General features: G+C 40.7%; 2 protein-coding genes across 4 annotated transcripts; one reads left to right on the top strand and one right to left on the bottom strand.

Moving 5' to 3' along the window:
* The first annotated feature begins 4,225 nt into the window (after positions 1 to 4,225).
* On the top strand, positions 4,226 to 13,631 carry LOC106584663 (G/T mismatch-specific thymine DNA glycosylase). 3 transcript variants are annotated; one of them, XM_014170164.3, is made up of 11 exons: positions 4,226 to 4,354; positions 4,847 to 4,912; positions 6,084 to 6,256; positions 6,586 to 6,854; positions 7,227 to 7,296; positions 7,543 to 7,678; positions 7,845 to 7,927; positions 8,027 to 8,121; positions 9,667 to 9,838; positions 10,082 to 10,234; positions 13,194 to 13,631. In XM_014170164.3, the coding sequence occupies exons 2-11, from the start codon at positions 4,857 to 4,859 to the stop codon at positions 13,358 to 13,360; spliced, it is 1,374 nt and encodes a 457-aa protein (XP_014025639.2). In that variant the 5' UTR covers positions 4,226 to 4,354; positions 4,847 to 4,856; the 3' UTR covers positions 13,361 to 13,631. The 3 variants fall into 3 exon arrangements, with proteins under 3 accessions (XP_014025639.2, XP_082824273.1, XP_014025640.2); XM_082968147.1 differs by lacking the exon at positions 13,194 to 13,631 and adding an exon at positions 9,074 to 9,242; XM_014170165.3 differs by lacking the exon at positions 4,847 to 4,912 and having other exon boundaries at positions 4,234 to 4,354.
* A 15,774-nt stretch (positions 13,632 to 29,405) lies between these two features.
* On the bottom strand, positions 29,406 to 58,755 carry LOC106584665 (tripartite motif-containing protein 16). Its single transcript, XM_014170166.3, has 6 exons — positions 58,108 to 58,755; positions 56,692 to 56,787; positions 49,336 to 49,569; positions 31,059 to 31,218; positions 30,874 to 30,933; positions 29,406 to 30,641 (listed from the first exon to the last, which is right to left on the bottom strand). Exons 1-6 carry the CDS (start codon positions 58,702 to 58,704, stop codon positions 30,121 to 30,123), a joined length of 1,668 nt encoding a protein of 555 aa, XP_014025641.1. The 5' UTR covers positions 58,705 to 58,755; the 3' UTR covers positions 29,406 to 30,120.
* Positions 58,756 to 72,089: the final 13,334 nt, after the last annotated feature.

Here is a 72,089-nt window from a genome sequence, read left to right as displayed (position 1 = left end):
GTCACTCTCAAGTAGCTTTCTGAGCAGAGCGTTCACCTCAGACAGGTTGGGAATGAATTTGACAAGATTGGTGTAGAATGCACATGAATCTCTGCAGTGCTTGTTTGTCTTCGTGTAGAGGAATCTGCAGCATGGCCCTCACCTTCTCATCATCTGGTTTCAGACCACTGGCCATTAGCATGTGCACCACGGCCCTCACCTCCTCATCATCTGGTTTCAGACCACTGGCCATTAGCATGTGCATCACGGCCCTCACCTCCTCATCATCAGGTTTCAGACCACTGGCCATTAGCATGTGCACCACGGCCCTCACCTCATCATCAGGTTTCAGACCACTGGCCATTAGCATGTCCATCACGGCCTTCACCTCCTCATCATCAGGTTTCAGACCACTCGCCATTAGCATGTGACCACGGCCCTCACCTCCTCATCATCTGGTTTCAGACCACTGGCCATTAGCATGTGACCACGGCCCTCACCTCCTCATCATCTGGTTTCAGACCACTGGCCATTAGCATGTGACCACGGCCCTCACCTCCTCATCATCTGGTTTCAGACCACTGGCCATTAGCATGTGACCACGGCCCTCACCTCCTCATCATCTGGTTTCAGACCACTGGCCATTAGCATGTGACCAATGTACTTTATCTCTGTCGTTACCATTTTACATTTCTTCCTGTTTAGTTTTAGATTGTACCTGCTCGCTCTCTGTAGCAGCTTGACCAGTCTGCGGTCATGTTCCTCCTTAGTTTCACCCCAGACCAACAAATCATCGATGACGTCGACTACTCCATCCAGGACCTTCAATTATCTGTGCCACGGATCTCTGGAACACCTCAGACGCAGATGAGACACCAAAGGGTAAACGCAAGAATCAGATTCAGATGGTTTAATAGTCACATGTACAGGGTTGCAGGTGTGATTGCAGGGTACAGTGAAAATCTTCAGCTTGGAGCTCCAACATGCAGGACTAACGTGAAGTAAAATAATGACAATGGTCCTAAATAGAATTGAACTAGAACTAATGGGTGTGTTGAAGTTACAGATCTTGGAACTTCTCAAAGTAAAAAGTTTAATCTGTCAGAACTCTTGGTTTGCGACCAATACAGAGAATATCTTGGCGTTTGGCATGTTGGATACAACTTCCTCAACAGTGAGCAGTGGGTAGTGTTCCTGTTTGATCGCTTTGTTTATTTTTTATTTTTTAAATGTATTTAAATTGCAGTCTTCTGTCTAATGTATTTTGCGTTATATGTCGGACCACAGTAAGACTAGCGGTCTCCATTGGCTAATGAGGATCCTAATAAATCACATCAAATCTATACATAGCCGGATCTTGTTAGGTTTGTCCACAGTGACCATACTACTAACCCAGTCTGTCACTTCTGTCTGCTTAGTGATTCACTTCCATGTGTCCGTTCTGTTTAGTTCCTCAACGATCTTGTCTTTGAGAGGCACTGGAACCTTTCTCGGGGTGTGTTCAACTGGTGGGTCTAACTGTATATGATGTGGTCCTGGCATGCACCCTAGACCACAAAACAGATCCGAAAAGTCTTTCACTATGTCAATGTCTTTGACTGTGACATCATGTGTTCTCTTCACCATGCTTAGTTTTTGACATTGCTGGAGCATCTCTTTCAATAATCTGTAACTCAACCTTGTGTCTATGTACTTTGGGTCCCGTGTGGCTCAGTTGGTAGAGCATGCTGTTTGCAACGCCAGGGTTGTGGGTTCGATTCCCACGTGGGACCAGTACAGAGAAGAAATGTATGCATTCACTACTGTAAGTCGCTCTGGATAAGAGCGTCTGCTAAATTACTAAAATGTAAATGTTTGTACACACCAGTTCATGATTCCTGACCCAACGGCGACATCTGCTGGCTAGAATAGGTAAGCAGTTTTCAGTTGGACTGCTTCAACTTTTCTCTGTCCAAGCGAATTTAAGATATTACTTTACACACAGCACCCGTGTCAAGCGTGTATGTTACATCTTAGTTGTTTATTCTCAGTCCATTTCTTTTTGTCACTGTCCATATCTACTGACACCCTGGTTCGAATCTTGGCTGTATCACAACCGGACGTAATTGGGAGTCCCATAGAGTGGCGCACAATTGGCCCAGCGCGGTCCGGGGTTGGCCGGTGTAGGCCATCATTGTAAAAAATAATTTGTTCTTAACTGTCTTGCCTAGTTAAATAAAAGGTTAAATTGAAACAAAACAATTTTTTTTATATATCTGCAGTGACAGCATCAATGTGTTTTAATTTTCTAGTCATCTCAACTGCAACTGTGCCTAGGAACATACTGCCATTCTCCTCATTCTGCTCAACGGTGTGCATTATCCTCATTCTGCTCAACGGTGTGTATTATCCTCATTCTGCTCAACGGTGTGCATTCTCCTCATTCTGCTCAACGGTGTGCATTCTCCTCATTCTGCTCAACGGTGTGTATTATCCTCATTCTGCTCAACGGTGTGCATTCTCCTCATTCTGCTCAACGGTGTGTATTATCCTCATTCTGCTCAACGGTGTGCATTCTCCTCATTCTGCTCAACGGTGTGCATTCTCCTCATTCTGCTCAACGGTGTGCATTCTCCTCATTCTGCTCAACGGTGTGCATTCTCCTCATTCTGCTCAACGGTGTGCATTATCCTCATTCTGCTCAACGGTGTGCATTATCCTCGGTTGGCTCTAAGATTCTTCTTTTGGCAGGATTTACATACTTGACCATAGGCTGGGCATTTTCTGTGCTCATGCTTGCAACCACATCTGTTGCAATTTACACACATGTTTAGTTCATCTTGAGCTACACTTTTTATATTGTGTACTTCAACTTCCTCATTGACCATTTTTACCTGACTGGACGTGATTTCACTAGCACAACACACATGAATAGCTTTAGCCAATGTGAGATCTGCCTCTTTCAACAGCCTGTCTCCTTTTCTGTTTCAGCACGGCAATCTTGTCTTTCTCGCCTTCCGCAAATTCAAACCTGTTGCATACCTTGATTGCCTCCTCTCCCACCTCTCCTTTTCAGCAATGCCACTCGCGGTCAGAAACAATTCAAACTTTTGTATCCAAATCTTCCAGTCTTCAGACAAAAATGTCCTTGTAGACACAAGCTAGATGTTGGTTGTAACAGAGCCATCTTCTACTTTTCGCGGTTTATTCTGACACCATGTTATGTTGTTACAATATTAATGAGCCGGACAACAAAGATCTGTCTAGAAGTCTTCAGTTTACTGAAGTACAGTCTGCATACACATTAGTCATGTCACTCATTTTCAGCTACAGATACCTGTATAGTACATCACAGGCACAACGGTCTCTGACCGTTTGCTGGTGAACAGTAGCTGACAGTGTCGACTAGTTATGTGCAGGAGCTTCCTGGTGGAATTTGTAACGTTAGTCTTCATTTTATTTTAATTTTTTAGAGTAAATTGAGGCGAATATATTGAGAACTCACCTTGTCCGAGAGAGAATTGCATGGCTATCAAAACTATACACCAGGATAAGCCTACACGAAACTCACGACCTTAAATGAAGTCTTTCTAAAATCCCAGACGCAAAAATGAATGTGGAAAAAAAACCTTTGAAACCATTAACGGGTTTCACCGCTAGATTTATGGGTATTATGACGCGTCCACTGTGCCAGACTATATGATTCCCATCTCCTCAAAAGTACTGTATCTCCAAAATTATCACAAATCTTTAGTATCTCTGCCCCTGCCTGCTTGCCACAGGGTCATTGCTATCCGGGATCCTTTGGACGTCCATACCCGGCATTGAATATGAAATGTAAAATGGTTATGGTTACGGTAGGGGTTTTAGAGTAGGGACAAAGATATGTATAGCCCCGTCTGTCTGTCTCTGTCTGTCTGTCTGTCTGTCTGTCTGTCTGTCGTGTGTGTGTGTGTGTGTGTTAGGGACGTCCCAATGGTTCCGGATAGCACTGACACTTGCCACAGAGGCTTGTAGCCAATGAAAACTACCTCGGGAGTTTAAATGTCCGTTGAGCAAACCAACGCTAAAATGGGGGAAAGAGGCTTGGGCTGTATTTGAAAATGTGTAAATTATGCAACAACAAAAAAATATTTGCAGTTTATATGATATTAGCATACATTCCTGATATCAATACAACGTTTGATATATACACTAAACCTGTACTATGGATTTCACGATAAGAACGTTTTACTTAACCCCCCCACCATTATCATGTTGGTATCTTCCCATGTCAAAGTTGACGTGCTTCACTGTCATGTCTTTGTTGCTTCAATGCTAGCAAGTCCAGTGCGAAAGTGATTGAACACAATCGTTTTTAAGAAAGAAAAAACAAATTCAACCATTTCTGTAATAGGTATGTATGCATTTTATGAATTACATATGATTTGTATTCATTTGACAACGAACCAGCTCATTGCTAGCTAGCAAGTCATTCATCCATGCTAATTAGCGAAATAGCTAGCTAGCTTGCTTGCTAACATAGTTAGCTAACGTTAACCAGCAAATAGCTATGCTATCTTGACTATCCATAATGACTTTTAATACGCCAAATCCAGTGGGTTAGCCAACATTGATGTTGATTTAAAGTATACAATAGACGAAGTCGGAGTTAGAATGTGTGTTGGCTGTTTACTTTGTTGACAAAGTAGCGCTGGTTGTCTGCTAACGTAAGCTAGCTAGCTGCCAAAGCGCCTCCACTTGTCTAGGACAAATATCCTTTTTGAGTTCTCTCCCCGATACACTGTTGCTAATTCTACAAAGCCAGGCAGTTTACAAGAATGATGTGCTATATCCAAATCAGAATATTAATGTCTCATCAACATGAATATTGATCTATCTAACAAAGTAAATCCAAGATGGAAGAAAAGCTGTATGGATCAGTGCCTGTCCCTTCGGAATATCTTCAACAGTGGTGAGTTCTTACCCCGTCAAAAAAAGAAGCCCAGGACATTTTGAACGAACTCCCCCCCCCCCCCCTGAATGGCAAAATGTTATGAATCTGAAATAACAGCATGTTTTTGTTTTGTTTGCATCTGATGGATTGTGCTATCTGAATCACCTAAATGCTTTGAATTGAGTTTACCACAGAATGACCTGTCTTTACTTGCAAGCCTAGATAATTGTGAGAATGAATTATGAGAACGAATTATGAGAACGAATTGTGCAATTAATACTATCAAGACAGTTATGATAAAAATGTGTGTGTGTATGTGTACACTGGCCAAACCCGGATGGCGCCGGGCCAATTTTACGCCAACATATATATTTTTTAAATTCTATTTCACCTTTATTTAACCAGGTAGGCAAGTTGAGAACAAGTTCTCATTTACAACTGCGACCTGGCCAAGATAAAGCAAGCAGTTTGACACATACAACAACACAGAGTTACACATGGAGTAAAACAAACATAGTCAATAATATATTAGAAAAATACATCTATATACAATGTGAGCAAATGAGGTGAGATAAGGGAGGTAAAGGCAAAAAAGGCCATGGTGGCAAAGTAAATACAATATAGCAAGTAAAACACTGGAATGGTAGATTTGCAGTGGAAGAAAGTGCAAAGTAGAAATAGAAATAATGGGGTGCAAAGGAGCAAAATAAATAAATACAGTAGGGGAAGTGGTAGATGTTTGGGCTAAATTATAGATGGGCTATGTACAGGTGCAGTGATCTGTGAGCTGCTCTGACAGCTGGTGCTTAAAGCTAGTGAGGGAGATAAGTGTATGTGTATACATACATACATACATACATACCACACACTGGCTTTCCAGTCCAGTTCAGCCTCATCTAGGAAACTTTGAACGTGCAGGTGGTATAGGCAATAACTGGTTGCTTCTATGCTGTAGAAGCTGTGTCTACTGTAAGCTACCTTGTGAATATGGCGGAGGCAGGCCTACCTTTTCTGGACCTTCTGGTACCTTTGAGGAGTCTGGGATTCTGAATGTCCTCGAGGGCATGGTGTATTTCTTTTACAGGACTCACAAATATATTTACAATATTAATACTGGGGCTCTCACTGCAATATATTTTGGCTGTAGAATTAATACTGAGGGTCCTTTTCTTTTGTCTTCCTTGTACAGGATTCAGTCAGCTCAACAGCTTCAGGCTCTGCAGGGCCAGTATCCGGGCATCAACCATCACCACAGTCCTCACTACACAGAGGAACCAAGAGAGGAGAGAGTCATGGCGCATGCACATATGGCTGTCAATGATGAGCTCATGGCTCAGCAAGAACCTGCCAACTTAGTGAAAGGTACCCTGCTTCTTCATTTCCACAGAGCTGTATTTCAATAACAATAAGGACATGATCCTCAATGTATTGCTGGCCCAATGGATTTGAAGTTGATTCATTTGTGGGAGAAGTGTTCTTTTTGATGCATTTCCCCACAGATTAAAAACAAATGTAACTCTGTTGTTTGTGTTGAACTGCTTTGCTTTATCTTGGCCAGGTCGTAGTTGTAAATGAGAACTTGTTCTCAACTGGCCTACCTGGTTAAATAAAGGTGAAAAAAAAAATGCCTCATCAACATTGTTGGGAAGGTTAACACCAAGGTGATTGGGAGTTCTCTCTACCTCTTGCAGCTCCAGCGAAAAAGAGAGGGAGAACGGCACAACCAAAGGAACCCAAGCCACCCAAAATGCCCAAGCCACCCAAGGAGCCCAAGGCCAAACCGGGCCCCAAGCCCAAGAAAGGCAAGGAGGGTCAAGAGGCTGACGGCACGCAGGAGAAGATGGACGAGACCGTCCAGAAGGTCAGGAAGAAACGAGACCGATTCAAGGGCATGACGGAGGATGAGGTCATGAGCAGAACTCTGACTGACATCCTTGACTACAACTTGGACTATGTCATTGTGAGTTCTACCAGTGTCACTTTATGCCAGACATTATTATTAATGATATGAGACTGAAAATCAAGCTACCTTGATTTGTCCAATAAGAAATACTCATTTGTTTTCAGCTGCGTGCCCTAACGCAGTGTTTCCCAACACTGGTCCTTCAGTACCCACAACAATACACATGTTTATTGTAACCCTGGACAAGCACACCTGATTCAACTTGTCAACTAATCATCAAGCCCTCAATGAGTTGAATGAGGTGTGTTTGTCCAGGGCTACAGTTAAACTGTCCACTGTTGGTGGGTACTGTAGAACCAGTGTTGGGAAACACTGCCCTAATGAACACAACCCAGTAGCATGATGTGAATCTCTCTCTCTTTGTTCTAGATTGGAATCAACCCAGGACTGGTGGCAGCCTATGTTGGACGATGGTTCCCTGGCCCTGGAAACCATTTCTGTAAGTTGCTTTAGTAGATATTTAGTCATGATTTGGTGTGTGAACAGCTGTCAGGAACTCTTATTTTGAAAATATCTTTCATTACCTCGACACCGTTTATGAATCAACCGAAATCGCAAAACTTTAAATTCAAGGCATCTTAACTGCACTGTTTTCCTATGCTTAGGGAGCAGAGCATTACAAAGTTGACCTCAATTTCAGAATAATAATGGTATGACAAATTGAATGAAAACTTGTCCTCATCAGGGAAGTGCCTGTTCTTGTCTGGATTCACTGATGAGCAGCTCAACCACATGAGCGACACCAGCCTGCCAGCGAAATATAAGATCGGTTTCACCAACATGGTGGCAAGGACAACGCCTGGAAGCAAAGACCTCTCAACGTGAGCTTAGGAAGAAAATAATCAAATCCTTAAGTCAGTCAGCAATGTGCTGAGAAATGACGAGTGAGACAATACAGAGTAAATGTCAAACAGTGGCCACACAGCAAGCTGTATTCACATATAGATGGAATACAATGTTTGACTCGCATCTTATGTTAATTCACAGCAAAGAGCTACGTGAGGGTGCCTTAATTCTTGTCGAAAAGCTGAAGAAGTACAAGCCTCTAATAGCTGTTTTCAATGGAAAATGTAAGTAGCCACAAAAACCCTGCTAGAGAGGAGAAAATGCCAGTTGCAAGACCTTTCCATTGAAATTCCATATTAAGTGTTGAAATTGTTTATTTTCAGGTATCTATGAAATGTTCTGCAGAGAGATGTTTGGAAAAAAACCCAAGAAACTTGACTTTGGTCTGCAGCCACACAAGATACCTGACTGTGAAGTGGTAAGGGATTCTGCTTCCTGGTTGTCTGATGTGGTAAGGGCTCTGCTACCTGGTAGTCTGATGTGGTAAGGGGTCTGCTACCTGGTAGTCTGATGTGGTAAGGGCTCTGCTTCCTGGTAGTCTGATGTGGTAAGGGCTCTGCTACCTGGTAGTCTGATGTGGTAAGGGCTCTGCTACCTGGTAGTCTGATGTGGTAAGGGCTCTGCTTCCTGGTAGTCAGATGTGGTAAGGGCTCTGCTACCTGGTAGTCTGACGTACAAGACTTCCTGTTCGTGGTTTATTGGGGGTGTGGCTTTCAGTTAGTTATTTTTGGCCACCCATCCCATGAAAGTGAATGTCATTCCAGTGCACTGCTTGCTATGAATTCTATATGATGGTGCATGTTTAGGTAAAAAGACACTGACGAGTAGAGCGTAATATCTTTCTTTTTCTTTGGCTCAATCTGATTGGGTGGGCCTGACTCCCCAGTGGGTTGGCCCAGGCCTGTGCGGGTGATTATTAACCCCCAAGAGTTGATTGATGCACCGGTGCATCATAGTAACATAATAAAACAATGGCCATCTAAATCAGTTAGTTTATGGTAGAGAGATGTTGTTGCATTGTTGTTGCATTGGATCCGTCTCAATCCACCGCCGATGTGGAACTTCTGCATCCGCGGTGAAAGGTGGCGGAGCTAGAGCAGTGTTTGTCAGACCATGAGACATCCCGAAAATCACTTCTCACCAAAACGTATGTAGAATATTATTACCACTAATGTGATCCCACTGTGGAAAGGGGAGATTCTCACGAACAGTATGGTGTTCTCCGTTTTGCTCTAAGACCACCACAAGTGTCACGGGACTCGTCTGAAGGTAACCTGGTACCCGTTTATTTTTTTTTTTTATTTTTTTTAATGAATGGAAGTATCAATCAAATCAATCATTTATTTATAAATCCCTTTTTACACCAGCAGATGTCAGTGCTTATACAGAAACCCAACCTAAAACCCCAAACAGCAAGCAATGCAGATGTGGCTAGGAAAAACTCCCTAGAAAGACAGGAACCTAGGAAGAAACCTAGAGATGAACCAGGCTCTGAGGGGTGGCCAGTCCTCTTCTGGCTGTACCAGGTGGAGATTGAAGGTACCCAAAAAAGGGGTTAAATATGTGGGGTAAAAACTAAAATATTTCCTGAGCTTTTTTATGCCTCTTAGATATAGGACAAACACTTCAAAACCTTATTCCTTATGATACATTTTTTTACTGTCTTTTTTTGCCACTTTATGAATTCAATGCGTTTCTCTGGCGTATAGTAGTTAAAGCCAAAATCTATATTATCTTTTTTTACATTTTTATTAACTAAATGGGTCTTAAAATGTAAAATCGAATTACTCAATGATCCATAGTATGACCATCTTAAAACAATTCCATGTCGGCTTTGAACACCTCACGGCTAAGACTTTTTAAAGAATGAACTATGATCATTGGTCATTGGGCATACAGAGGAAGTACAGTACCCTTCCCCTTGTTGAAATGACACCGTATAACCCTGCCCTCTCCCCTACAGGCGTTGTATCTGATGCCGTCGTCCAGCGCCCGCTGTGCCCAGTTCCCCCGTGCCCAGGACAAAGTACACTTCTACATCAAGCTGAGGGAATTAAGAGACCAGCTCAGGGGCGTGGCCAGAACGGACGACATTCAGGAGTTGGAGTACACCTTTGACCTGGGATTGGCCAAGGGTAAGAGAACATACTGCAGAGTGCTCTGAGTATTCAAATACATTTACATGAAGTACATAGTTAACATTAACATTTAAATTATTATAAAAAGGTACAATGTTGAAATGAAAAGCATCACAGTTCTGCCCAGTCTCATGAGCTGTATGAGAACAGTCTTGTTCACCAGATACATGGTAACAGTTTGTTTGTTCCATAGAAATACCTCAAATTTAATTCTGTGTTGTTTCTCCCCCCCCCCTACAGAGGACGCCAAGAGGATGGCGATTAAAGAGGAGGCATACGACCCGGGCTACGAGGCGGCCTTCGGTGGAGCATATGGCGAGGGTGGGCCTGGGCCTGAGGAGGGCCAGAGCAACGGCAACGGGCACTGTAACTTCTCGTCGGCTGAAAACACAGGTCAGCACAGAGATGCCTGGATGGACCATAGAACTAGGATTAGCAGTAACTAGTTCTATGGTATAGGCTCCCCACAGCAGGGTTCTCCTCCAGGATTCTTGATACACACCTCTGCTGAGTACGGCCGGGTGGAGGACCGGAGCGCCCCTCTTTTAACTCATATCTTTTCATTTTTTAACACCTGTAACTGTCATCATCTGCAATCTAGAGCAACAACAACAAATGTCCTGAGATGATAACATAAAGTAATGATTGTGTTCCATTCTTTGGGGAGAACCCTGCCACAGGACACTCGTCTTTAAAAATGGCACTTAACACAAATTACTAAAATATTGAAACATCCTCACCTTGAAATTAGTGTAGATTCCAGGAGGTATTGTGATCCACACACTGGATGTGTATGTACCCTGAATTCCTCCTCCCTGGACACTGTTACCTGTCTGTGTTGGAGAGCTGTCAGTAATATGGCTGATATTCTAGCCAGCCTATCAGAAGGAAACAGTGAAGTGCCATATTGTGTATTCCTGTCCAAGATGTTCAGCAAGTTAGCAAACTAAATGCACAGCTGGAGCCCTGAGATGGATATCATTTATTTGACACATCTTACATAGTTAACTTGTAGTTACAAGCAGTGGCGTAGTGCGCACCCCAGCGAGGTTGGGGGGGATGAAAATCATACCTTCAGTAATACCCTGGTATACGGTATATCGTCCCAGTCTATTAAAGAATAAGAGGACTGCTGTGGTCTGTAATGTACCTAGGAGACACATGCCAGAGACTACAGATGAAAAATGAGCTATCCAGCTAAATCTGGTGCAATGACATGTTGTACATGGTCCCTGACAAATAAACCATGAACACCAGGGTCCAGGGACAACCGTAGTCAGCCAGCCCAATAAACACCAGGGAATACCGTAGTCAGCCAGCCCAATAAACACCAGGGACAACCGTAGTCAGCCAGCCCAATAAACACCAGGGAGTACCGTAGTCAGCCAGCCCAATAAACACCAGGGACAACCGTAGTCAGCCAGCCCAATAAACACCAGGGAGTACCGTAGTCAGCCAGCCCAATAAACACCAGGGAGTACCGTAGTCAGCCAGCCCAATAAACACCAGGGAGTACCGTAGTCAGCCAGCCCAATAAACACCAGGGACAACCGTAGTCAGCCAGGCCAATAAACACCAGGGAGTACCGTAGTCAGCCAGGCCAATAAACACCAGGGACAACCGTAGTCAGCCAGCCAGCCCAATAAACACCAGGGACAACCGTAGTCAGCCAGCCAGCCCAATAAACACCAGGGACAACCGTAGTCAGCCAGCCAGCCCAATAAACACCAGGGACAACCGTAGTCAGCCAGCCAGCCCAATAAACACCAGGGACAACCGTAGTCAGCCAGCCAGCCCAATAAACACCAGGGACAACCGTAGTCAGCCAGCCAGCCCAATAAACACCAGGGACAACCGTAGTCAGCCAGCCAGCCCAATAAACACCAGGGACAACCGTAGTCAGCCAGCCAGCCCAATAAACACCAGGGACAACCGTAGTCAGCCAGCCAGCCCAATAAACACCAGGGACAACCGTAGTCAGCCAGCCAGCCCAATAAACACCAGGGACAACCGTAGTCAGCCAGCCAGCCCAATAAACACCAGGGACAACCGTAGTCAGCCAGCCAGCCCAATAAACACCAGGGACAACCGTAGTCAGCCAGCCAGCCCAATAAACACCAGGGACAACCGTAGTCAGCCAGCCAGCCCAATAAACACCAGGGACAACCGTAGTCAGCCAGCCAGCCCAATAAACACCAGGGACAACCGTAGTCAGCCAGCCAGCCCAATAAACACCAGGGACAACCGTAGTCAGCCAGCCAGCCCAATAAACACCAGGGACAACCGTAGTCAGCCAGCCAGCCCAATAAACACCAGGGACAACCGTAGTCAGCCAGCCAGCCCAATAAACACCAGGGACAACCGTAGTCAGCCAGCCAGCCCAATAAACACCAGGGACAACCGTAGTCAGCCAGCCAGCCCAATAAACACCAGGGACAACCGTAGTCAGCCAGCCAGCCAGCCCAATAAACACCAGGGACAACCGTAGTCAGCCAGCCAGCCAGCCCAATAAACACCAGGGACAACCGTAGTCAGCCAGCCCAATAAACACCAGGGACAACCGTAGTCAGCCAGGCCAATAAACACCAGGGAGTACCATAGTCAGCCAGCCCAATAAACACCAGGGAGTACCGTAGTCAGCCAGCCCAATAAACACCAGGGACAACCGTAGTCAGCCAGGCCAATAAACACCAGGGAGTACCGTAGTCAGCCAGGCCAATAAACACCAGGGACAACCGTAGTCAGCCAGCCAGCCCAATAAACACCAGGGACAACCGTAGTCAGCCAGGCCAATAAACACCAGGGACAACCGTAGTCAGCCAGCCAGCCCAATAAACACCAGGGACAACCGTAGTCAGCCAGCCAGCCCAATAAACACCAGGGACAACCGTAGTCAGCCAGCCAGCCCAATAAACACCAGGGACAACCGTAGTCAGCCAGCCAGCCCAATAAACACCAGGGACAACCGTAGTCAGCCAGCCAGCCCAATAAACACCAGGGACAACCGTAGTCAGCCAGCCAGCCCAATAAACACCAGGGACAACCGTAGTCAGCCAGCCAGCCCAATAAACACCAGGGACAACCGTAGTCAGCCATCCAGCCCAATAAACACCAGGGACAACCGTAGTCAGCCAGCCAGCCAGCCCAATAAACACCAGGGACAACCGTAGTCAGCCAGCCAGCCAGCCCAATAAACACCAGGGACAACCGTAGTCAGCCAGCCCAATAAACACCAGGGACAACCGTAGTCAGCCAGGCCAATAAACACCAGGGTCCAGTGATTTGTAGTGGACGGGTTTATCTATGGCCTAGGTAACATGGTCCAGTCACCTCAGAGGTTATTTTATTCTAGTTTCAGACGCTGTCGACAAGGCAGACACTTCCCAACTTCCTGCCTCCACCACCGCTGCTACAGAGGGACAACTCCCGGACGGACAGTGGATGATGCAGTCTTTTGCTGATCAGATTCCAGACATTGGTGGCTCTAAAGAGCCCCAGGCATGGGCGGGCAATGTATAAGGAAGGTGATAGGGCTACTAACGAGCCCTATCTGGACGTACAGAGACCTCAACCCACACATCCTTAATCTCCTCCTTCAACAAGACGCTGCACCTCAGTTTGAAGACTCAAATTGTAGCCTTTTCATTATTTGTCAAGTTGTATTAGCCATTTTAGGGATTTACATGTTTAACTACTTGATAGATGGAATTTTCTAAATTGATAATTGAGGATTTTTTGAATATTAGCATATTTTATCCTGTTTTGTCATATCATGTGTGTTTTGATTGCCCTCAAGGCGGTCTTTTAAATATGTGAAATCAGGGACAATGATTCTTGATTGTCTTTGGAGATAGTCACCTATTTAAACCTTTTGGTTATTTTGTCACACTGTACTTGTCCACAGGACGGAGCAGTAGGTGTAAGCAAAGCGGGACACTGTTCTGATAGTACAAATAGCCCTAAATCAGACTTTTACACATGAACAGTCAGTCCCAAATGAACCTGTGGCAAAACACACACTGTATGCTACTGGAAGTCATGCATGGTGAAGTTTAGGATTAGCTAGTATTCTAATTGTATTCATTCTGTGCCTTTTTTGAGGAGAACAGGTACTGAGTGACATGTGAACAAACTAAACATGGTCAAAAAGTGATTCCACAGAGGGATGTTTTAGCAATTTCTTCAAGCCTTTTATAGGGGATTTACAATACTGAAGGAGGGTGCTGTTCTCTTGTTGCTTTATGACCGGTATGTTTAGTATGTTTCTGAACATTTTGTTCATTAAAGCTACACTCCTTAAAACGTTACATACATTTTTGGACTTATAAATGATTTATAGCCATTGATTCTTGAAGTATATAACTTTATAAATGCCTCAGGGGCTTAGTTCAACTGTCGTACCCCACCAGAACCCCAAATATAGGCTTGTTTTACTCCAATGTTCTTAAACACTGTATAGACTCAACCTGGTTAAAACTATAATTGTGATATTATGGATGGTCAGTCCTTGCATCCATAGCTCAGTCTATGAATTTGAGTGGATTCATTTCTTTAGGCCCATCCCTCAGATGTTTTTACCAAAACAGAGGCTGGGTGGACATGTTTTACATTAAGGATTTTTAGATGGAAATGATCCTCATGGACTTTTTCTATTTTACTTGAAGTTGTTTTGTTTAACTTTCCAGCCTGAAAAGATTTGGTCGTCTTGGTTTGGTCGGGTTCTGATGGTTTGACCGATGACCTTCCAGCACATCAAGAACTTTTCATCCGTCTGCATGCTAAATGAGTAAACCCTAGATCGTGCTTAGTTAGGAAAACCTTTTAAATGTGTTTGCAACGGATACATTTTGTTTTTGTTTCTCTTATTGGAAAAGCCAATCAGTTGTCTTCTGTTTGGTGCCTATTTGAACACGACCCTGTTCTTTTTTAAAAAATTGTTTCATATTGTACATTACAATACACTCTTTGCACAAGTTTTAACTTCTGAGATACTGCTCATGATCCCTCTGGGCAAATGTATGGCTACACGCTGTGAGAATAACTGTGTAATATGACTTTTTATTTGAAATGTGTAGCTGATCCAGTATGTCAGAAGTTCTAATACTTTAGCATTACAGTCTACATCAGTAGAAGTTTGTAGGTGTGAAGCTACTACAGCATCACAAGGTTTCTACCGTGAGATGGATTAGGGTTGAAATAGTTGTGGCAGCTACAAGCTACCTTACCTTTAATTTCCTCACCTTTAAAATGTTTTTTTCCTTTTATTCTGGACTGGTTTCATTTTTGTGACCAAAAGTGGATTTAAATAAAAGTGATTTTGCCAAATTGTGTGAATGGAATTGGTCATACATGCAGTTACTGTACGTAAATCCTCTTAGTTAAAGAGACGAAGGCTGGGATTCAATCAGAAACCAGGATTCTAGCTTTTAAAGGACATTTCCATTTGAGACATCTGCAGCATTTACCTTGAATGCGCTCTCCGTAAAAGTGGACAACTACAAAGACCTAGGTGTCTGGTTAGACTGTAAACTCTCCTTCCAGACTCACATTAAGCATCTCCAATCCAAAATGAAATCTAGAATTGGCTTCCTATTTCACAACAAAGCATCCTTCACCCATGCTGCCAAACATACCCTCGTAAAACTGACCATCCTACCGATCCTCGACTTCGGCAATGTCATCTATAAAATAGCCTCCAATACCCTACTCAATAAATTGGATGCAGTCTATCACAGTGCCATCCGTTTTGTCACCAAAGCCCCATACACTACCCACTACTGCGACCTGTACGATATCGTTGGTTGGCCCTCGCTTCATACTCGTTGCCAGACCCACTGGCTCCAGGTCATCTATAAGTCTTTGCTAGGTAAAGCCCCGCCTTATCTCAGCTCACTGGTCACCATAGCAGCACCCACTCGTAGCACGCGCTCCAGCAGGTATATCTCACTGGTCACCCCCAAAGCCAATTCTTCCTTTGGTCGCCTTTCCTTCCAGTTCTCTGCTGCCAATGACTGGAACAAACTGCAAAAATCACTGAAGCTGGAGACTCATATCTCCCTCACTAGCTTTAATCACCAGCTGTCAGAGCAGCTCACTGCACCTGTACATAGCCCATCTGTAAACAGCCCATCTATCTACCTCATTCCCATACTGTATTTATTTTGCTCCTTTGCACCCCAGTATCTCTACTTGCACATTCATCTTCTGCACATCTACTATTCCAGTGTTTAATTGCTATATTGTAATTACTTCGCCACCATGGCCTATTTATTGCCTTAACTTACCTCATTTGCATTCACTGTATATAGACTTTTTGTTTTCTTTTTTCTACTGTATTATTGACTGTACGTTTGTTTTTTCCATGTGTAACTCTGTCGTTGTATGTGTCAAATTGCTATGCTTTATCTTGGCCAGGTCGCAGTTGTAAATGAGAACTTGTTCTCAACTAGCCTATCTGGTTAAATAAAGGTTAAAAAATGTAATTTAAAAAAAATATATTTTAAAGCTGCATTTCGTCTTTCCTGATGACGACCCACAATTCTTCTGTTGCTCGATGTTCGTTACACACTTCAGTCTGAGACTGCCATCGTTGAAGTCGTTTGTGGTGACGAGGGGTCTGAGGGGGGGGTTGTACAAAACAAAGTCAGCAGTTGTATTGTATGACGGCTGCATGGTCCCATGGTGTTTACACTTGCGTACTATTGTTTGTACAGATGAACGTGGTACCTGAAGGCGTTTGGAAATTGCTCCCAATGATGAACCAGACTTGTGGAGGTCTACAATATTTTTTCTGAGGTCTTGGCTGATTTTCCCATGACGTCAAGCAAAGAGGCACTGAGTTTGAAGGTAGGCCTTGAAATACAACCACAGGTACACCTCCAATTGACTCAAATGATGTCAATTAACCTATCAGCAGCTTCTAAAGCCATGACATCATTTTCTGGAATTTTCCAAGCTGTTTAAAGGCACAGTCAACTTAGTGTATGTAAACTTCTGACCCACTGGAATTGTGATACAGTGAATTATAAGTTAAATAATCTGTCTGCAAACAATTGCAGGAAAAATTACTTGTGTCATGCACAAAGTAGATGTCTTAACAGACTTACCAAAACAATAATTTGTTAACAGGAAATTTGTGGAGTGGTTGAAAAACAAGTTTTAATCACTCCAACCTAAGTGTATGTAAACTTCTGACTTCAACTGTATGGGTTGTATTTACAATGGTGTTTGTTCTTCACTGGTTGCCCTTTTCTTTTGGCAACAGGTCACCAACCTTGCTGCTGTGATGGCACACTGGTATTTCACCCAGTAGATATGGAAGTTTATCAAAATCGGGTTTGTTATTGGAATTCTTTGTGGATCTGTGTAATCTAAGGGAAATAAGTGTCTCTAAAATGGTCATACATCTGGCAGGTTAAGTAGTGCAGCTCAGTTTCCACCTCATTTTGTGGGCAGTGTGGACACAGCCTGTCTTCTCTTGAGAGCCAGGTCTGCCGATAGCAAGGCTATGCTCACTGAGTCTGTACATAGTCAAAGCTTTCCTTAAGTTTGGGTCAGTCACAGTGGTCAGGTATTCTGCCACTGTGTTCTCTCTGTTTAGGTCCAAATAGCATTCAAGTATGCTCAGTTTTTTTCGTTAATTCTTTCCAATGTGTCAAGTAATTATCTTTTTGTTTTCTCATTATTTGGTTGGGTCTAATTGTGTTGCTGTCCTGGGGCTCTGTGGGGTCTGTTTGTGTTTGTGAACAGAGCCCCAGGACCAGCTTGCTTAGGGGACTCTTCTCCAGGTTCATCTCTCTGTAGGTGATGGCTTTGTTATGGAAGGTTTGGGAATCACTTCCTTTTAGGAGGTTGTAGAATTTAATGTCTCTTTTCTAGATTTTGAGAATTAGCAGGTATCAGCCTAATTCTGCTCTGCATGAATTATTTGGTGTTTTACGTTGTACATGAGGGATATTTTTTCAGAATTCTGCATGCATTCTCAATTTGGTGTTTGTCCCATTTTGTGAATTCTTGGTTGGTGAGCGGACCCCAGACCTCACAACCATAAGGGGCAATTGATTCTATAACTGATTCAAGTATTTTTTCCCAGATCCTAATTGGTATGTTAAATGTTATGTCCTTTTTGATGGCGTAGAAGGACCTTCTTGCCTTGCCTCTCAGATCGTTCACAGCTTTGTGGAAGTTACCTGTGGCGTTGATGTTTAGGCCAAGGTATGTCGTTTTTTGTGTGCTCTAGGGCAATGGTGTCTACATGGAATTTGCATTTGTGGTCCTGGCAACTGGACCTTTTTTGGAACATTGTCGTACTGAGATTTATCAGGGCCCAGGCCTGGCAGTATCTGTGCAGAAGATATAGGTGCTGCTGTAGGCCCGCTTTCTCTCTCTCTCTCTGTCTGGAGTAGCAGCTCCACACAGTCCACAGTACCTCGTCTCCTCCAGGACTCCAGTCCACAGTACCTCGTCTCCTCCAGGACTCCAGTCCACAGTACCTCGTCTCCTCCAGGACTCCAGTCCACAGTACCTCGTCTCCTCCAGGACTCCAGTCCACAATACCTCGTCTCCTCCAGAACTCTAAAAAGGTAAGGGGCTGTTGCTCTGCTCGTGGCTGGGAAAGGATGCTCTAAGCTGGGGGGTTTCAGAGTGGTTCTTTGCAGGATATAATAAAATATGAAAGAGTTGTGTGTAGGACTAGGACAATCAGTGTTTGTTTTGTGTGTGTAGCTATGTGAGAAGGCAAATACTTGTTAGAAGCGGGGTGTTTTTTAAATCGGTTTAGTGAAAACAGCACCAGTCCCACTACCTTATTCTAACTCTGCCTTGGCGCCTAATGTTTGACAGTGCTGTTAGATGTGTACACACAGACAGCGCTGTTAGATGTGTACACACAGACAGCGCTGTTAGATGTGTACACACAGACAGCGCTGTTAGATGTGTACACACAGACAGCGCTGTTAGATGTGTACACACAGACAGCGCTGTTAGATGTGTACACACAGACAGCGCTGTTAGATGTGTACACACAGACAGCGCTGTTAGATGTGTACACACAGACAGCGCTGTTAGATGTGTACACACAGACAGCGCTGTTAGATGTGTACACACAGACAGCGTTGTTAGATGTGTACACACAGACAGTGGCAAACTACTTCACACACCAGTAAATTTGATAGCTAACCAAACCATTATATAATTTATGGGGAACTGTCCAGCTGTTCTGTGGGATGTTGGATTAAGGAAATGAAAATGAAACCTTGTGTAAATCTTTAACTGACTAGGGTGTGTGAGTTATGGTTCCTTCCCATGGTAAATGGGTATAGTAAAGGTCAGGGTTGGGGTCAATTTGAATTTAAGTCAGTCAGTTCAGGCCCATAGGGTAGTGTACTACTGTTGACCATTGCCCATAGGGTAGTGCACTACTGTTGACCAGGGCCCATAGGGTAGTGTACTAGTGTTGACCAGGGCCCATAGGGTAGTGCACTACTGTTGACCAGGGCCCATAGGGTAGTGCACTACTGTTGACCAGGGCCCATAGGGTAGTGCACTACAGTTGACCAGGGCCCATAGGGTAGTGCACTACTGTTGACCAGGGCCCATAGGGTAGTGCACTACTGTTTACCAGGGCCCATAGGGTAGTGCACTACTGTTGACCAGGGCCCATAGGGTAGTGCACAACTGTTGACCAGGGCCTATAGGGCTCTGGTTTAAAGTAGTGAATGACAGTATATGGGTAATAGGGTGTTCCCTCAAATGTTTTCATCCCTGAGCAAACTTCAGGTCTGCTGAGCACAAACTTCAACATTCTGTGCAACTTCTGGCGTGCGTTTACTGTGACCACTCAGACTGTACCCACTTTAAGTTAGTTCTAACCAGGGGTGCAAATTTCACTGGGGGCATGCCCCCCCCCCATTCTGAAATTAAAATGTGTCCCCCCAGTTGTATCATTGGAATGTGATACAAAACGAGGCAACGGTGTGCTTTAGGACCATGCGGACCCCTCCGAGCGGTCAGGAAGGCTGTTTGGAGTGTTTATCTGAGTGGATAAAAATAATACGATTATGCCCCCCCCCCCTCCACTTCTAAAACCAAAGTTGCTCCCCTGGTTTTAACAGTGATCTAGTAGACTACTGTGTCTATGTGTTCATAATGTAGACCTGCCAGAGTAGTCTACCATCAAAAACATTGGTGAAAATGCATCCGTTAACATTGTAACATGGAAATAGCTGTTCTATCATTCAGCCTACAGTAGCAGCCAATGTGTGGTGTTCAATGTGGCCTACATTCCATGAGACTTCTGAAAAGAACATTCAGGGCTTGACATTCATTTGTTTATCCACTTGTCCTTACAACAAGGAGGTGACTGAAAATGTTGTTGAGTCATTTGATGCAAGAAACCATTTTATTACCATACCATTATTACAGAGAATCAGACAAATACAACACTGCCCCTTTAAGACAAAAAAAGCTCTTTACCCGACTCCCTTTTCAAAGATGTCTAGAAATGCACAGACGTTGTGCTTTTGTAGGAAGCAAACACTGCACTATTGCTGACTACAACTGATCTGTAACTGGGCTAATTACTCACTAACTATCAAAAGGATATGAACAAATGTGAACACGTTGCTACATGCCGCTCTCGCTTTGATCTCAAAACAAGCTCATCTACTACCGACGGCTGATTCTGTAAAGACAGTCACGTTCAAAGTGAACCGCACATATATGGCAATGGTTTATCTGCATATAGGCCTACTGCAGCTCTGATTGGTTATGGCGCACCGGTCTGTTTAGACTAGAGTTGTGCATGTCAATGCAACTGAATCACACTCTGATGCCTACAACAAAGTCTCTTGAATAGTTGGTTTTGCATTCTAAGTCTTGCATAGTTCGTTTTGTTTCGGTATGTTGCATTGAAAGTGACTAATATTGTGTTGATTCGATCACAATTCCCACAGTAAAGGGAAACGTTGATAGTGTTAAATAACGGGATAAAGTCTAAGAAGTTGAGTGAAGTTCAATCTCGTGCTTCTCTGCGCAGGCTGACATTTCTTCTGCGCAGCAGCAGTCCTCCACAACACACACACACACACACACACACACACACACACACACACACACACACACACACACACACACACACACACACACACACACACACACACACACACACACACACACACACACACACACACACACTAAACAACTCTACTTCACTTCCTCATGATCCCGTGGCACAAAGTCCCACTGATAAGCCTTTGTTCCATCTTCACAACACCGCCATTGCCAACTACATGATGCTGTATAACATTTACTCATAGGTTTATATCCCAAATGGCAGCCTATTCCATATTAGTGCACTGCTTTTGACCAGGGCCCATGGGGAATAGGGTGTCATTTGGGATGTAGAAATACAGTGCATTCGGAAAGTTTTCAGAACCCTTGATATTTTACACATTTTGTTACATTACAACCCTATTCTTACATTTATTACATCGTTTTTCCCTTCATCAATCTGCACAAAATACCACATAATGACAAAGCAAAAACTGGTTTATAGAAATGTTAGCAAATGTATAAAAAACAAACAAATAAAAATATCACATTTACATAAGTATTCAGACCCTTTACTCAGTACTTTGTTGAAGCACCTTTGGCAGCGATTACAGCCTCAGGTCTTCTTGGGTATGACGCTACAAGCTTCGCACACTTGTATTTGGGGAGTTTCTCCCATTCTTCTCTGCAGATCCTCTCCAGCTCTGTCAGGTTGGATGGGGAGCGTTGCTGCATAGCTATTTTCAGGTCTCGCCAGAGATGTTCGATCAGATTCAAGTCTGGGCTCTGGCTGATATTCAGAGACTTGTCCCGAAGCCACTCCTGTGTTGTCTGGGCTGTGTGTTTCGGGTCGTTGTCCTGTTGGAAGGTGAACCTTCACCCCAGTCTAAGTTCCTTAGCACTCTGGAGTAGGTTTTCATCAAGGATCTCTCTGTACTTTGCTCTGTTCATCTTTGCCTCGATCCTGACTAGTCTCCCAGTTCTTGCCATTGAAAAACCGTAGGGTTGGTGCCAGGTTTCCTTCAGACGTGACAATTGGCAATCAGGCCAAAGAGTTCAATCTTGGTTTGATCAGACCAGAGAATCTTGTTTCTGATGGTCTCAGAGTCCTTTAGGTGCCTTTTGGCAAACACCAAACTCCAAGTCATGTGCCTTTTACTGAGGGTCTTCCACCTGGCCATTGTACCATAAAGGCCTGGTTGGTGGAGTACTGCGGAGATGGTTGTCCTTCTGGAAGGTTCTCCAATCTCCACAGAAGAACTCTGGAGCTCTGTCAGAGTGACCATTGGGTTCTTGGTCACCTCCCTGACCAAGGCCCTTCTCCTCCGATTGCTCAGTTTGGCAGGGCGGTCAGCTCTAGGAAGAGTCTTGTTGGTTAAAAACTTCTTCCATTTAAGAATGATGGAGGCCACTGTGTTCTTGGGGACTGTCAATGCTGCATAATTTTTTTGGTACCTTTACCCAGATCTGTGCCTCGACACAATCCTGTCTCGGAGCTCTACGGACAATTCCTTCGACCTCATGGCTTGTTTTTTGCTCTGACATGCACTGTCAGAGCAACTAAGCTTTAACTTCCTGACTGATGTCTTGAGATGTTGCTTCAATATATCCACATAATTTTCCTCTATCATGATGCCATCTATTTTGTGAAGTGTACCAGTCCCTCCTGCAGCAAAGCACCCCCACAACATGATGCTGCCACCCCCAGTGCTTCATGGTTGGGATGTTGTTCTTTGCCTTGCAAGACTCCCCCTTTTTCCTCCAAACAACAATGGTCATTATGGCCAAACAGTTGTATTTTTGTTTCATCAGACCAGAGGACATTTCTCCATGTGCAGTCGCAAACCATAGTCTGTCTTTTTTAGGGCCGTTTTGGAGCAGTGGATTCTTCCTTGCTGAGCGGCCTTTCTGGTTATGTCGATATAGGACTTGTTTTACTGTGGATATAGATACTTTTGTACCTGTTTCCTCCAGCATCTTTACAAGGTCCTTTGCTGTTGTTCTGGGATTGATTTGCACTTTTCGCACCAAAGTACATTCATCTCTAGGAGACCAAACGCGTCTCCTTCCTGAGCGGTATGACGGCTGCGTGGTCCCATGGTGTTTATACTTGCGTACTATTGTTTGTACAGATGAACATTGTACCTTCAGGCGTTTGGAAATAGCTCCCAAGGATGAACCAGACTTGTGGAGGTCTTCAATTTCTTTTGAGGTCTTGGCTGATTTCTTTTGATTTTCAAAGAGGCATTGAGTTTGAAGGTAGGCCTTGAAATACATAAACAGGTACACTTCCAAATGACTCAAATGATGTCAATTAGCCTATCAAAAGCTTTGAAAGCCACAACATCATTTTCTGGAATTTCCAAGCTGTTTAAAGGCACAGTCAACTTAGTGCATGTAAACTTCTGACCCACTTGAATTGTGATACTGTGAATTATAAGTAAAATAATCTTTCTGTAAACAATTGTTGGAAAAATTATTGTGTCATGCACAAAGTAGATGTCCTAACCAACTTACCAAAACTATAGTTTGTTAACAAGAAATTTGTGGAGTGGTTGAAAAACAAGTTTTAATGACTCCAACCTAAGTGTATGTAAACTTCCGACTTCAACTGTGTGTACATGTAAACTCTGCAAAAAAAGAATCAGACCTTGTTTCAGGACCCTGACTTTCTAAGATCATTTGTAAAAATCCAAACTTCACAGATATTCATTGTAAAGGGTTTAACCTGTTGGGGCTAGGGGGCAGTATTTGCACGGCCGGATAAAAAACGTACCCGATTTAATCTGGTTACTACTCCTGCCCAGTAACTAGAATATGCATATAATTGTTTTATTTGGATAGAAAACACCCTAAAGGTTCTAAAACTGTTTGAATGGTGTCTGTGAGTATAACAGAACTCATTTGGCAGGCCAAAACCTGAGAAGATTCCAAACAGGAAGCGCTCTCTCTGACCATTTCATGGCCTTCTTGATCATCTCTAACCAAAACAGGGGATCTCTGGCATGACCTGACATTTTCTAACGCTCCCATAGGCTCTCAGAAGGCGCCAGAAAGCTGAATGGTGGCTTTGCAGGCCATGGCTGAAAAACATTAACGCATTTTGTAAGTGGTCGATCTGAGAACAATGAGACTGGGGCGCGCATGCCCGAGCTGACACCATGTTTACTTTCTCTCTCTTTGAACGAAAACAACCACTCCCGGTCGGAATATTATCGCTTTTTTACGAGAAAAATGGCATAAAAATTGATTTTAAACAGCGGTTGACATGCTTCGAAGTACGGTAATGGAATATTTAGAATTTTTTTGTCACGAAACGCGTCGGGCGCTATTTGGATATAACTATGGATTATTTGGGACCAAACCAACATTTGTTATTGAAGTAGAAGTCCTGGGAGTGCATTCTGACGAAGAACACCAAAGGTAATCAAACTTTTCTAATAGTAAATCAGAGTTTGTTGAGTACCACACTTTGTGGGTGTCAAAATAGCTAGCCTGTGATGGCTGGGCTATCTACTCAGAATATTGCAAAATGTGCTTTCACCGAAAAGCTATTTTAAAATCGGACATAGCGAGTGCATATAGGAGTTCTGTATCTATAATTCTTTAAATAATTGTTATGTAACAACACCTGCACAGGATCAGTACATCTGAACATCACACCTGCGGGACAGGTACAGGATGGCAACAACAACTGCCCGAGTTACACCAGGAACGCACAATCCCTCCATCAGTGCTCAGACTGTCCGCAATAGGCTGAGATAAGCAGGACTGAGGCTTGTAAGCCTTTTGTAAGGCAGGTCCTCACCAGACATCACAGGCAACAATGTCGCCTATGGGCACAAACCCACCGTCGCTGGACTAGACAGGACTGCCAAAAAGTGCTCTTCACTGACGAGTCGTGGTTTTGTCTCACCAGGGGTGATGGTCGGATTCGCGTTTATCATCGAAGGAATGAGCGTTACACCGAGGCCTGTACTCTGGAGCGGGATCGATTTGGAGGTGGAGGGTCTGTCATGGTCTGGGGCTGTGTGTCACAGCATCATCGGATTGAGCTTGTTGTCATTGCCGACAATCTCAACGCTGTGCGTTACAGGGAAGACATTCTCCTCCCTCATGTGGTACCATTCCTGCAGACTCATCCTGACATGACCCTCCAGCATGACAATGCCACCAGTCATACTGCTCGTTCTGTGCGTGATTTCCTGCAAGACAGGAATGTCAGTGTTCTGCCATGGCCAGCGAAAAGCCCGGATCTCAATCCGATTGAGCACGTCTGGGACCTGTTGGATCAGAGGGTGAGGGCTAGGGCCATTCCCCCCAGAAATGTCCAGGAACTTGCAGGTCCCTTGGTGGAAGAGTGGGGTAACATCTCACAGCAAGAACTGGCAAATCTGGTGCAGCCCATGAGGAGGAGATGCACTGCAGTACTTAATGCAGCTGGTGGCCACAACAGATACTGACTGTTACTTTTGATTTTGACCCCCCCTTTGTTCAGGGACACATTATTCAATTTCTGTTAGCCTGTGGAACTTGTTCAGTTTATATCTCAGTTGTTGAATCTTGTTATGTTCATACAAATATTTACACATGTTAAGTTTGCTGAAAATAAACACAGTTGACAGTGAGAGGACGTTTCATTTTTTGCTGAGTTTAGTTAGAAGACCAAAGCTACAGTAATATGAAGTTGGGAGGAACACAAGAGATGCTTCATGTGACCATTTCTAATAAATAAACATTTGACTTGCATGAACACCTGGTTTTGTTGAGGCATTTTAGTTTGTTTGACAAAAAATATATAGTGAAAAATAATTCAACTCTGTTTCCAACTGCAGCTCATAATTTACCAGATTAAACTCCACTCCATGGTGAAGGAGGTTTCCCATCAAAATCACATCAAATTGTATTGGTCACATACACATGGTTAACAGATGTTAATACGAGTGTAGCGAAATGCTTGTGCTTCTAGTTCCGACAGTGCAGTAATATCTAACAAGTAATCTAACAAATTCACAATGACTACATAATACAGACAAATCTAAAGGGATGAATTAGAATATGTACACATAAATATATGGACGAGCCATGGCCGTGCAGCATAGGCAAGATGCAGTAGATGGTATAGAATACAGTATATACATACTATTCCAACTACAACTCATAACTTACCAGATGAAACTCCATGGTGAAGAAGGTTTCTGATGCAGTTCATTAGAAAATTACTTCTACATTGAGTGGAGTTTAATCCTCTACTCACAACTCTGTCTGAAAACACCCTAATATATCCAGATCAGTGATTCTGCACTTTGCCTTGCTCAATCTGATCCCCTTAAACTGATGTCTGTTTCTCACTATAGAGCAAGAGTCAAGAGTCAAGCCAAGCAGGGCCAAACTGGCCTGGTTACACATCCACCATAGTTTCTGGAACTAAAATATAAAATATCAGAGCCAGTACAGTTGGGGCCCTATTGTGTGAATCAGGATTGATTGTTGTTGTCCCCTGCAGGTGATGAGAACAGCAGTACCCTGAGGTCTCTGTATTACCCCCCGGTGAGGAGTGACAGGGTGAAGGAGGGCAAGGAGAACACTGACTACAGCAGCATCACCCTGGTCTTTCAGAGCCAAGAGGGTGGCCTGCAGGTAAACAAGACACCACTGAATCCTCTGGTCTTCTAGAACCAAGAGGGTGGCCTGCAGGTAAACAAGACACCACTGAATCCTCTGGTCTTCTAGAACCAAGAGGGTGGCCTGCAGGTAAACTAGACACCACTGAATCCTCTGGTCTTCTAGAACCAAGAGGGTGGCCTGCAGGTAAACAAGACACCACTGAATCCTCTGGTCTTCTAGAACCAAGAAGGTGGCCTGCAGGTAAACTAGACACCACTGAATCCTTTGGTCTTCTAGAACCAAGAGGGTGGCCTGCAGGTAAACAAGACAACTGAATCCTCTGGTCTTCTAGAACCAAGAGGGTGACCTGCAGGTAAACAAGACGCCACTGAATCCTCTGGTCTTCTAGAACCAAGAGGGTGGCCTGCAGGTAAACAAGACACCACTGAATCCTTTGGTCTTCTAGAACCAAGAGGGTGGCCTGCAGGTAAACAAGACACCACTGAATCCTCTGGTCTTCTAGAACCAAGAGGGTGACCTGCAGGTTAACAAGACACCACTGAATCCTCTGGTCTTCTAGAACCAAGAGGGTGGCCTGCAGGTAAACAAGACACCACTGAATTCTCTGCAGCTTCTATTAGGGCCAGGAGTTTTCCAGGCTACGTCTCCTGGCAGGAAAGACTTTGTCTCTAGTTATATTATTGTTCACAGTGAGTCCATGTAACTTAATATGTGACTTAAGTACATTTTTGCTGGACTATGTATGTTAACAGGATGTGTTCACCCCAATAGCAAAGTTTGTCAACAAAAACCTCAATATCTCGAAATACCATCTTATTAGATTTAGCCATTTCCCCCCATTAGTATGGGATTCAGACCTGCAGACATCTTGATTTCAGACCACTTTGGAGAAATGTTTCACAGGCAGTAAATCTATTGTAGAATAAATGGAACCTGGATCCATTTCATTCTATTAACATGGTTTATGTGTGTTATAGCAGTGATGGGGTTAAACTGATATTAAAATGACAACTCCATAGGTAGTACCAGGTCAGGGGAGTTCATCTCTGCTCCCAGCATCCCTGGGACAGTACTGATCAACATAGCTGACCTGATGCAGAGGTGGACCAGTGATGTTTTCCTCTCAGTGGTGAGACTTGCCTTTCCATTTGAAACACCTTTACCTGATAAGATCATACAAGATGTTACAGGCTTATTGTATGTGGAAACGGATCTGCGTTCAAATACTATTTAAAATAATGTTGAATACTTAATAAGCAGTGATTGATTCAGTTTGTTGTAATGGAACCAATAGAAGCGTCCTAAAAGTGCAAACATCGAAAACATTTCTTGCTCAGTTAGTCCCTCCCTGTTTCAGTTAATTTTCTTCAGTTTGGTGCCTAGTGAATATGACTCAGGTCTCTGTGGAAACATCAATGTAAATTCACCTTTGATTTTTACTCCTCACTTTCCCTTTCAGGTCCATAGGGTTTTACTGCCCCCTGCTGGAGAGTGGAGAACACTGCAGTCCCTGACTTTCTTTGCTGAACGATGAGGCCCTCATCACCTGTTGTTTAGGAACCAACAAATATCCCCCAGTGAAGGCAGGGTCCTATTTCATCCAACACTTCAATTACTCTTATAGGAGGGAGGGAGAATTTCCCATGTTAAGCTATGGAACTGTACATTTTATGGTGAATTTTAATACAGATTTACTTTAATACAATAATAATTCCTTGAATGTAATTAGTTTGTTTATTGTAATTATGTTGGTGAGACAGAATAAGTCAGTAATGAGAGAATAAATAAGTCCAGTCCAACCATTACCTCTCTCCTCTTTCACATCCCTCTATCATCTCTCCATGGGGGAGTACAACCATTACCTCTCTCCTCTTTCACATCCCTCTATCATCTCTCCATGGGGGAGTACAACAATTACCTCTCTCCTCTTTCACATCCCTCTATCATCACTCCATGGGGGAGTACAACCATTACCTCTCTCCTCTTTCACATCCCTCTATCATCTCTCCATGGGGGAGTACAACCATTACCTCTCTCCTCTTTCACATCCCTCTATCATCTCTCCATGGGGGAGTACAACCATTACCTCTCTCCTCTTTCACATCCCTCTATCATCTCTCCATGGGGGAGTACAACCATTACCTCTCTCCTCTTTCACATCCCTCTATCATCTCTCCATGGGGGAGTACAACCATTACCTCTCTCCTCTTTCACATCCCTCTATCATCTCTCCATGGGGGAGTACAACAATTACCTCTCTCCTCTTTCACATCCCTCTATCATCACTCCATGGGGGAGTACAACCATTACCTCTCTCCTCTTTCACATCCCTCTATCATCTCTCCATGGGGGAGTACAACCATTACCTCTCTCCTCTTTCACATCCCTCTATCATCTCTCCATGGGGGAGTACAACCATTACCTCTCTCCTCTTTCACATCCCTCTATCATCTCTCCATGGGGGCGTCCCAATAATCTCTCCTTCCTCCTGAAGTGTAGCATTCCTTCACTACTCCTCACAAATGTAAAGGCCTTGGATTGGTGTTGGCATGGGGTAGAGGGAGTTCACATATACCAGTCATTTCCTTTAAATCCATGAAGGGAAGTGGACAAGTTCACACTTAGAAAGGAGATATAATTGGGACACACCCCATGTGTTCTGATAACTACAGGAATGAAACCATATTGAGGTTGTCTGCTTTCTATACGGTTTAGAGAGAGACAGAACAACAGGTAAAGTTGTAGAGATTTTTACAATTTACCCTCCCATCCTCCCTTTACATTATATTCTATCAGCCACACCACTAGCTCACCTCCACACAATCCATTTACAAGTTAAAGACACACCTTGGAATAAATAACAAAGGACAACTATTACTAGATGAAGTTTAGTGTTGTATTTTTTATTTCCCATCACCATAAATCATATTTAATCACTGAACAGTAGCAGACCTAACTTCATCTGTTCCTGACTCTGGATAGTGGATTAAAAAGACCATCAATCTCCAATGATATTAAAGTACTATTCTGAACATTACTGATATACTGAGTGGCAAGTCAAGATATCTGCTGGTTTTATTGTTTGGTCAATAGCACCACCTGCTGGACAGGTTTAATGTTGCTGGACTGAGCAGTATGGGAGGATGAAAGATGACACATTTAGGGCCGGTTTCCTGGACATCTACATTGACCATACTTTTTAGTCCAGGACTAGGATTAATCTGTGTCTGGGAAACCAGTCCATATAGTTTAGTTAGTTAGTTAGTGATACTACCTGTTGAATGCCACTGAGGAGAATTACTTAGAGACAGAGAACCAACTGAGAAAACATATCAATGGTTCTGAATGACAACCAATATACATCAACACCATACATCATGATTCATGGAAATGTACAAGATTAAAACATTGTATTTGATTAAAATAAGTATATTACATTTTAATTCAACTATACAGTCAGACAAATTATTGAACAGAAAAACAAACCATTATATCTGGTGACCATCACCACCAGCATGACTAGTATCTATGTGGACCCTACTACAGTTTAACCAGCTCAGCTATAGACTACACCAGCATGACTAGTATCTATGTGGACCCTACTACAGTTTAACCAGCTCAGCAGTATCATTAGAATAATTGAGCCAAAACCCAGGATAGAGAGGCTGAGTGAATGTGGCCTGGACTCTGTGGAGGAGGGTCATTGTGTCTGAGACACTGTAGAAGGACAGACTACCTGCATTGTGATCCAGGTACACTCCCACTCTGGAGGACTGAGGGCCTGATACTTTAGTCTCAACATGATTGTGTCTGAACCAATAATCACCACTATAGTACTGTAAACTCCAGGACTTGTTATTGAATCCAAATCTAATATCTGTCTCTATTCTGCTGATGTTTTTATATGAGACTGCTGTAATAACCCACTGCCCACTCCACTCCACCTCCCAATAACAGCGTCCAGACAGACCCTCTCTACATAGAACCTGGTAGATGTTTGTGAATCTGTCTGGATGATCAAGATATGGTTGGACTTTGTATGTATAGGTCACCTTTCTGTTCCCTTCAGACAGAGAGAGGCGTGTGTGTGCTGTGTTTGGGTCCAGTGTGAGCTGACAGGAATCTGGGAGAAGAGCAGAGCAGAGACCAATGAGGGGAGTTAGAACAATAAGTTAAGTCAGATACTGTATCTACCCTGTCTTTGATTAGAGCACAGCAGAGATCAAATCAGAGAAATATGAGGAGTCAGATACCCAGTCTTTGATTAGATCTAATATTGCTATATATTTCTAGAGGGATTGTTAGGAGTGTCAGTAAAAAGAGACTGTTAGTTACTTTACAATAAAGAGACTCACATTGTAACAACTGTTCTCTGGTCTTGGGCTCTGGAGGCAGTACAACATCCACTATATTCACTACAGACACACAAACACATTGACAGAGAGAGGGAATGTTATCATCATACCATATTCCACATGTATATGACTAGTAGGGAACTTTCAATGGTCTAAAGTTGATGTTCTTATTATTTTCAACACACCTGTAGTGGAGATCTTGGTCCATTCTCCTTTAAGGAAGTCTTCTAGTTTCTCTCTCAGTTCAGACACAGTCTTACTCACATCTCCAAAGTACTGAAGAGGACGGACAACGATGCTGGGTAAGTCTGAAGATACACTGGTATTGGAGACAGACTGATAACTCTGGAGAGAGAGAGAGACAAAGAGAGAGAGACAAAGAGAGAGAGAGACAAAGAGAGAGAGACAAAGAGAGAGAGACAAAGAGAGAGAGAGAGAGAGACAAAAACAGAGAGACCAAGAGAGAGAGACCAAGAGAGAGAGAGAGACAGAGAGAGAGAGTTTAATTGCAGTTTAATGATGTGGTGGTAGTAGTAGTAGTAATGATGATGGTAGTAATAGTAATGATAATGGTAGTAATAGTAATGATGATAGTAGTAGTAGTAGTAATGATGATAGTAGTAATAGTAATGATGATAGTAGTAATAGTAATGATGATAGTAGTAATAGTAATGATGATAGTAGTAATAGTAATGATGATAGTAGTAGTAGTAGTAGTAGTAGTAGTAGTAGTAATGATGATAGTAGTAGTAGTAGTAATGATAGTAGTAGTAGTAGTAGTAGTAATGATGGTAGTAGTAGTAGTAGTAATGATGGTAGTAGTAGTAGTAGTAATGATGGTAGTAGTAGTAGTAGTAGTAGTAGTAGTAATGATGATAGTAGTAATAGTAATCATGATAGTAGTAATAGTAATGATGATAGTAGTAGTAGTAGTAGTAATGATGATAGTAGTAGTAGTAGTTGTAGTAATGATGGTAGTAGTAGTAGTAGTAGTAATGATGATAGTAGTAGTAGTAGTAGTACTAATGATGATAGTAGTAGCAGTAATGATGGTAGTAGTAGTAGTAGTAGTAGTAATGATGGTAGTAGTAGTAGTAGTAATGATGATAGTAGTAATAGTAATGATGATAGTAGTAGTAGTAGTAGTAATGATGATAGTAGTAGTAGTAATGATGATAGTAGTAGTAGTAGTAATGATGATAGTAGTAGTAGTAATGATGATGGTAGTAGTAGTAGTAGTAATGATGATAGTAGTAGTAGTAGTAATGATGATAGTAGTAGTAGTAATGATGATAGTAGTAGTAGTAATGATGATAGTAGTAGTAGTAGTAGTAGTGATGATGGTAGTAGTAGTAGTAGTAGTAGTAGTACTGAAGGCAGTAGTAGTCATAATGATGATTGTAGTAGTAGTAGTAGTAGTAGTAATGATGATAGTAGTAGTAGTAGTAATGATGATAGTAGTAGTAGTAGTAGTGATGATGGTAGTAGTATTAGTATTAGTAATGATGATGGTAGTAGTAGTAATGATGGTAGTAGTAGAAGTAGTTATGATGATAGTATTAGTAGTAGTGGTAATGGTGGTGGTAGTAGTAGTGATTATGGTAGTAGTAGTATTGATGGTAATAGTAGCAATAATGATAGTAGTAGTAGTAGTAGTATTAATGATGATAGTAGTGTTAATGATGCTGGTAGTAGTGCTTTGGGTAGTAGTAGTAGTAATGGTAATGATAGCAGTATTAATGCTGAAGTTAGTAGTAGTAGTAGAAATGATTGTGGTAGTAGTAGTAGTAGTAATGATGAAGGTAGAAGTAGTAGTCGAAATGATTGTGGTAGTAGTAGTAGAAGTAGTAGTAGTGGTAAAATGGCGGCAATAGTTGTAATATTGGTATTAGTAGTAGTTGAAATGATAGTGGTAGGAGTAGTGATGATAGTAGTAGTAATAGTAATGACGGTAGTAGTAGTAGCAATGATGGTAGTGATGGTAGTAATGATGAAGGCTGTAGTAGTAGTAAAGATGGTGGTAGTAGTAGTAATTATGATGATGATAGTAGTAGTAGTAATGATGATGGTAGTAGTAGTACTGATGGTAGTAGGAATAGTAATGATGATAGTAGTAGTAGTAGTAGTAGTAGTAATGATGATAGTAGTAGTAGTAAAGACGGTAGTAGTAGTAGTAGTAATGATGGTAGTAGTAGTAGTAGTAATGATGGTAGTAGTAGTAATGATGATAGTAGTAGTAGTAATGATGATAGTAGTAGTAGTAGTAGTAGTAGTAGTAGTAGTAGTAGTAGTAGTAGTAGTAGTAATGATGGTAGTAGTAGTAGTAATGATGATAGTAGTAGTAGTAGTAGTAGTAATGATGATAGTAGTAGTGGTAGTAGTAGTAATGATGATAGTAGTAGTAATAGTAATGATGATAGTAGTAGTAGTAGTAGTAATGATGATAGTAGTAGTAGTAGTAGTAATGATGATAGTAGTAGTAATAGTAGTAATGATGATAGTAGTAGTAGTAGTAGTAGTAATGATGATAGTAGTAATAGTAATGATGATAGTAGTAATAGTAATGATGATAGTAGTAGTAGTAGTAATGATGATAGTAGTAGTAGTAATGATGATAGTAGTAGTAGTAGTAGTAATGATGATAGTAGTAGTAGTAGTAATGATGATAGTAGTAGTAATGATGATAGTAGTAGTAGTAATGATGATAGTAGTAGTAGTAATGATGATAGTAGTAGTAGTAATGATGATAGTAGTAGTAGTAGTAGTGATGATGGTAGTAGTAGTAGTAGTAGTAATGATGGCGGTAGTAGTAGTAATGATGATTGTAGCAGTAGCAATGATGGTAGTAGTAGTATTAGTAATGATGATGGTAGTAGTAGTAATGATGGTAGTAGTAGAAGTAGTTATGATGATAGTATTAGTAGTAGTGGTAATGATGGTGGTGGTGGTGGTAGTAGTAGTGATTATGGTAGTAGTAGTATTGATGGTAATAGTAGCAATAATGATAGTAGTAGTAGTAGTAGTAGTAATGATGATAGTAGTGGTAATGATGCTGGTAGTTGTAGTAGTGCTGTGGGTAGTATTAGTAGTTATGGTAATGATAGTAGTATTAATGCTGAAGTTAGTAGTAGTAGTAGAAATGATTGTGGTAGTAGTAGTAGTAGTACTGATGAAGGTAGAAGTAGTAGTAATGATGATAGTAGTAGTAGTAGTAATGATGATAGTAGTAGTAGTAATGATGATAGTAGTAGTAGTAATGATGATAGTAGTAGTAGTAATGCTGATAGTAGTAGTAGTAATGCTGATAGTAGTAGTAGTAGTAGTAGTGATGATGGTAGTAGTAGTAGTAGTAATGATGGCGGTAGTAGTAGTAATGATGATTGTAGTAGTAGCAATGATGGTAGTAGTAGTATTAGTAATGATGATGGTAGTAGTAGTAATGATGGTAGTAGTAGAAGTAGTTATGATGATAGTATTAGTAGTAGTGGTAATGATGGTGGTGGTGGTGGTAGTAGTAGTGATTATGGTAGTAGTAGTATTGATGGTAATAGTAGCAATAATGATAGTAGTAGTAGTAGTAGTAGTAATGATGATAGTAGTGGTAATGATGCTGGTAGTTGTAGTAGTGCTGTGGGTAGTATTAGTAGTTATGGTAATGATAGTAGTATTAATGCTGAAGTTAGTAGTAGTAGTAGAAATGATTGTGGTAGTAGTAGTAGTAGTACTGATGAAGGTAGAAGTAGTAGTAATGATGATAGTAGTAGTAGTAGTAATGATGATAGTAGTAGTAGTAATGATGATAGTAGTAGTAGTAATGATGATAGTAGTAGTAGTAATGCTGATAGTAGTAGTAGTAATGCTGATAGTAGTAGTAGTAGTAGTAATGATGGTAGTAGTAGTAGTAGTAGTAGTAGTAGTAATGATGGCGGTAGTAGTCGTAATGATGACTGTAGTAGTAGTAGTAGTAGTAATGATGATAGTAGTAGTAGTAGTAGTAGTGATGATGGTAGTAGTAGTAGTAGTAATGATGGCGGTAGTAGTAGTAATGATGATTGTAGTAGTAGCAATGATGGTAGTAGTAGTATTAGTAATGATGATGGTAGTAGTAGTAATGATGGTAGTAGTAGAAGTAGTTATGATGATAGTATTAGTAGTAGTGGTAATGATGGTGGTGGTGGTGGTAGTAGTAGTGATTATGGTAGTAGTGGTATTGATGGTAATAGTAGCAATAATGATAGTAGTAGTAGTAGTAGTAATGATGATAGTAGTGGTAATGATGCTGGTAGTAGTAGTAGTGCTGTGGGTAGTAGTAGTAGTTATGGTAATGATAGTAGTATTAATGCTGAAGTTAGTAGTAGTAGTAGAAATGATTGTGGTAGTAGTAGTAGCAGTACTGATGAAGGTAGAAGTAGTAGTCGAAATGATTGTGGTAGTAGTAGTAGAAGTAGTAGTAGTGGTAAAATGGCGGCAATAGTTGTAATATTGGTATTAGTAGTAGTTGAAATGATAGTGGTAGGAGTAGTGATGATAGTAGTAGTAATAGTAATGATGGTAGTAGTAGTAGCAATGATGGTAGTGATGGTAGTAATGATGAAGGCTGTAGTAGTAGTAAAGATGACGGTAGTAGTAGTAATTATGATGGTAGTAGTAGTAATGATGGTAGTAGTAATAGTAGCAATGACAATGGTAGTAGTAGTAGTAAAATGATAGCGGTAATATGAGTAATGTTGATGGTAGTAGTAGTAGTAGTGGTAATGATGGTGGTGGTAGTAGTGGTAATGATGGTGGTGGTAATGATGGTAGTAGCAGTAATAGTAGTAGTAGTAGTAGTAGTAGTAATGATGATGATAGTAGTAGTAGTAGTGATGGTAGTAGCAGTAATAGTAGTAGTAATGATGGTGGTGGTAGTAGTAGTAGTAATGATGATGGTAGCAGTAGAAGTAATGCTGATAGTAGTGGAAGTAATGATGGTAGCAGTAGTGGTATTGATGATAGTAGTCGGAGTAATGATGGCGGTAGTAGTAGTAGTAATGATGATGGTAGTAGTAGTAATGGTGGTGGTAGTAGTAGTAGTAATGATGATGGTAGTAGTAGTAGTAATGATGATGGTAGCAGTACTAGTAATGATGATGGTAGCAGTAGTAGTAATGATGGTAGTAGTAGTAGTAGTAGTAATGATGATGGTAGCGGTAGTAGTAATGATGGTAGTAGTAGAAGTAATGCTGATAGTCGTAGAAGTGATGATGGTAGCAGTAGTGGTATTGATGATAGTAGTAGGAGTAATGATGGCGTTAGTAGTAGTAGTAATGATGATGGTAGTAGTAGTAATGGTGGTAGTAGTAGTAATCATGGTAGTAGTGGTAATGATGGTGGTGGTAGTAGTAGTAGTAGTAGTAGTAGTAGTAGTAGTAGTAGTAATGATGATGATAGTAGTAGGAGTAGTGATGGTAGTAGTAGTAGTAATGATGGTGGTGGTAGTAGTAGTAGTAATGAGGATGGTAGCAGTAGTAGTAATGATGATGGTAGCATAAGTAGTAGTAATGATGGAAGTAGTAGTAGTAATGATGGTAGTAGTAGAAGTAAGGCTGATAGTAGTAGAAGTGATGATGGTAGCAGTAGTCGTATTGATGATAGTAGTAGGAGTAATGATGGCTTTAGTGGTAGTAGTAATGATGATGTAGCAGTAGAGGTATTGATGATAGTAGTAGGAGTTATGATGGCGGTTGTAGTAGTAGTAATGATGATGGTAGTAGTAGTAATGGTGGTGGTAGTAGTAGTAGTAATGATGATGGTAGTAGTAGTAGTAATGATGATGGTAGCAGTAGTAGTAATGATGATGGTAGCAGTAGTAGTAATGATGGTAGTAGTAGAAGTATTGCTGATAGTCGTAGAAGTGATGATGGTAGCAGTAGTGGTATTGATGATAGTAGTAGTAGTAATGATGATGGTAGTAGTAGTAATGGTGGTAGTAGTAGTAGTAGTAATGATGCTAGTAGTAGTAATGATGGTAGTATTAGTAATCATTATGGTGGTGGTAGCAGTAGTAATGATGGTTGTGGTAGTAGTAATGATGCTAGTAGTAGTTGTAATGATGGAAGTAGTAGTAGTAATTATGATAGTAGTAGTTGTAGTAGTAGTAGTAATAGTAGTAATGATGGCGGAAGTAGTGGTAATGATGATAGTAGTAGTAGTAATGATGCTAGTAGTAGTAGTAGTAGTAATGATGGTAGTAGTAGTAGTAGTAATGATGATGGTAGTAGTAGTAATGATGGTAGAATTAGAAGTAGTAATGAAAATGGTATTAGTAGTAGTGGTAATGATGGTGATAGTTGTAGTAGTGATGATGGTAGCAGTAGTATTGATCATAGTAGTAGCAGTAATGATAGTAGTAGTAGTAGTAGTAGTAATGATGATAGTAGTAGTAGTAGTGGTAATGATGTGATGGTTGTAGTAGTGATGATGGTAGTAGTAGTATTGATCATAGTAGTAGCAGTAATGATAGTAGTAGTAGTAGTAGTAGTAGTAGTAGTAATGATGATGGTAGTAGTCGTAGTAATGAAGATGGTAGTAGTAGTAATGATGATAGTAGTAGTAGTAGTATTAATGCTGAAGGTAGTAGTAGTAGTAGTAGTAGTAGTGATGATAGTAGTAGTAATAGTAATGATGGTAGTAGTAGCAATGACGGTAGTAATAGTAGTAATGCTGATGGTAGTAGAAGTAGTAGTAATGATGGTGGTAGTAGGAGTAGTAATGATGATGATAGTAGGAGTAGTAATGATGATGATAGTAGTAGTAGTAGTAGTAGTAATGATGGTAGTAGTAGTGGTAGAAGTAATGATGATGATGATGATAAAAGTAGTAGTAGTGGTAGTAGTAATGATGGTGATAGTAGTAGTAGCAGTAGTACTAGTTACTAGTGGTAGTAGTAATGATGATGAGAGTAGTAGTACTAATGATGGTGGTAGTAGTAGTAGTAATTTTGGTGGTAGTAGTTGTAGTAGTAATGATGGTGGTAGTAGTAGTAGTTAATTTGGTAGTAGTAGTAGTAATGATGATAGTAGTAGTAGTAATTATGGTAGTAGTTGTAATACTAATGATGGTAGTAGTAGTTGTAATGATGCTGGAAGTAGTAGTAATAATGCTAGTAGTAGTTGTAATGATGGAAGTAGTAGTACTAATTATGATATTAGTAGTAGTAGTAGTAGTAGTAGTAGTAATGATGGTGGTGGTGGTAGTAGTAGTAATGTTGATAGTTGTAGTAGTAATGATGCTAGTAGTAGTAGTAGTAGTAATGATGGTATTAGCAGTAGTAGTAGTAGTAATGATGATGGTGGTAGTAGTAGTAATGCTGCTAGTAGTAGTAGTAATGATGGTAGTAGTAGTAGTAGTAGCATTGATGGTAGTAATAGTAGTAATGATGATGGTAGTAGTAGTAATGATGATGGTAGTAGTAAAATGATGGCAGTAATAGTAGTAATGATGATGGTAGTAGTAGTAGTAGTAATGATGATAGTGGTAGTAGTAGTAGTAGTAGTAGAAGTAATGATGGCGGTAATATTAGTAATGTTGATGGTGGTAGTAGTAGTAGTAATGCTGATGGTAGTGGTAGTAGTAGTAATGATGATAGTAGTAGTAATGATGGTAGTATTTGTAGTAATTATGGTGCTGGTAGTAGTAGTAATGATGGTAGTAGTAGTAATGATGATAGTAGTAGTAGTAATGATGATAGTAGTAGTAGTAGTAGTAGTAGTAGTAGTAGTAGTAGTAGTAGTAGTAATGATGGTAGTAGTAGTAGTAATGATGATAGTAGTAGTAGTAGTAGTAGTAATGATGATAGTAGTAGTGGTAGTAGTAGTAATGATGATAGTAGTAGTAATAGTAATGATGATAGTAGTAGTAGTAGTAGTAATGATGATAGTAGTAGTAGTAGTAGTAATGATGATAGTAGTAGTAATAGTAGTAATGATGATAGTAGTAGTAGTAGTAGTAGTAATGATGATAGTAGTAATAGTAATGATGATAGTAGTAATAGTAATGATGATAGTAGTAGTAGTAGTAATGATGATAGTAGTAGTAGTAATGATGATAGTAGTAGTAGTAGTAGTAATGATGATAGTAGTAGTAGTAGTAATGATGATAGTAGTAGTAATGATGATAGTAGTAGTAGTAATGATGATAGTAGTAGTAGTAATGATGATAGTAGTAGTAGTAATGATGATAGTAGTAGTAGTAGTAGTAGTGATGATGGTAGTAGTAGTAGTAGTAGTAATGATGGCGGTAGTAGTAGTAATGATGATTGTAGCAGTAGCAATGATGGTAGTAGTAGTATTAGTAATGATGATGGTAGTAGTAGTAATGATGGTAGTAGTAGAAGTAGTTATGATGATAGTATTAGTAGTAGTGGTAATGATGGTGGTGGTGGTGGTAGTAGTAGTGATTATGGTAGTAGTAGTATTGATGGTAATAGTAGCAATAATGATAGTAGTAGTAGTAGTAGTAGTAATGATGATAGTAGTGGTAATGATGCTGGTAGTTGTAGTAGTGCTGTGGGTAGTATTAGTAGTTATGGTAATGATAGTAGTATTAATGCTGAAGTTAGTAGTAGTAGTAGAAATGATTGTGGTAGTAGTAGTAGTAGTACTGATGAAGGTAGAAGTAGTAGTAATGATGATAGTAGTAGTAGTAGTAATGATGATAGTAGTAGTAGTAATGATGATAGTAGTAGTAGTAATGATGATAGTAGTAGTAGTAATGCTGATAGTAGTAGTAGTAATGCTGATAGTAGTAGTAGTAGTAGTAGTGATGATGGTAGTAGTAGTAGTAGTAATGATGGCGGTAGTAGTAGTAATGATGATTGTAGTAGTAGCAATGATGGTAGTAGTAGTATTAGTAATGATGATGGTAGTAGTAGTAATGATGGTAGTAGTAGAAGTAGTTATGATGATAGTATTAGTAGTAGTGGTAATGATGGTGGTGGTGGTGGTAGTAGTAGTGATTATGGTAGTAGTAGTATTGATGGTAATAGTAGCAATAATGATAGTAGTAGTAGTAGTAGTAGTAATGATGATAGTAGTGGTAATGATGCTGGTAGTTGTAGTAGTGCTGTGGGTAGTATTAGTAGTTATGGTAATGATAGTAGTATTAATGCTGAAGTTAGTAGTAGTAGTAGAAATGATTGTGGTAGTAGTAGTAGTAGTACTGATGAAGGTAGAAGTAGTAGTAATGATGATAGTAGTAGTAGTAGTAATGATGATAGTAGTAGTAGTAATGATGATAGTAGTAGTAGTAATGATGATAGTAGTAGTAGTAATGCTGATAGTAGTAGTAGTAATGCTGATAGTAGTAGTAGTAGTAGTAATGATGGTAGTAGTAGTAGTAGTAGTAGTAGTAGTAATGATGGCGGTAGTAGTCGTAATGATGACTGTAGTAGTAGTAGTAGTAGTAATGATGATAGTAGTAGTAGTAGTAGTAGTGATGATGGTAGTAGTAGTAGTAGTAATGATGGCGGTAGTAGTAGTAATGATGATTGTAGTAGTAGCAATGATGGTAGTAGTAGTATTAGTAATGATGATGGTAGTAGTAGTAATGATGGTAGTAGTAGAAGTAGTTATGATGATAGTATTAGTAGTAGTGGTAATGATGGTGGTGGTGGTGGTAGTAGTAGTGATTATGGTAGTAGTGGTATTGATGGTAATAGTAGCAATAATGATAGTAGTAGTAGTAGTAGTAATGATGATAGTAGTGGTAATGATGCTGGTAGTAGTAGTAGTGCTGTGGGTAGTAGTAGTAGTTATGGTAATGATAGTAGTATTAATGCTGAAGTTAGTAGTAGTAGTAGAAATGATTGTGGTAGTAGTAGTAGCAGTACTGATGAAGGTAGAAGTAGTAGTCGAAATGATTGTGGTAGTAGTAGTAGAAGTAGTAGTAGTGGTAAAATGGCGGCAATAGTTGTAATATTGGTATTAGTAGTAGTTGAAATGATAGTGGTAGGAGTAGTGATGATAGTAGTAGTAATAGTAATGATGGTAGTAGTAGTAGCAATGATGGTAGTGATGGTAGTAATGATGAAGGCTGTAGTAGTAGTAAAGATGACGGTAGTAGTAGTAATTATGATGGTAGTAGTAGTAATGATGGTAGTAGTAATAGTAGCAATGACAATGGTAGTAGTAGTAGTAAAATGATAGCGGTAATATGAGTAATGTTGATGGTAGTAGTAGTAGTAGTGGTAATGATGGTGGTGGTAGTAGTGGTAATGATGGTGGTGGTAATGATGGTAGTAGCAGTAATAGTAGTAGTAGTAGTAGTAGTAGTAATGATGATGATAGTAGTAGTAGTAGTGATGGTAGTAGCAGTAATAGTAGTAGTAATGATGGTGGTGGTAGTAGTAGTAGTAATGATGATGGTAGCAGTAGAAGTAATGCTGATAGTAGTGGAAGTAATGATGGTAGCAGTAGTGGTATTGATGATAGTAGTCGGAGTAATGATGGCGGTAGTAGTAGTAGTAATGATGATGGTAGTAGTAGTAATGGTGGTGGTAGTAGTAGTAGTAATGATGATGGTAGTAGTAGTAGTAATGATGATGGTAGCAGTACTAGTAATGATGATGGTAGCAGTAGTAGTAATGATGGTAGTAGTAGTAGTAGTAGTAATGATGATGGTAGCGGTAGTAGTAATGATGGTAGTAGTAGAAGTAATGCTGATAGTCGTAGAAGTGATGATGGTAGCAGTAGTGGTATTGATGATAGTAGTAGGAGTAATGATGGCGTTAGTAGTAGTAGTAATGATGATGGTAGTAGTAGTAATGGTGGTAGTAGTAGTAATCATGGTAGTAGTGGTAATGATGGTGGTGGTAGTAGTAGTAGTAGTAGTAGTAGTAGTAGTAGTAGTAGTAATGATGATGATAGTAGTAGGAGTAGTGATGGTAGTAGTAGTAGTAATGATGGTGGTGGTAGTAGTAGTAGTAATGAGGATGGTAGCAGTAGTAGTAATGATGATGGTAGCATAAGTAGTAGTAATGATGGAAGTAGTAGTAGTAATGATGGTAGTAGTAGAAGTAAGGCTGATAGTAGTAGAAGTGATGATGGTAGCAGTAGTCGTATTGATGATAGTAGTAGGAGTAATGATGGCTTTAGTGGTAGTAGTAATGATGATGTAGCAGTAGAGGTATTGATGATAGTAGTAGGAGTTATGATGGCGGTTGTAGTAGTAGTAATGATGATGGTAGTAGTAGTAATGGTGGTGGTAGTAGTAGTAGTAATGATGATGGTAGTAGTAGTAGTAATGATGATGGTAGCAGTAGTAGTAATGATGATGGTAGCAGTAGTAGTAATGATGGTAGTAGTAGAAGTATTGCTGATAGTCGTAGAAGTGATGATGGTAGCAGTAGTGGTATTGATGATAGTAGTAGTAGTAATGATGATGGTAGTAGTAGTAATGGTGGTAGTAGTAGTAGTAGTAATGATGCTAGTAGTAGTAATGATGGTAGTATTAGTAATCATTATGGTGGTGGTAGCAGTAGTAATGATGGTTGTGGTAGTAGTAATGATGCTAGTAGTAGTTGTAATGATGGAAGTAGTAGTAGTAATTATGATAGTAGTAGTTGTAGTAGTAGTAGTAATAGTAGTAATGATGGCGGAAGTAGTGGTAATGATGATAGTAGTAGTAGTAATGATGCTAGTAGTAGTAGTAGTAGTAATGATGGTAGTAGTAGTAGTAGTAATGATGATGGTAGTAGTAGTAATGATGGTAGAATTAGAAGTAGTAATGAAAATGGTATTAGTAGTAGTGGTAATGATGGTGATAGTTGTAGTAGTGATGATGGTAGCAGTAGTATTGATCATAGTAGTAGCAGTAATGATAGTAGTAGTAGTAGTAGTAGTAATGATGATAGTAGTAGTAGTAGTGGTAATGATGTGATGGTTGTAGTAGTGATGATGGTAGTAGTAGTATTGATCATAGTAGTAGCAGTAATGATAGTAGTAGTAGTAGTAGTAGTAGTAGTAATGATGATGGTAGTAGTCGTAGTAATGAAGATGGTAGTAGTAGTAATGATGATAGTAGTAGTAGTAGTATTAATGCTGAAGGTAGTAGTAGTAGTAGTAGTAGTAGTGATGATAGTAGTAGTAATAGTAATGATGGTAGTAGTAGCAATGACGGTAGTAATAGTAGTAATGCTGATGGTAGTAGAAGTAGTAGTAATGATGGTGGTAGTAGGAGTAGTAATGATGATGATAGTAGGAGTAGTAATGATGATGATAGTAGTAGTAGTAGTAGTAGTAATGATGGTAGTAGTAGTGGTAGAAGTAATGATGATGATGATGATAAAAGTAGTAGTAGTGGTAGTAGTAATGATGGTGATAGTAGTAGTAGCAGTAGTACTAGTTACTAGTGGTAGTAGTAATGATGATGAGAGTAGTAGTACTAATGATGGTGGTAGTAGTAGTAGTAATTTTGGTGGTAGTAGTTGTAGTAGTAATGATGGTGGTAGTAGTAGTAGTTAATTTGGTAGTAGTAGTAGTAATGATGATAGTAGTAGTAGTAATTATGGTAGTAGTTGTAATACTAATGATGGTAGTAGTAGTTGTAATGATGCTGGAAGTAGTAGTAATAATGCTAGTAGTAGTTGTAATGATGGAAGTAGTAGTACTAATTATGATATTAGTAGTAGTAGTAGTAGTAGTAGTAGTAATGATGGTGGTGGTGGTAGTAGTAGTAATGTTGATAGTTGTAGTAGTAATGATGCTAGTAGTAGTAGTAGTAGTAATGATGGTATTAGCAGTAGTAGTAGTAGTAATGATGATGGTGGTAGTAGTAGTAATGCTGCTAGTAGTAGTAGTAATGATGGTAGTAGTAGTAGTAGTAGCATTGATGGTAGTAATAGTAGTAATGATGATGGTAGTAGTAGTAATGATGATGGTAGTAGTAAAATGATGGCAGTAATAGTAGTAATGATGATGGTAGTAGTAGTAGTAGTAATGATGATAGTGGTAGTAGTAGTAGTAGTAGTAGAAGTAATGATGGCGGTAATATTAGTAATGTTGATGGTGGTAGTAGTAGTAGTAATGCTGATGGTAGTGGTAGTAGTAGTAATGATGATAGTAGTAGTAATGATGGTAGTATTTGTAGTAATTATGGTGCTGGTAGTAGTAGTAATGATGGTAGTAGTAGTTGTAATTATGGAAGAAGTAGTAGTAATTATGATAGTAGTAGTAGTAGTAGTAGTAGTAGTAATGAGGCTAGTAGTATTAGTAATGATGCTAGTAGTAGTTGTAATTATGGAAGAAGTAGTAGTAATTACGATAGTAGTCGTAGTAATGATGGTGGTGGTAGTAGTAATAATGCTAGTATTAGTAATTGTAATGATGGTAGTAGTAGTAATGATGGTAGTAGTAGTAGTAGTAGTAGTAATGACGATGGTAGTCGTAGTAATGATGGTAGAAGTAGAAGTAGTAATGAAAATGGTATTTGAAGTAATGGTAATGATGATGGTAGTAGTAATAGTAATGATGATGGTAGTAGTATTAATGCTGAAGGTAGTAATAGTAGTAATGATGAAGGTGGTAGTAGTAGTAGTAGTTGAAATGACTGTGGTAGTAGTAGTAGAAGTAGTAATAGTAGTAATGATGATGGCAATATTAGTAATATTGGTAGTAGTAGTAGTAGAAATGATGATGAAGTAGTGGTAGTAGCAGTAGTATTAATGATGGTGGTAGTAGTAGTGATGATAGTAGTAGTAATAGTAATGATGATAGTAGTAGTAGCAATGACAGTAGTAATTGTAGTAATGCTGATGGTAGTAGTAGTATTAATGATGGTAGTAGTAGTAGTAGTAATGATGATGATAGTAGTTGTAGTCATAATGATGGTAGTATTAGTAGCAATAGCAGTAGTAATTGTAGTAATGCTGATGGTAGTAGTAGTATTAATAATGGTAGTAGTGGTAGAAGTAATGATGATGATAGTAGTAGTAGTAGTAGTAGTGGTAGTAGTAATGAGGATGATGGTAGTAGTACTAATGATGGTGGTAGTAGTAGTAGTAGTAATGATGGTGGTAGTAGTAGTAGTAATGATGGTGGTAGTAGTAGTAGTAATGATGGTAGTATTAGTAGTAGTAGTAGTAATGATGGTAGTAGTAGTAATGATGGTAGTAGTAGTAGTAGTAATGATGCTAGTAGTAGTAGTAATGATGATAGTAGTTGTAACGATGGTAATAGTAGTAGTAGTAATGATGAGTGTAGTAGTAGCAATGATGGCAGTAGTAGTAGTGATGATAGTAGTAGGAGTAATGATGGTGGTTGTAGTAGTAGTAATGCTGATGGTACTATTAGTAGTAATGATGGTAGTAGTAGTAGTGATGATAGTAGTAGGAGTAATGATGGTGGTAGTAGTAGTAATGGTGGTGGTAGTAATAGTAATGATGGTAGTAGTATTAGTAATGATGGTAGTGGTAGTAGTAATGATGGTAGTAATAGTAGTGATGGTAGTCGTAGGAGTAATGCTGGTGGTAGTAGTAGTAATGCTTATGGTACTAGTAGTGGTAATGATGGTAGTAGTAGTAGTGATGATATTAGTAGTAGTAATGATGGTAGTTGTAGTAGTAATGATGATGGTAGTTATAGTAGTAGTAATGATGATGGTAGTAGTAATGATGATGGAAGAAGTAGTAATAATGGTGGTAGTAGTAGTAGTAATGATGTTTGTAGTAGTAGTGGTAGTAATGATGATGGTAGTAGTAATGATGATGGTAGTAGTAGTAATAATGATGGTAGTAGTAGTAGTAATGATGGTGGTAGTAGTCGTTGTAGCAATGATGATGGTAGTAGTAATGATGATGGTAGTAGTAGTAATAATGATGGTAGTAGTAGTAGTAATGATGGTGGTGGTAGTCTTTGTAGCAATGATGATGGTAGTAGTAATGATGATGGTAGTAGTAGTAATAATGATGGTAGTAGTAGTAATGATGGTAGTAATAGTAGTAATGATGATGGTATTAGTAGTTATAATGATGGTAGTAGTAGTAGTGGTAGTAATGATGTTGGTGTTAGTAGTAGTAGTAGTAGTAGTAGTAGTAGTAGTAGTAGTGTTGGTTTTAGTGGTAGTAGTAATGATGATGGTAGTAGTAGTAGTAATGATGGTGGTGGTAGTAATAGTAATGATGATGGTAGTAGTAGTTATAACAGGGGTCGTATAAAGGTGACCAAGACGCAGCGTGTAGAGTGCTCATTTCTTGACTTTAACCTCTTCACTATAGGGGGCAGTATTTTCACGGCCGGATTAAAAACGTTCCCAAATTAAATGGCCTTCTACTCGGGCCCAGGAACTAGAATATGCATATTATTAGTAGATTTGGATAGAAAACACTCTGAAGTTTCTAAAACTGTTTGAATGATGTCTGTGAGTATAACAGAACTCATATGGCAGGCAACAACCTGAGAAAAATCCGAACAGGAAGTTTGACCTCAGATGGCTGTAGTCATTTGAAATGATTTTCTATCTAAACTACAGTGTCTGTGATGTCATATTGCACTTCCTAAGGCTTCCACTAGATGTCAACAGTCATTAGAACCTCGTTTGAGGCTTCTAGAATACAATTTGATTGAATAATACCCGGAAGAGTAAATGTTCTGGCTGGGGTCATTGCCTTACCTCGCACGCACTCATGAAGGATTAGCCATTTTTATTTTTATTTTGTAATGAATCTGCTATTGTCCGGTTGGAATATTATCGCAATTCTACGATAATACTCTAAAGATTGAATGTGAACATGTTTGACATGTTTCAGCAAACGCTGAGGGAACTTTATAACTTTTCGTCGACGGTGGATAGATGCATTTTGGAATGGGGATCTGGACGCGCCATCAAAACGGATTTATTTCGACATAAATGATGGACTTTATCGAACAAATGAACATTTCTTGTGGAAGTGGGAGATCTTCCGAGTGCATTCAGCCGAAGATCAGCAAAGGTAAGATAATATTTTTTACATATTTCAGCGTTTTGGGGATGCCGTGGCTGGATGGCTAACTGAATAGCATGGTGCTCAGTACTCAGAATATTGAACAATGTGCTTTCTACGTAAAGTTATTTTGAAATCTGACAAAGCGGTGCATAAAAGAGTACTATAATTCTTAAAATAATTGTTATGTATTTTGTCAACGTTTATGATGAGTATTTTTGTAAATTCACCGGATATTTTGGGGTGAATACATTTTCTGAACGTCACGCGCCAATGTAAAATGGGTTTTTTGGATATAAATATGAACTTGATGGAACAAAAAAATGCATGTATTGTCTAACATAATGTCCTGTCATCTGATGAAGATCGTCAAAGGTTAGTGCATAATTTTAGCTGGTTTTGTGCTTTTGGACGACTAACCTTGCTTTGAAAATGGCTGTCCTTGCTAAGAAAATGGCTGTGTTGTTTTTTGGTGTGGTTGTATCCTAACATAATCGCCATGCAATCCCATTGGCTGTTGGCTAGGGGTTCCGCTGGCGGAACGAGGTGCCGCTAGCGGAACGTCTAAATGCAAGAGGTTTTAATGAAGACACTTAAACAAAACAACAAAACGACAGCCAACAGTTCCGTCAGGTACACTTGACAAAACGGAAAACAAATACCCACAAAACCTCATAGACAAACCCCAACTTAAATATGATCTCCAATTAGAGGTAACGAGGACCAGCTGCCTCCAATTGGAGATCAACCCCAAACAACCCCAACATAGAAATAGAAAAACTAGAACTAAACATAGAAATAGAAAACAGAAAAACACAAAACACCCCCTGTCACGCCCTGACCTACTCTACTATAGAAAATGACATCTTACTAGGGTCAGGACATGACAGTAGTAGTGATGATGGTAGTAGTAGTAGTAGTAATGATGGTGGTAGTAGTAGTAGTAGTAGTAGTAGTAGTAGTAGTAGTAGTAGTAGTAGTGTGTGGTTTTAGTTGTCGTATTAATGATGATGGTAGTAGTAGTTGTAATGAGTTTGGTTTTAGTAGTAGTAATGATGACAGTGGTAGTAGTAGTAATGATGGTGGTGGTAGTAGTAGTAATGATGGTAGTTGTAGTGTTGATGTAATGGTGAAAGTGAGTTATTTAGTTGTGTTATAGTTTCATTTTCCATGTTTAGCTTTTTATATTTATTACATTTCTATAAAAAATTACATATATTGTTGTTATTTTTGTATTTAATTTTGTGTTATTATTTACTACCATTTTAAATTATTATTTGTTATTGTTTATAATTTTATTACAATGTATATTGTATACATTGTTGCTTTGGCAATATTGACACAATGTTTAACATGCCAATAAAGCAGCTTGAATTTGAATTTTAAAAGAATTTGAGAGAGAAAGAGCCAGAGAGAGAGAGAACAACACACAGAGAGAGAGAGCCACACACAGAGAGAGAGAGACACACAGAGAGAGAGCCACACACAGAGAGAGAGAGACACGCACAGAGAGAGAGAGCCACACACAGAGAGAGAGAGCGACACACAGAGAGAGAGAGCGACACACAGAGAGAGAGAGACACACACACACAGAGACAAACACAGAGAGCCACACAGAGAGCCAGAGAGAGAGCCACACAGAGAGCCAGAGAGAGAGCCACACAGAGAGAGCGAGAGCCACACACAGAGAGACAGAGACAAACACAGAGAGAGAGAGAGCCACACACAGAGACACACACAGAGAGCCAGAGAGAGAGCCAGAGAGAGAGCGCGCCAGAGAGAGAGAGAGAGCCAGAGAGAGAGCCACACACAGAGAGACAGCCACACACACAGAGAGACAGCCACACACAGAGACACACACAGAGAGCCAGAGAGAGAGATAGACCGAGGAGAGAGAGAGAGAGAGAGAGAGATACAAAGAGCCACAGAGAGAGAGGAGAGAGAGAGAGAGATACAAAGAGCCAGGGACAGAGAGAGAGAGTGAGGGAGACATACAAAGAGCTAGGGAAAGAGAGAGAGAGAGGGAGACACATACAAAGAGCCAGGGACAGAGAGAGAGAGAGGGAGACACATACAAAGAGCCAGGGACAGAGAGAGAGAGAGAGAGAGGGAGACACATACAAAGAGCCAAGGACAGAGAGAGAGAGAGAGAGAGGGAGACACATACAAAGAGCCAGGGACAGAGAGAGAGAGAGGGAGACACATACAAAGAGCCAGGGACAGAGAGAGAGAGAGGGAGACACATACAAAGAGCCAGGGACAGAGAGAGAGAGAGGGAGACACATACAAAGAGCCAGGGACAGAGAGAGAGAGAGGGAGACACATACAAAGAGCCAGGGACAGAGAGAGAGAGAGGGAGACACATACAAAGAGCCAGGGACAGAGAGACACACAGAGAGAGGGAGACACAGAGAGAATGACAAACAGATAGGACAAAATAATGATTGAGATCAATAGTTTCACATTAAGTTAATTTCATATCACATGTAACAAGACAGTTTAGTTACCTGGAGGAAATGGATGTGATCCTCTGTGTGTGAGAGCTGCTCCAGCTCAGTGCTTCTCTTCCTCAGCTCAGCTATCTCCTGCTTCAGTTGCTCCAGGAGTCCTTCAGCTTGACTCACTTGAGCCTTCACTTGGGCTCTGATCAGCTCCTTCACCTCAGAGCTCCTTCTCTCAATGGAGCGGATCAGCTCAGTAAAGATCTGATCACTGTCCTCCACTGCTGCTTGTGCAGAGCGCTGTTTCAGAGAGAGAGATGGAGAGAGAGACAGTAGGTACAGTAACCTCTCTGCTGCTTTGAGTCAGAACGCTGCCACCCTGCTCTCCAGGTCCACCAGGCCTTGTCCTCCCTCCTGGACAGGCAGGTACAGAACACTGCTTGGCCCTGCTCTACTTTCCTCCCTCCTGGTCCCCCCTCCAGTAGCCTGCCCCGTAGCAGAGCTAGACCCAGCCTCTGCCCCCTGAGTCCTAGTAGGCTGGACAATAGAACGAGTCAAAACGTCCAAAGAACATTGGCTGAGCTGGAACACTAGCGAGGCCATAGCAAATGAATTGAAACGAGTCTCTTCTGACTGGAATGATTCTTAGAATTCAATTTTCCCTAAATGGCACCATTTAAAACCCGTTCTTAGGACGAAAATTTAAAATAACAACTGGTGTAGAAAGTGAACATCCGCACCACGATGGTGCCAAGTGTGTTTATATCTGCATTACCAGGAAGTAGCAAAGAAATGGCAACTTCTGACTATTTCTGGTCTAGCGATCGATGACAGCAGAGGACGCTGTCCAACCTTATGTCATTAGAAAGAGGAGATTCTCCTGATTAAAATGGTGTCTGACATGAATACATCTAAATATACACATTGTGAGATATTTAGTGAAATAAACAGACATACCTATATTTCCCCTCTAGGAAACAATGGGACGACCTCAGAGTTTCAGGAGTATTTTATTATATACGTATTAACTATTATCAATTGGTTACAGCATTGTCCGCTGCCCAAACTTACATCATTAGAAATAATAGGTTATCCTGATTAAAATGGTGTAGAACTTCAAACCATTAAAATAAATACATCTATTAGAGATCATTGGAGAAATAGACAGACATGTCCCTATTTCCCCAAAACAATGGCAGTCTGAAAGTTATAACAGCAGTCTTTTATTTAATCTAACCACATTGTCCGATTTCAAAAAGGCTTTACAGCGAAAGCAAAACATTAGATTATGTTGGTAGAGTACATAGACACAAATAATCACACAGCCATTTTCCAAGCAAGGGTATATGTCACAGAAACCGAAAACACAGCTAAATTATGCACTAACCTTTGACGATCTTCATCAGATGACACTCCTAGGACATTATGTTACACAATACATGTCTGTTTTGTTCGATAAAGTTCACATTTATATCCAAAAACAGCATTTTACATTGACGCTTGATGTTCAGAAAATGTATTTCCCACCAAAAACTTCCGGTGAATTTACAAAAATACTCATCATAAACGTTGACAAAATACATAACAATTATTTTAAGAATTACAGATAGACTACTCCTTTATCCTGTTATGGATAGGGGGCAGTATTTTCACGGCCAGATAAAAAACGTACCCGATTTAATCTGATTATTACTCCTGCCCAGAAACTAGAATATGCATATAATTATTAGCTTTGGATAGAAAACACTCCAAAGTTTCTAAAACTGTTTGAATGGTGTCTGTGAGTATAACAGAACTCATTTGGCAGGCCAAAACCTGAGAAGATTCCAAACAGGAAGCGCCCTCTCTGACCATTTCTTGGCCTTCTTGATCATCTCTATCCAAAACAGGGGATCTCTGCTGTAAAGTGACACTTCCTACGGCTCCCATAGGCTCGCAGAAGGCGGCAAAAAGCTGAATGATGTCTTTGCAGGCCCTTGCTGAAAAACACTAGCGCATTTAGATAGTGGTCGATCAGAGAACAGAGACTGGAGGTGCGTGCACGAGCCGACTCCATGTTTTTATTCTTTCGTCTTTGAACGAAAACAACGACTCCCGGTCGGAATATTATCGCTTTTTTTACGAGAAAAATAGCATAAAAATTGATTTTAAACAGCGGTTGACATGCTTCGAAGTACGGTAATGGAATATTTAGAAATGTTTTGTCACGAAACACGTCGGGCGCGTAACCCTTCGTCACCCTTGGATAGTGTCTTGAACGCACGAACAAAAAGCCGCTAATTGGATATAACTATGGATTATTTTGAACCAAACCAACATTTGTTATTGAAGTGGAAGTCCTGGGAGTGCATTCTGACGAAGAACAGCAAAGGTAATCCAATTTTTCTTATAGTAAATCTGAGTTTGGTGAGGGTCAAACTTGGTGGGTGTCAAAATAGCTAGCCTGTGATGGCGAGCTATCTACTCAGAATATTGCAAAATGTGCTTTCACCGAAAAGCTATTTTAAAATCGGACTCCTCGATTGCATAAAGGAGTTCTGTATCTATAATTCTTAAAATAATTGTTATGTTTTTTGTGAACGTTTATCGTGAGTAATTTAGTAAATTCACCGGAAGTGTTCGGTGGGAATGCTAGTTCTGAACGTCACATGCTAATGTAAAAAGCTGGTTTTTGAAATAAATATGAACTTGATTGAACAAAACATGCATGTATTGTATAACATAATGTCCTAGCCGTGTCATCTGATGAAGATCATCAAAGGTTAGTGCTGCATTTAGCTGTCTTCTGGGTTTTTGTGACATTATATGCTAGCTTGAAAAATGGGTGTCTGATTATTTCTGGCTGGGTACTCTGCTGACATAATCTAATGTTTTGCTTTCGCTGTAAAGCCTTTTTGAAATCGGACAGTGTGGTTAGTCATATGTTTAAAAATTGAAGTTTGGGGATTTTTGAGGAATTTGTAATTCGCGCCACGCCTATCATTGGATATTGGAGCAGGTGTTCCGCTAGCGGAACGTCTAGATGTAAGAGGTTAGCAACCGCTGTGTCAGATTTTAAAATAGCTTTACGGAGAAAGCACATTTTTCAATATTCTGAGTACATAGCTCAGCCATCACGGCTAGCTATTCAGACACCCGCCAACTTCGGGGTCACCTAAACTCAGAATTAGTATTAGAAATATTGTATTACCTTTGCTGATCTTCATCAGAATGCACTCCCAGGACTGCTACTTCCACAAGAAATGTTGTTTTTGTTCGGAATAATCCATAGTTATGTCCAAATACCTCCGTTTTGGTCGTGCGTTCAGGTCACTATTCAAAGGGTAATGCGCGAGTGCAATTCGAGACACAAAAAGTAAAAATGTTCCATTACCCTACTTAGAAGCATGTCAAATGCTTTTAAAATCAATTTTTATGGTATTTTTTTACATAAAATTGCAATGATATTCCAACCAGACAATAGTGTATTCATTCAAGCAGGAAAAGAAAAAAAGTGTGCTCTCGTGACCGCGCATATCCAATCTCTTTGTCCTCAGCTAGACCACTCAGTAACTGAGCTCCTATTATCTGCCCAGAGACAGGAGAAGGCTCAAACCACGTTCTTAAGGCTTTAGACAGCCAATGGAAGCCTTAGAAAGTGCCACGTGACAGCACAGATACTGTAGTTTCGAAAGGGACTAGAAAGAAGAACTACATTTCTCAGATCATTCACTTCCTGGTTGACTTTTTCTCAGGTTTTTGCCTGCCATATGAGTTCTGTTATACTCACAGACACCATTCAAACTGTTTTAGAAACTTCTGAGTGTTTTCCATCCAAGTCTACTAATAATATGCAAATATTTGACTCTGGGCCCGAGAAGTAGGCCATTTAATTTGGGTACGTTTTTCATCCGGCCGTGAAATACTGCCCCCTATAGCTAAGAGGTTATTAAGTTACCACGTTCATCTGTACAAACAATAGTACGCAAGTACTGTCACGGCTGGAGACAACAAGGACCGGCTGCCTCTAATTGGAGATCATCCCAAAAACCCCAAGATAGAAATAGAAACCTAGATTAAACACATAGAAATAGATAACATAGAAACCCACCCCAAAACACCCCCTGTCACGCCCTGACCTACTCTACAATAGAAAATGACATCTTAAAAGGGTCAGGACGTGACAAGTATAAACACCATGGGACCACGCAGCCATCATATCGCTCAGGAAGGAGACGCGTTCTGTCCCTAAAGATGAACATACTTTGGTGCGAAAAGTGCAAATCAATCCCAGAACAACAGCAAAGGACGTTGTGAAGATGCTGGAGGAAACAGGTACAAAAGTATCTATATCCACAGTAAAACAAGTACTATATTGACATAACCTGAAAGGCCGCTCAGCAAGGAAGAAGCCACTGCTCCAAAACCGTTTGACAATAATGACCATCGTTATGTTCGGAGGAAAAAAGGGGAGGCTTGCAAGCCAAAGAACACCATCCCCACCATGAAGCACGGGGGTGGCAGCATCATGTTGTGGGGGGTGCTTTGCTGCAGGAGGGACTGGTGCACTTCACAAAATAGATGGCATCATGAGGCAAGAAAACTATGTGAATATATTGAAGCAACATCTCAAGACATCAGTCAGGAAGTTAAAGCTTGGTCGCAAATGGGTCTTCCAAATGGACAATGACCCCAAGTATACTTTCAAAGTTGTGGCAAAATGGCTTAACTTTTTAAGGTATAGGGGGCAGTATTTTCATTTTCGGATGAAAAACATGCCCAGAATAAACTGCCTAATACTCGGGCCCAGAGTCAAATATTTGCATATTATTAGTAGATTTGGATAGAAAATACTCTGAAGTGTCCAGAGCTATTTGAAAGATGTCTGTGAGTATAACAGAACTCATATGGCAGGCAAAAACCTGAGAAAAATCCAACCAGGAAGTGGGAAATATGAGATTTGTAGTTCTTCTTTTGAATCCCTATCAAAACTACAGTGTCTGTGTGGTCTCGTTGCACTTCCTAAAGCTTCCATTGGCTGTCAACAGCCTTTAGAAACGTGTTTCATCCTTCTCCTGTTACTGGGCAGAAAATAGGAGCTCAGTCAATGAGTGGACTGCCTGGGACCAGTGAGTTGTTTACTGCGCAGGCACGTCTGGTGCGCCGCTGCTTCTTTTTCTTCTTGAATGAATACGCTATTGTCCGGTTGGAATATTATCGATGTTTTATGTTAAAAAGACCCTAAGGATTGATTGTAAACAACGTTTGACATGTTTCTACAAACGGTAATGGAACTATTAAACTTTTCGTGTCTGGATTTACGCTCGCCTTTGGATAGTGATCTGAACGCACGAACAAAGCGAAGGTATTTGGACATAAATATGGAGTATTTCGAACAAAAATAACATTTTTTTGTGGAAGTAGCAGTCCTGGGAGTGCATTCTGACGAAGATCAGCAAAGGTAAGAGAATATTTATAATACTAATTCTGAGTTTAGTTGACCCCAGAACTTGGCAGGTATCTGTATAGCTTGCTTTGATGGTTGAGCTATGTACTCAGAATATTGCAAAATGTGCTTTCTCCGTAAAGCTATTTTAAAATCTGACATAGCGGTTGCATTAAGGAGAAGTATATATATAATTTTTTCAATAACTGTTGTAAATTTTATCAACATTTATGATGAGTATTTTTGTAAATTGATGTTCACATTCACCGTTAGTTTTGGTGGGAATACATTTTCTGAACATCACGCGCCAATGTAAAATGGGGTTTTTGGATATAAATATGAACTTTATCGAGCAAAACATACATGTATTGTGTAACATGAAGTCCTATGAGTGCCATCTGATGAAGATCATCAAAGGCTAGTGAATATTTTAGCTGTTTTTTTGGTTTTTGTGATGCATGTCCTTACTTGGAAAATGGCTGTGTGGTTTTTCTTGTGAAGTTTATGTCCTAACATAATCTAATTTTATGCTTTCGCCGTAAAGCCTTTTTGAAATCGGACAATGTTGTTAGATTAACAAGAAGTTTATCTTTAAAATGGTGTAAAATAGTTGATTGTTTGAGAAAATGAAATTATGAGATTTCTGCTGTTTTGTATTTCGCGCCATGCTATTTCACTGGCTGTGTGTCCCGCAGGTCCCACCTAGCCCATAGAAATTAAGGACAACAAAGTTAAGGTATTGGAGTGGCCATCACAAAGCCCTGACCTCGATCCCATAGAAAATTTGTGGGCAGAACTGAAAAACGTGTGTGAGCAAGGAGGCCTACATACCTGACTCAGTTACACCATCTCTGTCAGGAGGAATGGGCCAACATTCACACAACTTATTGTGGGAAGCTTGTGGAAGGCTACCCGACATGTTTGACCCAAGTTAAACAATTTAAAGGCATTGCTACCCAATACTAATTGAGTGTATGCAAACTTCTGACCCACTGTCACGTCCTGACCAGTAGAGGGTGTAGTTGGGTCAGGACGTGGCAGAAGAGAATGTGTGTTTTGATTGTTTCGTTTATTTTGGCCGTGTGACTTCCAATCAGGCACAGCTGTAGAGGGTTGTGGCTGATTGGGAGTCACACATAAGTAGCCTACTTTTCCTTTGGGGGTTGTGGGTAATTGTTCTTGTTACAGTGTTTGTACTTGACAGGACTGTGTTGGCTGTCAGTTTATTGTTTTTGTAATTGTATAGTGTTCCGTTTCATTAAATATATCATGAACACTAACTCCGCTGCATTTTGGTCCAGTCTCTCTAAAGGCAGCCGTTACACCCACTGGAAATGTGATGAAAGAAATAAAAGCTGAAACAAATAATTCTCTCTACTATTATTCTGACATTTCACATTCTTAAAATAAAGTGGTGATCCTAACTGACCTAAGACAGGGAATTTTGACTAGAATTAAATGTCAGGAATTGTGAAAAACTGAGTTTAAATATATTTTGCTAAGGTGTACGTATACTTTCAAATTCAACTATATATATATATATATAAATATTCTTCTTTGGAGTTTAACGGCGGTTGGCATCCAATATGTTGCATTACCGCCCCATACTGGACTATAATATAAATATATTTTACTTTGCGAAACAAAATGTGAAAAGGGGAAAAAAACATTTAATACAATTTTTACAAATGATACTAAAAAACAGCCTTCCAACTAACCCTACATTCATTAAAAACCCACTACCCCATTCCACTACTTTGAATCTTTTAATTGAGAGAGAGCTCCATGTTAATGTATAGGGGACATGAGTCAGTCATGGTTACTCATGGTTATGTGATGAGGTAGCCCCGCCGTGATGAGGTTACATTAAACAGTCTATTTTCTGAAAGACAGCCTGTTCCCAACAGTGGGGTCAGTGGGATTGGAGAGGGGCCCTTCCCTCTCTGACTGGAGGAGAGAAGTGAAATGGTGTGTCTCCTCTGGTCAACAATACTCACCTTGAGAGACTCCACAGCCTGTTGGAGCTCCTTCAGCTCCTTCTCTCTCTCCTGGAATCTCTGCTGGACCTTCTGCTGACTCATCCCCAGCTGCCTCTGTGGAGAATCACTCTTCAATGAGCTATCAAGCTTTATTAGTCCAGTTGATCAATAGTATAGTAATGTGACATAGGTCCCATAGAAGATAGGGATACAAAGATTGAGGAAGTGTCTGCGGGAAATTATATCATTATGTTGTTATGTGAAAGATTATAGTTTTAACAGTACACAAATCAGGGAGCTGATTGGGTGTTTGATAACGAATGATAATGGAGTTCGATAGCGAATGATAATGGTATTTGATAACAAATGATAATGGTGTTAGATAACAAATGATAATGGTCTTTGATAGTGAATAATAATAATAATTTTTGACTTGTTGGATTCTAACTTGAAATATACTTATTCATGTTACCATACTAGAATGTATTGATGACTTTACATGTATAATGAATGTATATGTTGGGGTCAATGAAGGGTGGATAGGAACTTGGTGTATGGAAAGTTACTGAGTGAGACAAGGGGAAGTGCTGAAATATTCTGTTCAAACATGTTGTTGTTGAACATTAATGTTCCTAAAGAGGGAGACCAAGGGCAACTAGTTTCAGTCTCTGATAAGGCCAGTTTCAGAACTAGGGAGGAGCCAGGAATTCAACAGTCTAGTTAGTCTCTGATAAGGCAGGCCAGCTGCAGAACTAGGGAGGAGCCAGGAATTCAACAGTCTAGTTAGTCTCTGATAAGGCAGGCCAGCTGCAGAACTAGGGAGGAGCCAGGAATTCAACAGTCTAGTTAGTCTCTGATAAGGCAGGCCAGCTGCAGAACTAGGGAGGAGACAGGAATTCGTTACGAGGTCAAGTCAACAGATGAAGTGAGAAGAAACCTCTGGGAGGGGGGCCACAGTGGCCCACCACAATGACCCTCCTACTACAGTCCTATCTCACACACATACACTTCCCCGCCCACCAAGGTTCTAGCATCAGACAGGGCCATGACTACACCAGTGAGAGGAACCAATTAAGTTCCTGCCTAGCAACAGAGGTATTGGCTGTCTGGATGTGTAAGGAGTTGATCCCACCTAGTATAAAGTTATAAATATATGTGCTTGTGTAATCATACATTGTCTTTGCAGCTGTATGACCCTGTGGGTGAATAATGAGTTTTCACTCTGTCTGTTCAGAACCTAACAGACTTTAGAAAATGGTGATACATTTGAAGAATCTGGGTTAACATATCTATAAACTCAATGTTTGTGTTCATATTTGTTCTGATAAGGATCTATTTCATTTGAATGATCTCATTTTCAAACAGCCTTAGTTCCTACTGCATGTTTAATTCTTTGTTTATCAGACAGTCACCAACAAGTTGTTCTGGTCTTACCTGTTTCTCAGTCCTCTCTGCTGCAGCTGACACTGTATCATGGCCTTTATGTTCATCCATTGTACACAGCAGACAGATACACAGCTGATCGGTACGACAGTAAACCTCCAGCAGTTTGTCATGATGAGAGCAGATCTTTTCCTGTAGTTGTGTGGTGGCTTTGACCAGCTTGTGCTTCTTCAAAGCAGGAGATTCATAGTGAGATTGGAGGTGAGTCTCACAGTAAGAGGCCAGACACGCCAGACAGGACATGAGGGCTTTCTGCTTTCTGGTCCCAGTGCAGACATCACACGCCACATCTCCAGGTCCAGCATAGCACAGAGCAGGAGGGGGAGCAGCCTGGAGTCCTGTCTTCTTCAGTTTCTCCACAATCTCAGTCAACATGTTATTTTTCCTCAGAGTAGGCCTTGGGGTGAAGGTCTCTCTGCACTGAGGACAGCTATATACCCCTTTTAGAACATCCTGATCCCAGCAGCCCTCAATGCAGATTCTACAGTAACTGTGTCCACAGGGAATAGCCACCGGCTCCTTCAGTAGATCCAGACAGAGAGAACAGCAGAACTGGTCCTGGTCCAGCAGAGCTCCCTGCTGAGCCATTTGGACTGTTGTTCACTCTCACACAGACAGACGACACAGAGACTCAGATCAGTTTAGTTTCCTCAGAAGAGAGTTTGTGGGAGGGGGTGGACTTCCTGGTTCTGTCAGAGGGGTGGGGTTAAAGAGAGGGAGGTAGGGGTTAGAGGAAGGGAGGAAGAGAGAGAGGAACTGCATGCAACATCAAGAGGGAGACAAATAGTTTTTTTCCTTGGTTAGAGCCCTTAATATGGAATAAATGACATAATGAATATTAAAATGTGAGTTGTTTGAATTTATAAAGGGTAACAGTTTCTATGAAGTACATATTATAATCATTTTTAATGACCTTTATAATGCCTTATAATACACCTATGTGTATCCACCCGGCATAGCCAGAAGAGGACTGGCCACCCCTCATAGCCTGGTTCCTCTCTAGGTTTCTTCCTAGGTTTTTGGCCTTTCTAGGGAGTTTTTCCTAGGGAGTTTTTCCTAGCCACCGTGCTTCTTTCACATGCATTGCTTGCTGTTTGGGGTTTTAGGCTGGGTTTCTGTACAGCACTTTGGTATATCAGCTGATATTAAGTTTATTAAACAAAAAGTTTATTAAACATTCTGACTTGTAAAGGGACGGTTTGCCATTATTGAATGTATATGTGCACAGTGTTTGCATGATAAATATATATATTTATTTATGTATTTATTTATACTCCTGGACTCCAACATTGCTCTTCCTAATATTTTTATGTTTCTTAATTCCTTAACTTTTTACTATAGTGTGTATTGTTGTATATATATATATACAGTGAGGGAAAAAAGTATTTGATCCCCTGCTGATTTTGTACGTTTGCCCACTGACAAAGAATGATCAGTCTATAATTTTAAAGGTAGGTTTATTTGAACAGTGAGAGACAGAATAACAACAACAAAAAATCCAGAAAAACGCATGTCAAAATTTTTATAAATTTATTTGCATTTTAATGAGGGAAATAAGTATTTCACCCCCTCTCAATCAGAAAGATTTCTGGCTCCCAGGTGTCTTTTATACAGGTAATGAGCTGAGATTAGGAGCACACTCTTAAAGGGAGTGCTCCTAATCTCAGTTTGTTACCTGTACAAAAGACACCTGTTCACAGAAGCAATCAATCAATCAGATTCCAAACTCTCCACCATGGCCAAGACCAAAGAGCTCTCCAAGGATGTCAGGGACAAGATTGTAGACCTACTCAAGGCTGGAATGGGCAACAAGACCATTGCCAAGCAGCTTGGTGAGAAGGTGACAACAGTTGGTGCGATTATTCGCAAATGGAGAAAACACAAAATAACTGTCAATCTCCCTCGGCCTGGGGTTCCATGCAAGATCTCACCTCGTGGAGTTGCAATGATCATGAGAACGGTGAGGAATCAGCCCAGAACTACACGGGAGGATCTTGTCAATGATCTCAAGGCAGCTGGGACATAGTCACCAAGAAAACAATTGGTAACACACTACGCAGTGAAGGACTGAAATCCTGCAGCGCCCGCAAGGTCCCCCTGCTCAAGAAAGCACATAGACATGCCCGTCTGAAGTTTGCCAATGAACATCTGAATGATTCAGGGGACAACTGGGTGAAAGTGTTGTGGTCAGATGAGACCAAAATGGAGCTCTTTGGCATCAACTCAACTCCCCGTTTTTGGAGGAGGAGGAATGCTGCCTATGACCCCAAGAACACCATCCCCACCGTCAAACATGGAGGTGGAAACATTATGCTTTGGGGGTCTTTTTCTGCTAAGGGGACAGGACAACTTCACCGCATCAAAGGGACGATGGACGGGGCCATGTACTGTCAAATCTTGGGTGAGAACCTCCTTCCCTCAGCCAGGGCATTGAAAATGGGTCGTGGATGGGTATTCCAGCATGATAATGACCCAAAACACACGGCCAAGGCAACAAAGGAGTGGCTTAAGAAGAAGCACATTAACTTCTATGGGCTACGTGGGACACAGCCAGTAAAATATCAGGGCGGCAAATTCAAAACAACAAAATGTCATAATTCAACTTTCTCAAGCATACAACTATTTTACACCATTTTAAAGATACACATCTCCTTGATGTAACCACATTGTCCGATTTCAAAAAAGCTTTACAGCGAAAGCAAAACATTAGATTATGTTAGGAGAGTACATAGACACAAATAATCCCACAGCCATTTTCCAAGCAAGGACATGTGTCAATAAAACCCAAAACACAGCTAAATGAAACACTAACCTTTGACGATCTTCATCAGATGACACTCCTAGGACATTATGTTACACAATACATGTATGTTTTGTTCGATAAAGTTCATATTTATATCCAAAAACAGCATTTTACATTGGCGCGTAATGTTCAGAAAATGTATTTCCACCAAAACCTCTGGTGAATGTGCACATCAATTTACAAAAATACTCATCATAAACGTTGACAAAATATATAACAATTATTTAACCTCTTCACTATAGGGGGCAGTATTTTCACGGCCGGATAAAAAACGTACCCGATTTAATCTGGTTACTACTCCTGCCCAGAATATGCATATAATTAGTAGATTTGGATAGAAAGCACTCTAAAGTTTCTATAACTGTTTGAATGGTGTCTGTGAGTATAACAGAACTCATATGGCAGGCAAAAAACTGAGAAGATGTCAACCAGGAAGTGGACTGTAATCCAATTTCTTGCCCTTGTTTTACCTATCTATCGAATTTACACCATCTAAGCTGTCCCGTTACACTTTCCAAGGCTTCCATTGGTTCTCTAAAGCCGGCAAAAAGTGGATTGGGGTGTCTGCTGTCTCTGGGCAGATCACAGGAGCTCACTTTGTGAGTGGTCAGCCTAGTGGCTCAGAGACAGGAGATGCACACGCACGAGAGTACTCCATGTTTTTCTTCACCTGTTTGAATGAATACAAGGTTGTCCGGTTGGAATATTATCGCTATTTTACGAGTAAAATCGCATAAAAATTTATTTTAAACAGCGTTTGACATGCTTCTAAGTACGGTAAAGGAACATTTTGAATTTTTTTGTCACGAAATGCGTCCGCGCGTCACCCTTCAGATAGTCACCTGAACGCACGAACAAAACAGAGGATATTTGAATATAACTATGGATTATTTGGAACCAAAACAACATTTGTTGTTGAAGTAGAAGTCCTGGGAGTGCATTCTGACGAAGAACAGCAAAGGTAATCCAATTTTTCTAATAGTAATTAAGAGTTTTGTGAGCCCCGGTGTTTGCGGGTGTCTGAATAGCTAGCCGTGATGGCCGAGCTATGTACTCAGAATATTGCAAAATGTGCTTTTGCCGAAAAGCTATTTTCAAATCTGACATAGCGGTTGCATAAAGGAGTTCTGTATCTATAATTCTTAAAATAATTGTTATGTATTTTGTGAACGTTTATGCATAGTAATTTAATAAATTCACAGGAAGTTTTCGGTGTGTATGCTAGTTCTGAACATCACACGCCAATGTAAAAAGCTGGTTTTTGATATAAATATGAACTTGATTGAATAAAACATGCATGTATTGTATAACATAATGTCCTAGGAGTGTCATCTGATGAAGATCAAAGGTTAGTGTTGCATTTAGCTGTGGTTTGGCTTTTTGTGACATATATGCTTGGTTTGAAAATGGCTGTGTGATTACTTTTGGCTGGGTATTCTCCTGACATAATCTAATGTTTTGCTTTCGCTGTAAAGCCTTTTTGAAATCGGACAACGTGGTTTGATTAATGAGAGTCTTATCTTTCAAATGGTGTAAAATAGTCATATGTTTGAGAAATTGAAGTTATAGCATTTAAGGGTTTCGTATTTCGCGCCACGGTCTGCCATTGGATATTGGCGAGGTGTTCCGCTAGCGGAACGTCTGTCCACGTCTGTCCGTAAGAGGTTTAAGAATTATAGATAGACTACTCCTGCATGCAACCGCTGTGTCAGATTTTAAAATAGCTTTACGGAGAAAGCAAATTTTTCAATATTCTGAGTACATAGCTCAACCATCAAAGCAAGCTATACAGATACCCGCCAAGTTCTGGGGTCAACTAAACTCAGAATTAGTATTATAAATATTCTCTTACCTTTGCTGATCTTCGTCAGAATGCACTCCCAGGACTGCTACTTCCACAAGAAATGTTGTTTTTGTGCGAAAAATTCCATATTTATGTCCAAATACCTTCGTTTTGTTCATGCGTTCAGAGCACTATCCAAAGGCATAACGCGTGAGCGCGGACCAGAGACGAAACGTCAATATGTTCCATTACCGTACTTAGAAGCATGTCAAACGCTGTTTAAAATCAATCTTTATGGTATTTTAACATAAAATTGCGATAATATTCCAACCGGACAATAGCATATTCATTCAAGAAGAAAAAGAAGGAACGTCGCGCTTGCGGGATCGCGCATATCCAATCCCTTTGTCCACAGGCAGTCCACTGATTGACTGAGCTCCTATTTTCTGCCCAGTAACAGGAGAAGGATGAAACACGTTTCTAAAGGCTGTTGACAGCCAATGGAAGCCTTAGGAAGTGCAACATGACCCCACAGACACTGTAGTTTCGATAGGGATTCAAAAGAAGAACTACAATTCTCATATTTCCCACTTCCTGGTTGGATTTTTCTCACGTTTTTGCCTGCCATATGAGTTCTGTTATACTCACAGACATCATTCAAAACGTTTTGGGAAACTTCAGAGTGTTTTCACTGTGGCTCAGTTGGTAGAGCATGGTGCTTGCAACGCCAGGGTTGTGGGTTTGGTTCCCACGGGGGGCCAGTATGTAATAAAAATGTATGCACTCTACTGTAAGTTGCTCTGGATAAGAGTGTCTACTAAAATGAAAATGTAAAACATTTTCTATCCAAATCTACTAATAATATGAAAATATTTGACTCTGGGCCTGAGTATTAGGCAGTTTGCTCTGGGCACGCTTTTCATCCGAAAATGAAAATACTGCCCCCTATACCTTAAAAAGTTAACCAGTAGTTTCACTGTTATGACACCGTTCTCCACTAACCCATTAGACTGTGGGTACAGTGGGCTGGAGGTGACATGCTTGAACCCCTACAGCTGATCAAAATCACTGAAAGATGAACAGCTGAACTGTGAGGCGTTGTCCGTACAGACTACCTCTGAGACCCCATGACGAGCAAAGAATGACTCAATGTGAGTTACCAGCTGACTAGCAGTGGTGTCCTTCAGCAAAGCTCTCATCCCTGTATTGACTGTAATGGTAGGGTATAGGTCAACTCCCTCCAGTACAGATGTCTCATCCCTGTATTGACCATAATGGTAGGGTATAGGTCAACTCCCTCCAGTACAGATATCTCATCCCTGTATTGACCATAATGGTAGGGTATAGGTCAATTCCCTCCAGTCCAGATATCTCATCCCTGTATTGACCATAATGGTAGGGTATAGGTCAACTCCATCCAGTACAGATATCTCATCCCTGTATTGACCATAATGGTAGGGTATAGGTCAACTCCATCCAGTACAGATATCTCATCCCTGTATTGACCATAATGGTATAGCTTGTACAGACCACCTGCATGTTATGGCTTCAATCACTTTTAACCTGTCTGGGCGAGTCAACAGCCAGTGGAATCGCGTCGCGCGAAATACAAATACCTCATAAATGCTATAACTTCAATTTCTCAAACATATGACTATTTTACACCATTTTATAGATACACCTCTCCTGAATCGAACCACGTTGTCCGATTTCAAAAAGGCTTTACAGCAAAAGCAAAACATTAGATTATGTTAGGAGAGTACCCTGCCAAAAATAATCACACAGCCATTTTCAAAGCAACTAGCATGCATCACAAATACTAAAAACACAGCTAAATGCAGCACTAACCTTTGACGATCTTCATCAGATGACACTCCTAGGACATCATGTTACACAATACATGCATTTTTTGTTCGATCAAGTCCATATTTATATATAAAAACAGCATTTTACATCGGCGTGTGACGTTCAGAAAATATTTTCCCTCAAATACTGCCGGTGAATCAGCGCCACAATTTACAAAAATACTTGCCATAAACATTGATACAAAATTAAACTGTCATTCAAAGAATTATAGTGGAACATCTCCTTTATGCAAACGCTATGAAAGATTTCAAAAAAGCTTCACGAGGAAAGCACTCTTTGAAATAATCTGAGTACTGAGCTCAGAAAAATACACTAGGCTATACAGATAGCCGCCATCTTGGGGACATCTAAAATCATACATTGCATTAGAAATATTCCCTTACCTTTGATCATCTTCATCAGAAGGCACTTCCCGGGAATCCCAGGTCCACAACAAATGTTGTTTTGTTTGATAAAGTCCATAATTTATGTCCAAATAACTCCTTGTTGTTCCTGCGTCCAGTAAGCTACTCCAAGTGTAGAAAGCGTGTGGACAAAGTAAAAAAAGTTGTATTTACGTTTGTTCAAACATGTCAAACGTTGTAAAATATCAATCTTTAGGGCCTTCAGAACGTGAAGATTCAATAATATTTCAACCGGACGGTTCCTGTGTCTTGATAAAGGTTTTGGAACGGGAGGATCCTCGCTCGTGAACGCGCCCCAAGAAGTGATGTCATCCCCTGCCTCAACAACTTCCCCTCCTTGTCATTCGGTCTCTGTTCATCGTAGACGCTTCAAACAACTGTCGACATCTAGTGGAAGCCGTAGGAAGTGCACAATTATTACTACGTCACAGTGTATTCAATAGGAAACGACTTGAAGGGAGCCCATGCATCCAGATTTCCACTTCCGGGTAGGATTTCTCTCAGGTTTTTGCTTGCCATATGAGTTCTGTTATACTCACAGACACCATTCCAACGGTTTTAAAAACTTCAGAGTGTTTTCTATCCAAATCTACTAATACTATGCATATCCTTGCTTCTGAGTCTGAGTAGGAGGCAGTTTAATATGGGCACATATTTTTTCCGAAATTGTCAATACTGCCCCCTAGCCCCAAACACTCATCTTCTACAGCAGCATGTGAAATAACTGTCCACATTTCATCTGAGACTGGGCAACTCTTTCTGATAAGGTTTACATGTATGGTGTCGTCCTGCTCCTAAATCTGGTTTGGTTCTGAGCTGTCAAAGCTCTGGACAATGTGTCTGCCACTAACAATTCTTTCCCTGGCCTGTACTCCAGTTGCAAGTTATATTTGTGGAGTTTTAGAAACAGTCTCTGTAGCCTTGGTGGTGTGTATGTTAGACCCTTCTTTACAATAGTAACCAAAGGTTTATGATCTGTTTCTGCTCACACTGTTATATAGATAAACACATGGAATTTATAACATGCATATGACAGTGTCAATGTCTCTTTGTCAATCTGATCATAGTTCCACTCAGAAGTTGTCAGAGCCCTGGAGTCATATGTGACTGGGCTTCATCTAGTGTCATACTGCTGTAACAACACTGCACCTAAACCTGCTTTAGAGGCATCTGCTGAGATGTTGGTGTTGAGCTTTTCATCCCAGAACCTCAGTACTGGAGCATGCATGATCAATGCCTTGAGCTGCTCCAACTCTTTCTGCTGATTACTGTTCCAACACCACTCTGTACTTTTACACAGTACACTTCTCATCTGACTCGTGGGAGTTGACAGACTAGGTACACATTTACCCACATATTTAACCATATCTAAGAACCTTTGTACATCCTCTTGATCGGTAGACGGTGGCATGTTCTTGATGGTTGAAACTTTGCTCTGGTCTGTCTGAACAACTTCACATGTTAGTTTTTCACCCAAGAAGGTTATTTGTGTCTTTCTGAATTCCCATTTGTCTGTGTTTATCTTTAGTCCGTTATCTCTGGTTAGATCAAGTGCTGCTTTCAACCTGGTGTTGTGTTCTTCAACAGTCTGACCCCATATTAACACATCATCAATGGACACTGTGGTTCCTGGCACACTCTCAAATATCTGTTGGACTGTCCTATGCAAGACTTCTGGTGCTGAAGTCCAAACGGGAGCCTTTTAAATGAGAACCTACCAGAAGGAGTATTGAAAGTAGAAAGCCTTGTACTCTCCTTGTCTAGACTGATCTGCCAAAACCCTGACGAGGCATCTATCTTTGAGTAGTATTTATCCCCCGTTATATCCCTGAATGTCTCCCCTCTGGTAGGCAGCTGGAAGTGTTCCCTTTTTACATGCTTGTTTATCTCTGTTGGATCCATACACAGTCTGATAGAGCCGTCTTTCTTCTCCACTATTACTAGTGAGTGGACCCATTCAGGAGGCTCTTCTACTTTGTCCAGGATATCTAAGGCCTCTATCCTCAGTATCTCTGCTTTTAGCTGGTCTCTTAGTGATAATGGGACCTTTCTAGGTACATGGATCACTGGTCTACAGTATCTCTGCTTTTAGCAGGTCTCTTAGTGATAATGAGACCTTTCTAGGTACATGGATCACTGGTCTATCTGGCTGTTCTAACTCCATGTTGTGCTGCCCCTTGAGTTTTCCTCTTCCCTGAAAAACATCAGCATCTGCATCCTCAACATGAGTCACTTCACCATATGAACCCGTCTCACTAGACCCAGTAAGTTACATGACTTTAACCCAATGATGGCTGTTTTTCCTCCCTTTACTATGACAACCTGAACCTTGTGAGATGTATCATCTACCTCCAGCACCAATGTTCATGTCCCTGAAGTGACAATTGCTTCACCACTGTAATCTTTCAGTCTTACCCTTTGTTTTGTGTTCACCACTGGTTTTACCTGTAACCGTAACAATTCAGTCTCTGGAATGATGTTGACCTGTGATCCAGGGTCACGTTCCATTAGTCTTGTAGGTAGCAGTCCAGTCCTCGTCTGGTCCTGTAAGTGTGACTGTTCCCACAAAGAGGTCACCCAAAGACCCCTGACTGTACTCATTGTCAACGCTGTTGTCCTGGTCCTAGTTGACACAGTGTACTGTATTTTGTTGTCTCCGCTGCCTGCATTTGAGTGAGAAGTGGTTCTTCATGCCACAGTTGTAACACTGTTTTCTATATGCTGGGTACTGGTGAGGTCTGTGTTCTCCTCCACAGTTGTAACACTGTTTTCTATATGCTGGGTACTGTTGAGGTCTGTGTTCTCCTCCACAGTTGTAACACTGTTTTCTATATGCTGGGTACTGGTGAGGTCTTGTGTTCTCCTCCACAGTTGTAACACTGTTTTCTATATGCTGGGTACTGGTGAGGTCTGTACTCTCCTCCACAGTTGCTGCAGGAGCACTGGTCCCCTTTATTGTGCTGCTGTCCTCTGCAGTTAGCCGTTTATCTGTAGCTCTTCCTTTGCTAACATAGTCCACTTTACATACTGTGTCACTAAGAACACCACTGTCCATTGACTGTATGTGACTGAGTCACCTCTCCAGCTTCACACATTTGTATTGCTATTTCTAGTGTCAATTCATTCTCACCAAGTAACTTGTCTCTCACCCCATGACAATTCTCTCTTATCAGCAAGTCTGCAATTTGACCAAAATGTCATGACTACTGTATCATTTCAGTTTCAAGTCCATAATAAATTCCTCAAAAATCTCTGTTTCATTCTGACATCTACTGTTGAAAACATACCTCTCAAATATCTTGTTTCTTCTGGCTAATACCAGTTCATAATCTGCTTGATCTTCATCCATTAGCTGAAAGCTGTTGTAGACGTCATCAATGGTGTCCGAGCCAGCTACTGTGATATTATCCTGACCAACTTGCCCTCCAAATACACCTCTGCTGTTTTCAATCAAGATCTCAGCGATCACTGCCTCATTGCCTGCATCCATTATGGGTCCGCGGTCAAACGAACACCCCTCATCACTGTCAAACCCTGCCTAAAACACTTCTGCGAGCAGGCCTTTCTAATCGACCTAGCCCGGGTATCCTGGAAGGATATTGACCTCATCCCATCAGTAGAGGATGCCTGGTTGTTCTTTAAAAGTAATTTCCTCACCATCTTAAATAAGCATGCCCCTTTCAAAAAAAATGCAGAACTAAGAACAGATATAGCCCTTGGTTCACTCCAGACCGACTTCCCTCGACCAGCACAAAAACATCCTGTGGCGTACTGCACTAGCATAGAATAGTCCCCACGATATGCAACATTTCATGGAAGTCAGGAACCAATACACACAGTCAGTTAGGAAAGCAAAGGCTAGCTTTTTCAAACAGAAATTTGCATCCTGTAGCTTTGTAATGGAAAATATATGATTAAAGGTTTGACTAAATGATTTCACCTGAAAAGGTATAACCGAGTGATTATAAGATGAATGTACTAATGTGTGCGTGTCGGAAAAGTTGAAGCTTAATAACCTCTCTGGGCTAGGTGGCACCAAATCGTCCCACCTACGTAACAGCCAGTTGAATCCTGTGGCGCGATTTTCAAATACCTTAGAAATGCTATTACTTCAATTTCTCAAACATATGACTATTTTACAGCATTTTAAAGACAAGACTCGTTAATCTAACCACACTGTCCGATTTCAAAAAGGCTTTACAACGAAAGCAAAACATTAGATTATGTCAGCAGAGTACCAAGCCAGAAATAATCAGACACCCATTTTTCAAGCTAGCATATAATGTCACAAAAACCCAGAAGACAGCTAAATGCAGCACTAACCTTTGATGATCTTCATCAGATGACACACCTAGGACATTATGTTATACAATACATGCATGTTTTGTTCAATCAAGTTCATATTTATATCAAAAAACAGCTTTTTACATTAGCATGTGACGTTCAGAACTAGCAAACTTCCGGGGAATTTACTAACAATTTACTAAATTACTCACGATAAACGTTCACAAAAAGCATAACAATTATTTTAAGAATTATAGATACAGAACTCTTCTATGCACTCGATATGTCCGATTTTAAAATAGCTTTTTGGTGAAAGCACATTTTGCAATATTCTAAGTACATAGCCCAGCCATCACGGGCTAGCTATTTAGACACCCAGCAAGTTTAGCCTTCACCAAAATCAGATTTACTATAACAAAAATGTTATTACCTTTGCTGTTCTTCGTCAGAATGCACTCCCAGGACTTCTACTTCAATAACAAATGTTGGTTTGGTCCCAAATAATCCATCGTTATATCCAAACAGCGGCGTTTTGTTCGTGCGTTGTAGACACTATCCAAAATGGTAAATCAGGGTCGCGCGCATGGCGCATTTCGTGACAAAAAAAATTCTAAATATTCCATTACCGTACTTCGAAGCATGTCAACCGCTGTTTAAAATCAATTTTTATGCAATTTATCTCGTAAAAAAGCGATAATATTCCAACCGGGAATCTGCGTTTCGGTAAATAGAGGGGAAAAAAAGAAAGATGGGGACAGCCAGTGCACGCGCCTAAGCCCACTGTCCCCTGATCGGCCACTTGACAAAGGCGATAATGTGTTTCAGCCTGGGGCTGGAATGACGACATTCAGGTTTTTCCCGGGCTCTGAGATCCTATGGGAGCCGTGGGAAGTGTCACGTTACCGCAGAGATCCTTTGTTTTGGAAAGAGATGTCAAAGAAAGCCAATAAATGGTCAGACAGGCCACTTCCTGTAAAGGAATCTCTCAGGTTTTTGCCTGCCATATGAGTTCTGTTATACTCACAGACACCATTCAAACAGTTTTAGAAACGTTAGGGTGTTTTCTATCCATATCTAATAAGTATATGCATATTCTAGTTACTGGGTAGGAGTAGTAACCAGATTAAATCGGGTACGTTTTTTATCCGGCGGTGTAAATACGGCCCCCTAGCCCTAACAGGATAATCATTTAGCAATGTAAGCAAGACATTCAAGGGAAAAGGGTAACTGTTACCAGACAGCAGACAACTTGTGACCACTGTGAAACTGATAACAGGAAGAAGGTCTCCCCACCCAGGGAGAGGAGAAACCTTTAGGCTTGCAGTAGATTATGTAACATGGGGCAGGATATGGTAAGCAATGTATGAGATGGAGAAGACTTGTAAATAAGCATTGACAGTGTTAAAGAAGAGGAGGGGCATTTGTAAGGGGTATGACATATGGTATGACCAAATGTCAGGTATAAAAGGCTGTGTACATTGTATGATATTCAGAGCTCTCGTAAATAAACATTCTGACCAATTGTAGGCTGGCTCTCCGTCTGCTTCATTCAACCAGAATCTTACACCCTCTGGGGGGCAGACTGAGTAGTTTCATTGAAGTTCGGTTTATGAACATTGGGAACAGAATTCCCATGACAATTTGGTCCTTCGAGCCGGATTCCAAAATCTGTCACTGTCTTCCTAAGGTAACACGCCGAAAACCGTGCATGGGCGGGTCATTGACTCGTAAATTAAAGACCTGTCCCCTGAAATTGGGGTTCCATAACAGGCCGGTAAATATCTAAGGTCGACAGGGACGGTGACGGAATCCAACCTACATTGCTTTTCCCAGCCTACAAGACAAAGGTCAGTAAATCTTTATTTATGCAGATTTGGGGGAATAATACCTGTATGATTGCATGTAGTGGATAAGGGAGTTAGTGTAGTCTAGGTGTTAAATGCCGAAATATCCGTTGGGGCATACTAACCTGGTGACCTGTCTTTAGAATATTGTGTGGAGAACCCTGATATAGGTAGTATTCTATGCAATTGGAAGAGAGGAATTGGGTGTAGAGCCATCCTAGGGAAGGTGTGGGGGTGTCCGTAATGACCCTAGGTATCTGTGGCCACTACCAATGTAAACTATCTAATGTTGAGACCTAAAGGTTAAACTGGTCGATATACATTAGGCAAGCTAATGCGCTTAGATCTAAAGGATAACTGATCTAGAGTATATTAGCGGGGAGGGTAGTCGAGATCTAACAGGGCGCAAAAATTGGTCTGACTATTCTATGGAAGGAAGAAGCACACACACATAGATTGTGTGTATGTTAGACCCTTCTTTACAATAGTAACCAAAGGTTTATAGATGGTGAGAAGTGAAAAGCACATACACAGAGATCGTGTGCATAGAGTGCGAGCACCCACACAGAGAGGAGTGATAAACACATAGATTGTGATACACATAGAAGGTTTAAATGGAAACAGAGTAAAAGTATATATACATAGATTAAGGATAATAACAGATTATAGAAACACACGCATAGATTGTGCAACCTAATACTAAACAGATATTGAATAACCATGGGTGGCAAACCCTCAAAGGAGGTACAGGAATTAACTGGAGATGAGCAGTATATGGAGTTAAATGTTAGAAAATAAATATTTATTTCAGTCCAATGTGGAGAAGGAAGTATGAATTTGATGGAAGTTTGGACATAGAAAAGTTGGGACTAATGATAAGAAAGATACATAAGGTATGTGGGGACAAGGAAACAGCAGGTCGAGGGTTAGACATAGCCAGGGTGTGGCTGTCTGAAGCCCAGAGAAGAAGGCGAGAAGGCAAGTGTAGA

Source organism: Salmo salar, chromosome 23 (assembly GCF_965601325.2).
Source record: "Salmo salar chromosome 23, fSalSal1, whole genome shotgun sequence".
Taxonomy (NCBI): Eukaryota; Metazoa; Chordata; class Actinopteri; order Salmoniformes; family Salmonidae; genus Salmo; species Salmo salar.
This window is presented reverse-complemented; position numbering and strand designations above follow the sequence as displayed.

Bases quoted from the DNA above. Each gene is read 5' to 3' on its own strand.
- LOC106584663 (XM_014170164.3), top strand. From the start codon at position 4,857: ATGGAAGAAAAGCTGTATGGATCAGTGCCTGTCCCTTCGGAATATCTT. The intron at 4,913-6,083 runs GTGAGTTCTTAC...TTCCTTGTACAG, and splicing joins TCGGAATATCTTCAACAGTG to GATTCAGTCAGCTCAACAGC. The intron at 7,297-7,542 runs GTAAGTTGCTTT...TGTCCTCATCAG, and splicing joins TGGCCCTGGAAACCATTTCT to GGAAGTGCCTGTTCTTGTCT.
- LOC106584665 (XM_014170166.3), bottom strand. From the start codon at position 58,704: ATGGCTCAGCAGGGAGCTCTGCTGGACCAGGACCAGTTCTGCTGTTCT. The intron at 56,788-58,107 runs GTAAGACCAGAA...GATTCTCCACAG, and splicing joins CAGAGAGGACTGAGAAACAG to AGGCAGCTGGGGATGAGTCA. The intron at 49,570-56,691 runs GTGAGTATTGTT...TCTCTGAAACAG, and splicing joins AGGCTGTGGAGTCTCTCAAG to CGCTCTGCACAAGCAGCAGT.